Source organism: Protopterus annectens, chromosome 4.part1, assembly GCF_019279795.1.
Source record: "Protopterus annectens isolate FY-2018-M chromosome 4.part1, PAN1.0, whole genome shotgun sequence".
NCBI lineage: Eukaryota > Metazoa > Chordata > Ceratodontiformes > Protopteridae > Protopterus > Protopterus annectens.
Genome location: NC_056734.1, coordinates 616,420,907 through 616,492,995, shown reverse-complemented (window position 1 = coordinate 616,492,995; position 72,089 = coordinate 616,420,907).

Here is a 72,089-nt window from a genome sequence, read left to right as displayed (position 1 = left end):
CTCATAGAGCCATTTTATAGGCAAGTCACAAAAACAAACTTACCGATGTGAAATTTACCAATCATAACCAAATAAGGGTCATACACACCCTGGAAGCACGGAAACCTGGTTCAAGCCCTCAGACAGTATCCCAGCCTTGCAAGGCTATGAAGTCTTATGCACCTTCAGACTGCAAAATGAACATGTGACAACCAAAGAAGGCAGTGTTCCTAGCTATATTACAGATACATTCACTTCCCATCTAGTTAGACTGGACAACTCCACGGAGTTGTTCCAAGTTCAGGTTACAGTGGGTAGGACCCCCATTCAAGTCATAGCCAGTTATAGGTGCCCCTCCATGGGTCATGACGTGCATGAAGCCTACTTGACCAAACTGCAGACAATTCAAATATTACCGAACACTCTGGTTATGTGGGATGTGAATTATCCCACCATCAACTGGGAAACCTACACTAGCCCTAACCCACTAAGTTCTTTGACTTTAACTCAAATACAGTGGAACAAATTGTTCATACCCTGACAAGAGGAACACACATATTAGATCTGGTCCTCACTGACATGTCAAATGGATGCACTACTGCAATACTCAGACCCTCATTAGTTAAATCTGACCACAAATCAGTCACCTTTGAGCTGACACTAACACCAGAACTCACAAGGGACAACAATCAGACTGAAAAACTTCACCAAGGCAAACTATACCCTCCTAGGTGAAGGTATAAATGCATCCTGAGTCCCATCCCCAGCTGGAAGTGGTAACTACACTGAAGCTTATACTAAAGCCCTGTAGAATCACTTGCATAAGTGCATAGACTTGGCTGTACCAGAAAGAATCAAAGCCAGAGCCTCAAGTAAAAACAAGCTGCCATGATGGACATCCAGCATCAACAAACTATACAATAAACACAAAAGGTGGCCGTTCATGAAAACAAAGATGAGACCTCAACGATGGAAAAGCACCCTCCTCAGCCTCAACAGGCAAATAAGACAACTTATCAAATCCTCTAAGGGCATCTTTGAGAAAAACTTAGCTAGCACAGCTAAGGATAACCATAAGGCCTTTTACAGCTATGTACATAGCCTATAAGTTAGGACCCAAACATGTGCAGAACTAGTGACCAATAGTATCACACACACTGACCCCACAGAGATAGCAAACCTGCTAGTGGATAGGTTTGGCAAAAATTTCACCCCTATCCCCCCCAAATATATCACAAACCTTGTCCCAAACTCCTCCCTCTACCCTTATCCCCTCCTAAATTACAGCAAACCATAACCCAGACTTCCCACTACCCTACATATCTGAAGAACAGGTCAACAAAGCCTTGTCCAACACAAAAAACAGAGCCTCTATGGGACTAGATGGCATCCCAGGCTGTCTCCTAAACAGGCTGAAACATGAACTAGCATCACTGTTACATACCCTTTTCAATCTTCGTCTAACCACATGCTTTGTTCTTGTGGAATGGAGAACAGCAACAGTTATTCCCCTCCACAAAGGTGGCTTAGCATCAGACTTGGGGAATTATAGACCCATAAACCTGACCAGCCTCATCTGTAAGGCCATGGAATGTATCATTATGGACCTCATAAATAAAGACATAAGTCACCTCCAAACCCTGGATTCTTTCCAATTCAGCTATGTCAAGGGCAGATCTTGCCTGTCAAATCTTGTGGATTTTTTCAAAAATGTGATCAGGGCCACTGATGAGGGCAAATTTGTGCACACAGCATACCTTAACTTGCCAAGACTTTCAACACAATCCCAGACTTAGGCATTACTGATAAACTTATCAAACTTACTATAAACCCCTTTGTTGGAAAGCTTCCTTACAACTGTAGACACATGGTGGTTAAAGTTAAGGTCGCAGTTAACCTGTGCTCCTAGGTCCCTTACCAGTTCATGCATACTTAGGGTATTGTTATTGATACGATAGTGTGAAGGGATATTGTTTATGCCAAAGTGAATGCTGATGCATTTCTTTGCATTCATTTTGAGACCGTGACTAATACACCAGTCGGGGTCTGTGTGAGACCATACTGGAGTATACTGACATCATTTGGGGATTCAATGATTGCACCTACTTTGCAGTCATCTGTAAACTTGGTCTGTCACAACCCTTTGGATTTAACCTGAACTTCTGAGAGGTATATACCAGGTATATATCAAATAGTAGGGGGCCCAGCACTGACCCCTTTGGCACCCTGATGGTCACAGGTCTGCTAGTTGATGTGGAGTCACCCACTTTGATAGTGTGTGTCTGGTTTGTGAGCTAGTTGGCAACCCATCTTACAACAAAGTTTTCTAGGTTTAGCAGCAATGCCTGAATGTGGGATTCTGTTGAAAGCCTTTGCCAAGTCAAGGTATGCTGTGTGCACAGATTTTCCCTCATCAATGGCCTTGGTCAAACTTTCAAAAAAATCCACCAGATTTAACAGGCAGGATCTACCCTTCACAAAGCCGATTTGGGTAGGGTCCAGGGTTTAGAGGTCATCTACACCTTTATTTATGAGGTCCATAATGATACATTCCATGGCCTTACACATGATGCTGGTCAGGCTTATTGGTCTGTAATTCCCTGGGTCTGTTGCTAGGCCACCTTTCTGGAGGGGAATAACTGTAGCTGTTCTCCATTCTGCAGGAACAAGCCCTGTGGTTAGGCTACGATTGAAAAGGGTACTTAGTGGTGATGCTAGTTCATGTTTTAAAAGTTTAGAAGACAGCCTGGGATGTCATCTGGTCACACTGAGGCCGTGTTATTTGCCTTGGACAGGGCTTTGAAGACCTGCTCTTTAGATATGTAAGGTGATAGTGAGGAGTTTTTGGGAGGGTTTGTTGTAAATTAGGAGGGAATAAGGGAGTGAAATTTTTGCCAAACCTATCCACTAGCAGGTTTGCTATCTCTGTGGGGGTCACTGAGTGTGATATCGTTGGCCACCAGTTCTGCATATGCTTTAGTCTTACCCTTTAGGTTATGTACATAGCTGTAAAAGGTCTTATGGTTATCCTTGGCAGTACTTGTTAAGTTTCTCTCAAAGGAGCTCTCGGATGATTTCACAAGTTGTCTTACTTGCCTGTTAAGGCTGAGCAGGGTGCTTTTCCATTATTTGGTGTTTGTGTTTGTTTTCTTAGACAGTAACTTTTTACATTTATTGTAGAGTTTGTTGATGCTGGAAGTCCACCATGGCAACTTGATTTTACTTGGGGCTCTGGTTTTGATTTTGTCTGGTACAACCGAGTTTATACACTTATGCAAGTGATTGTACAGGGCTTTATAGTGTAAGTTTCAGCATAGTTATCACTTTCAGCTTGTGTTGGGGCTTAGAATGCATTTATACCTTCACCTAGGAGAGTAAAGTTTACCTTGGTGAAGCTTTTTAGTCTGATTTCACCCTTTGTAAGTTCTGCTGTCAGTGTCAATTCAAAGGTGACTGATTTGTGTTCAGTTTTAACTAATGAGGGTCCAACAGTTGCAGCAGTGCACCTGTTTGACATGTTGGTGAGGACCAGATCTACAATGTTTGTTCCTCTTGTCGGGGTATGGACAGTTTGCTCCAGGGCATTTGAATTCACAAACTCAAGGAACTTTTGTGCTACCGAGTCTGGGCTAGAGTAGGTTTCTCAGTTGATGATGGGATAACTGAAATTCTCCATAATCAGTGTGTTTGGTAAAATTTGGATTGTCTTTAGTTTGGTTTAGTAGGATTCATGGGCTTCGTGAGCCATGGAGGGGGATCTATAACTAGCTAGAAAGTGAATGGGGGTCTTACTCACCATAATCTGGACCTACAGCAACTCTCTCCAGTCTAACTAGACGTCAGGTGAATTGATCTCTCATATAGATTGAAACACTGCCTCCTATGGTTTTTACATGTTTCTTTTGTGGTCTAAAGGTGTGGAAAGGGTTTACTATGGTGTGTGTGATCCTAAGTACATCGAATAAATAATATTCAAAATCACAGTTGGCATAAGTCTAAACATCGAACTAGCAATGATCAACTACTAAATGTCTAATTGTGAAGGTGAGTTGACCAATTCCAATACGATGTGTTGACATACATATACATGTAAATCCCATCATGGCTGAATTAGTTACAAAATACCATGATATTCCAGAGCCACATAGATGTCTGATAGAAGGGTTTGTCTGGTGTATCGGTTGAGTTAAAGAAAGCATAGCGTCTGAAATAAACAAAATGTCACGGTATGTACTGTCAATTTTAAACTAAGGGGTTCTGAATTATATAGTCTGCAAAATTGCACTATTTTCTCTAATTCTTCTCTCAGTAGGAAGAGTGATGTTACTGAGGAAGTTGAATTTCAGCCTGGAGTACTTGGAAATGTGTACGATACAGTGTTAAGTCAAAACTGGAAAAAACTGCTTTGTGTAGACAGTTATCAATACATGCAGGAAAGAACAGTGGAGAATCGCACATACTGGTGCTGCTGTAAAATGTTAACTGGAAAATGTAGGGGTAGATGTATTTCTGATCTGACAGGAGAAGGCTATAAATTAGTAAAAAGCACAGCTCATTATCATGCTCCTGACGGTCTTAAAAGTGAAGTATATAAGGTCAGACACAATATCAAAAGGAGGGCTGAAGTTTCTATAGAAGATCCTTGTAAAGTTGTATCTGAAATTTTGTCGGATACTCCCACTGAGGTTGTAAATGCATTGCCTAATACATCAGCACAGAAGTAGTCAGTAAATAGAGTAAGACAGCTAAAACGTAAATCTATGTTCACCGACATCGCCAGTTTATCCCAGTTAACCCCAGAGCATTTAAGTATAAAAAACAAACATGCATTGTTGAGCATAGTGGTGAAACTTGTTCATCTGGTAATTGTGTTATCATAAATACACAAAGTAACTTGCAATGGCTGTGTATATCTAAGTTTATTTTAATGGATGGGATATTTCCCATCAGTACAACAGAATGTAAACAGATGTATATAGTTCATTGCAAAGTAAAGGACACTTGTGTAGGCAAGATAATTCCTGTGGTGAATGGCATATCGCCCTCAAAGTCGGAGGAGTGTTATAATTCTTTTTGGAATTGTGTTGTTAGTTTATATGTAAGGTATGACCTTATGCTTAACCCTAAGATGGTGCTGAGCGATTTCGAAAAGGGAGCAGTTAATGCTATTAAGTCACATTTCTGTAACAGTGTTACCAGGGGTTGTTGGTTTCATCTGTGTCAGATAATTTGGCATCAAATACAAACGCTACATCTGGCACCCTGTTATGGCACTAGCAGCTCATTTTCATTGTTATGTAAACAAATACCAGCCTTGGCATTCTTAATCCAGAATACGTAGCTGATACTCTCAGTGAGATTGAAGCTGATATGCCTGAAAATGCAAGACCTCTATGTAGATTCTTTAGGGAAACTACGTGTTGGGAAGGCCACATAGATATGGCATGAGAAGTAATACTACAGAGTGATTACCCCCCAATGTTTGACATTAAATTCTGGAACCAATGGGATACATGCACACTCGGTTATCCCAGAAGCCAGAATGCTGTAGAGGGATGGCATTTCCGTCTCTGTAGACTGCTTAGGAAACCTAAATTATGTATGTTGGATGTGTTTCATACTATTCTGTTGGAACAGAACAGGGTTGAAAACATAAAAAGTAGAATATTAGCATGCATACCATCATCTCATAAGAGGAGGAGACTTATGAATAAGGAAGCTTATTTTGATAGATTACTTGCTCGGAGAGATGAAATGATTATTAGAGGGTTTTTGCATTTGGTGGCACAACACTGTTCTTTCTGATATGGCTAGTGGTCTTTATAAACATTGTTTCTTATGATTTGTACAATGTGTTAAAAGTGGGATTCTACTCTCCTGGAAGACTGACCACCATTTGGTGATAAGAATTACTGGGAGTGCACATTGATGTTTAGCAGGCAAAAAATAATTGTTGTCAGTATTGCTGCAGTTGTGTAAAGTAACAGCAGTTCATGAACTTGGAAGGAAACTTGCAAGCAATGGGATATGTACGTACATTCCATTTTTTTAAACTGTTATTATGATTGTTGACTGTAGTCATGGCAATGACAACACCATCACGTTACGGCAGCTGCAGTTCCTGAAGAGGCGGATGTCGAAAACATCGAACGCAACATCGTCTATACCATTTTCGACATTCTGTCATTTCGGAATTTTCAAATTCAACATCATTTTTTCAAATATCACATGATTCGACTGAAGTGCATTCACATATTCCATAGTAAACTGTGGAAAGCATTGTAGTCTTGCAGGGCGGGGTTACTCTCTGAGGCCTTAAACCAGGTTTCTGTGACTGCATAGACATCTACATCTTCTAGTGATAGAGGTACTTCCAGGGAGTGCAGTTTTTGGTTTTAGCTCCTAGCATTTAGCAGCATGACCCTTACTTTGTTCTGATTGGTTAATTTCACATCAGTGATGTTGTTTTCGAGGCCTTGCCTAAAAAGACACTATGGGGGAGGCAAGAACCTTTGCTGGCAGCTGAAAGTCTAGGGGTGCCATACGCAAAGTGTCTCGATCAAAGCAGTGAGGTTTGTCGACCATGGCTTCCCAGGTAGTCAGGAACTGGATCCACTTGGAATGACACCAAAAACTAAGACAATTATTGAAATCAATCATTTTTTGTTTATACTGTGGCATCATTCTAGGTGAGGGTAGTATGCTTCTCAAGGCTGGGGACATACCTGCCTGGGACACATACACGGAGACCTCGACCATGTTTCTCTTCATATAGTCCAGTGAGTTACATCTCAGGTCAATTCACACCGACATGAACTATGACAGAGTCATAATAGTACTTGTTACTGAGAGACCTGAGTGCATGTGGGATTTGGCAAATATTGGTACCAGACAGACAGCTGACTGACTTCCTTCTTGTCCAGCCTGATGAGTGGGACATCTGTGTGTCTCAATATTGAGTCTCCAATAACAAAAAAAAGAATGTTTTTTGAGTGTTATGTTTTACAGACTTGCTGGGTGAGACACTGGTGTTGCTATGTGTCATGGGTGTTGTGGATACTGTGTTAGCTGTAGCAGACTTATGTTTTGGAGGTCTCTGGTATTCCAGTAAGTTTTTTAAGAGAATCCCCGCATATGTGGATTTACATGTTTGATGCATACTGTGTGTATGAGTAGTGATACTACATGAATATGTAGTGGTGGATGAGTTGACAACCCTCTCTGTGTTACTGTTTTGAGTAAGAGAGAGCAGGGATTCTAGATTCTTGGTGTAAATACATCTCTCACACTCTGTATTAGACTGTGTTATTAGTAAAGGGAAATCTGTGTACATGAGGCAATTGCTACACTGCATCAAGAGACCTAATTCAACAAGGTTGTCAGGAAAAACAAGGGTAGTCCAACTGTCCATAATGCTAGGTTGAAGACTGTTGTCACTAGGGGTGGTTTGGAAACTATCGTGGAGGAGCTCAGCGAATGGATATTTCTGCCTGGGTTTTAAAGGAAAATGTGTTGAATTTAACTGTCCAGTTTTGGCACACAATTGCATGGTAGTGCACTGTGCTGTGTAATGTGCAAACAAGCAAAGCTAAAACTTAAAAAAGAACTCTAACAAAATTCAAAAGGACTAATGAGGATACTTATTCCAAGCCCTAGACTGGCCTCCCTTTACCACTCAGGTACCATTCAAACACAATTCTTTCAGAAAAGTGCAGATAGGCCCCTTCCAATCCAAGATGGCCTGGAGAATGTGCTCAGAACAAACAAACCACTACAAACAGTTCCAGAAGAAGCAGGCCTGGATCTGGACTATGCTACAGCTACTAGCTACACTAGTTTCAGTGGGAAACACTAGAGAATATTTAACACAGCAGAAAAATAGCAGTGAGACACTGAAAAAACATTTTAAAACGGCAGGAAATCGGCCAGAAGGCTCTAAAGAATGATTTAAACAGTTAACAAATCAGTTAATTTAGTACTGCTTGGTGGGAAAACCAGAGCAGGCAGAACAGGTAGCTTTGAAACAGTGAGAAAATACTAGTAAATACTTAAACAATAGAAATAAAAAGTAAGCATGCTAAACAGTGAAAACAGCAATAAAATGTGATTTTACAGGCACAGTTTAGCAGGCAATTGCAGTGTAACAGTGTAGTTTAGTACACAGTAAATAAATGCAGTATAAAAGTAGGCGGCAGGCAATAAAAAAGTGCAGTAAACAGTATAAATAATCAAAAAAAAAAAGTCACCAAATCTTATCCTTAGTATATTTATTTCTTTTATCTTATAATATAGACCACTTATTTTTCTTGCTTTGCAAAATCCTTTACTTTCAGTTTTGTTTAACTGCAACTAAACTCTGTTTATTAGTATATCAGTTCTTACTATTGCTTCATCCATACCTTATTTCTTGTAAATATAATGAAGTCATCTGGATATGACATGCATATCGATACTTTATTCCGACTATCCTACCCCAATAAAGTATTTTTAACCCGTATTCATTTGTTTCCTTTATAGCATTCATTACCCGAACAAATACGCTGAAGAAGCAACCTTACTGTACTCCCCTTTCAATTGCCAACTTTGATATCATTCAAAATTTAGGCATATTTATCTTCTCTTTTCTTTGGTTTCTTTCAACATTTAATTATATTGTTTTATATTTTCTTTTATATACAACCACCAAGAAGTCCAGTTTCCATAACATCTTCTGATGGTCATATACTCATTTCTCTATTTTTCTTTTCCCTGTTTTAATTTATTAAAGTCTGTTATTAACCTTTTTATTCATTTTCCTTCTCGTATTACATGTTCTTATAATCAACTAAAACCCATATTCTTTACGATCAGACAATTCTGCAGTTTTTCTACCTCACATTATTTCTTTCATATCTTTTGAATATAAAATATAATATATTTCTGTCTTAAATATACTTCTCAAAGAATTTCAGTTTCTTTTGTTCCCCTAATATTAAATCATCAGATTTAATAACATAACTTTTATATATTGAATTATCTTTCATTTTTATTTCCTTAAATTACAATCATAGTCCCCTATCATAATTACTGACAATCACCTCCATCATTTTTCTCTCTTCCAATATGTTTTCTGTCATATTCACATATGCATAAAAATCATGCAGTCTTACTAGTCTTTCTCTTTTTCTTATATCAAATAATACCTGTCTCCCTTTTTAGTTTCTCCAAGTCTTTTGGGTTCTAATACTATGACGGGAATGGACCCCATTCCTAAGTCAAAGTATGATTAAAGTTTGTGAAATTAGTATTGTTTCAGTCTTTGATGTCAGCCAGTAGTGCTGTTCCCAGCACCCTCAATGTGCTCAGTAATGACTCCTTTTGCAGTTCGTATGGAGTTACATGTATTGGTAACATATCCAAATACGATTGCAAATTCTTTTTTATAAGACCTGTTGCTCCTACTACTATTAGAAACGTCTGGGTATTTTTCTTCCACATTACTCTCATTTCTGCCTGCAGATCCTGATATTTTATGACTTTGTGTCTGTACGCAAGACACTGTAGTCACTGGGTGTGGGAATTTCAATGATCAATGCTACTTTTGTCTTCTTTTCTTGGACCACTATATACAGCTTCCTAGCATCTATCTTTTCAACTGTTGGTAATGGGTGATCCCATGTGATATAAATTTCATCATTTTCTATGATGCTTTGTGGCTCATGTTTCCAGTGTTTTTCAGATACATCAGTACCATAATGTTTGCACAATCCCCAGTGCAACAGTCTCACCACATTATTATACCTTTCAGTATACAGTCCTTCTGCCATTAGTGTGTTGCAACCAGGAACAAGGTGAGTGACTGTTTCCAGTTTGGTTTTACAAAACCTACATTTGTCTGTTTCTCTCACATGTTCAATGGACTTTGTAAACCAGTGTGTATGTATGTATCCCACTATCTTGGGCTGCGAAAATTAACCTTTCATTTCTTGGTTTGAATTCGCCTCTCCTTAACCATTCCTGCATGAGTTCCTAATCAACATAAGGTTCTTCCAGAAGTTTTCTATACTTGCAACTATATGCATTTTCCACATTTTTGCCTTCTCATCTGGTCCTTCACCTTATATTCTTTCTTTTGTTTTTTGGCACATTCAGTTGTTGTCTGTTTTTTATCTACTTCTGGTTTGATTTCCATTCCTGTCTGACGTCGATATGCTCATGCTAAATTAAGCAGACTAATGTAAAAAAGCAAACCAGTCTCCCAAAGGTGACTCCAAAAACGAAAGAAACAGGAACACAATGTGGAAAATAGGAGTCGAACAACCACAAAATAAAATCCAAGTCTTTATTTTAAAAAGAAAATGAGCACTTTCGCGTGCATCCAAAAGGCACGCTTCTTCAGAATCAAGCAGAGAAGTCCTCTTAGATTTATTCTCCTCATGTTTCAAACTTTCACTACATTTGGATCTTGTGAGGTCAGTAGATATGTATGGAGTCCCACGATTGCAGATCTATCCATGTAATCTGTTTCAAGGAGGCCCATCCCTCCTTTGGAATTGGGAATATATAATATTGGTATACACTGATTTTTATAAATCATTTGGTGAGCATAAAGCATCCTTCTTATTTTAATGTCTAATCTATCCAACATTTTTTGGGGCCAGTCAATCATTCCAAAACTGTAAGTTAGGACAGGAAGAGCAAATTGATTTATAGCTTGGATCTTGTTCCTAGATATCAATGCTGTTCTCAGGATTAATTTAAGTCTTCTAAATTATTCTTTACTGAGTTTTATTCACATTTGTTCATGTTGTATTGCTGATCCTTCATCACTTCCCAAGTATTTATATACTCCCTCTTCCTCAAGTTAATTTTATATCACATTCTTGTCCCAAACTGATGTTTTCCTGGTGCTGCAGTTTTCCTGCTTTAAAGTATGATTTTGCACATTTATCAAGACCAAATGACATTCTAATATCATCTGAAAAAGTTTTGGCAACCTGCAGCTGTACTTTCAGTTCATCTGATGAGCTATACAGTTTTAAATCATCAACAAAAAGAAGATGAGAAGTCATTAGACTTTGTTGTTTTCTAGGAGCCAAATTATAGTCATGGCCTAAGCTGTTAAAGTCACCCTGGAATATCCCCCTTTGAATTTTTATCCCTGGGATAATAATCTGTCCTTTATCATGGCTTAATTCCAAAGTGGTCTGCCATTGTTTCATGGTTACTGTAATGTAGTCAATCAGTGTAGGGTGTATCTTATACATTTTTAAGCACTCTTATCCATGAATGTGGGATACTATAAAATGCTTTTTAGTAGTCAATCCATGCCATACTTAGAGTCTTCCCCTTTTTACAGTTTTGCACTATAAATTTATTTAACAACAAATGATCCTCTGTTCCATATGACTTTTTTTATTGCCCTTAAGTTCTACTTCTATAATTGAAATTTCTTCTAAATAACTATAAACTCTGTCGGCGTCAATTCCCTTGTAATCATTGGAAGGCAAGTTATTGGTCTATAATTTTTTGGGTAGATTGCAGGTTCACTCTTAAGTAAGAGCACTGTTTTGCCTGTTGTTAGCCAGGTTGGTGTCTGTTCGGGGTGTGCATATAAATAGTTCTTACTCATGGCTAAATCCCAGTGCAGAGATGTTAATATTTTAACCAAAAGTTAGGCACTGCATCTGGGCCTGGGGTTTTCCAGTTAGAGGCTTTTCTTAACTTTGTTTCAATTTCTCAGGCTGTTACTTCATCCCATTTCATATCTTGTACCTTTAAGCTTCTTATTCTTTCTTTTACTTTTTCTATCCATTTAACAAATTTGTTATATTCCACAGGATCTTCATAAATACTTCTCCAAAATTTACCTACTTCCTCTTTTTTTTGGCAGTCTTTCAATTCCTTGTACCTTATTTCCCAGTTCTCTGTAAACCTTTTTTGGGTTATCAATAAATTGCTTATTTTGTACTTTTCCCTTATATTTATATGTCTATCTTTTAAGTTTTTCCACCTGTGCTGAAATTTTTAGTTTGTTATTTGTGATAGTGTATGAGAGATCCTGGTCTAGTCTAATATACTGTGCATTGCTTTAATCACATCTATCTTTCTTAGTATTTTTGTTGCTCTATTTCCTCTTCTATAATCTTCTAACAGTGACACTTCTTGTCTTAATTGCTTTATAGTTTTCTCTATTCGATACTTCCATGGTGGTATTTGATTTCTCCCCTTCCTTTCCCTCACTACCCTGCATTCTTGTGGTAGAACTTCATCAGTTATTAATTTAGCTGCACAGTAATATATTCTGTTTACTTCTGTTATATTGCGTGGATCTCTATGGGCAGTCCCAATTACTGCATTCATTTGTTTTATCTGACTTCTTACTTTTTGGGTCTTATTGACCTTCTGTAGTCTATTTCTCTCATTTAATTTAATATATCTATCTATGTCCATTAAATCAAACAACTCTTCTCTTCGCTCATTTTCTTTTAAACTGAGGGCATATCCATTGTTTTCAGTTTCCTGCAGCCATTCTATAGAAAGTTCTGTAGCATCTTCCTGTGGCACATTCTCTTCAGTTTCATCCCGTACCATCTGTTGTTCTGTCATATAGGAACTCACTGGCCTATCACTCCTCAACATTGACTGCATCAGAGTTTCCACAGTTTCCTGTTCCTTTCCTTGCTGTCTAGCTTCAAGTGAATGTTTATCCTGGTTTCCTGTGGAAGGCTCCAAAATATCTTGATATGGCACTTGACCAATTGCTTCCTGTTCCACTGGTTTCCCCTTAATTTGGATAGCCATTGCTCTATCCTGTTGTGGTACTTTCTACATTCAATTTTCTATACTGAATCCTTCTCTTTGCAGCTGTTCCATTACCTCAGTTTCTATTTCTTTGACTTCTCCATTACTAATCTCTTTTTCTACTTTTCCTCTTAGTCTTTTTTTTGTAAAGTTTTCCATATCCAGATTAATTTACCTGTATTTCTCTTCAAATATCTTTATTGCTGCTCTTTTTGTATTGGTTAGTTTTGCTTTCTCCTTTGCATAAATATTACACCATATTAAATCTCTCTTCCTTTCCCATGTCCATAGTTCTTCTTCACATCTCCTGATCTTCTTGCTTTTCCTTGTTCTGAGGACTCACTCAATCATGTTGTGAAGTAGTCCATGTTAGACCTTCTACATTAAATCCTTCACTTTGCAGGCACTCTATAACTTCAACTTCTATTCCTTTAACTTTTGCTGTAGTAATGTTTTCCACATTACATCATTGTGCTATTGATTTTTTATTGTGAAATTTTCCATATCTGGATGCTTTTGCCTGTATTTCTCTTTGAATATCTTTGAGACTGCCTTCTCTATATTAGTTAACTTGGCTTACTCCTTTGCATAAATATTACACCATATCAAATCTCACTCTTTCCCTTGTCCATATTTCTTTTTTATAATTTTCAAATATCTTTAGGCTTTGCTGTTTATATTTTTGTACTTCCTCAGATGCTTCTTTTTCCAAACAGATCAAAGTTTCTTGACCTATATACTGTTTTTCAAAAATCTGTTGTATTAATGAACACAGATTTTTATTTGAAGCTTCTGACAGTTTTTCTTGCAGAAGTAATTTTCTTTCCTCTAATTTCTCTCTTAATCATTTTGTATATCATGTGTCTGGAAATTCTGGGCTTTCACATAAAAGTAACAATACATCATTTCTTTCTTATTCTCAATAGTCCACTCTGTTGTCTTTATGGCTCTTCTTTGGCCAATCAAATTTTTGTGATTTTTGTGGAATGCTACTTCTTTCTACAATGGGGGGGGGGGGCATCTTCCCCCTAGGCCTGGCCTGGCCCCACTGTAGGAATGTTTCCATATTTTGAGGATTCTACACGGTCATTTTTCCAGATTTCTGTCCATGATATATGCTATATAAATACAGTCTATATGTCAGTGTCGCCTTGGTGAGATTTTGTGAAAAACAGAGTCCACCTCATAAAGGTACTCACCAAGACTTGAGGATGAATTTGATTTCAGCACTACTACTCTCCTTTGCTTGCTGACTTTTCATCTCTCCATTAGGACCCCCTAATCTTGTAGTATAACTGCTCTCATGTCTATTATTATTAGTTTTTAACTGTTATGCCTGAGCACATCTTATTTCCTAGTGACCAAAACATTTTATTCCCCTATAGAGCTATAGTTTCTTTTCAAATGTATCTTGTATTTAACAAACATATAATGGCTATGTTTATTTTTACACCATTCTGTTACTGCCCAGCCTCTGACTTAATTTCTAATACTCTTTACAATTACTGCTAATACTGAAACATTAACATTTTCCTTTTTTGCACCTTTTTGTGGTTGCAACTTTTATTTTTAATTTTCTCCTTCTCACTCTTCTGACTGATTTTACTTTTCCCTGCAAATTTTCTTCACCTGTTTTTGTATCCCCTATTTCTTCCTTGTCACTACTTAGTATATCAGGGTTCATATTATATGCATAAAAACTGAATCGCGCGAACATGTATTGAGCGACACATAAAGAGTAAATATTCACAATATGCATACAACAGTTAGTGACAGTATTTGTTTGTCAGCTTTGTCATGTTTTGGATTCTATGTTTTGGGCTTTCGCCCTTTACGTGTAGCTCAATACGTGTTCACGTGATTCAGTTTCCATGCATATAATATGAACCCGTATATCAAACTTATTTTGTATATGTACTTTCACAATTATTTTTATTATTTCCTTATTCTGCACAATGTCTTTATCCTCCACTGCTTCATTTTTTTCCTCATCCCCATAATCTATAGCTGTACCATCTTGCTCAGACTACGTTCATCTATAAAGAGTTTTTCTTCTCCTAGCCTTTCTTCCAATATCAGTGGACAATTTGTTCAAAAATGGCCTCTGTCACTACATTTTCTACATTTACTTAAACAATTCCTAGTTGCATAACCTGTTTTTCCACACATAGTACAACTTTTCTTTTCTTTTTGCATTCCTGCACTAGATGATCTTCTGCACCACATTATAAGCATGCTTTTGGCTGTCCCCACAATTTAACAGTACCTTTTTTTCCATTCATGTTAATCACATATGAAACATGCCTGACCATCTCTTAACACATATTTAATGTTACCCAAACCTGTCATGCATTTTTTCTATTATAAACTTTAATAATTGCATGCACATTGCTACATTCACTTAGAAAATAAGTTTTCAGTTAATGTGGTGCAGAAGATCAGTTGTTCTAAACTGAATTCTGAAAACGGTATTCTTCCCATGTGGCAGTCATTTTCTTTAGTATAGCAAAAAATTCAAAGTTACCTTAAAGGAGAACTGCAACCACAGGCTCAAAAAACATGTTTATTTCAACATGGTTTGGTGTTTTACATTTTAACACCACTCTGGGACTATTTACAGGTTTTTAAATATTTTTATATGTAATTTCTCAGTCTGACCACATGGGGTCTAGCATCTTGAAATAATTGTTTGTTTAGTCCACCTGTAGTTATCCCACAGTGCAGTACTTGTCTGTAAAAAATTACATCATGCAGGCTTCTTTCTTCCTAAAGCTCCTGTCTCAGCATTTATTTTACATGCATACACTGCTGTCTTTCAGTCCGTTAGTTTTAAGTAGCATTTCATGCCGTTCAATGACTACTTAAAACACAAACTGTGCAAATGCCACAGAACAGACTTTTAAAGTGGTTTTTACTGCTGCTTATTTTAGAATGGCTAAACTGCAGTCTTTTTTGAAGACTAAATTGTACTAGTTTGACTAATCTCCCACCCCACTTACCTAGCTGTCAAAGTGGGGTCTATATTAGAACATCGAAATTTCACAATTTCGAATGTTCTAACATCGACCTCTTTTCAGCGAATGCTGACAACATTGAACATGCAGAACAGCATTTTTTCCTACGGAAAAAAATTTGCTGTTCCAAAACACACACACAACACAAGAACACCAAACAAACAGCAATCCACACATATACACCTAAAATCTTACAGCTAACCCTACACTAAACTGTAAAAAACGTTGCTGAACAAAAAACACCAAACCCATGACTGGAAAAGTAGGACCAGCCAATGTAAAAAACTTCTTTATTTCCAATATCTTCAGCCAATATAGCCCGAAAGCACCACAAGTAATATAACAATTCCACTGTTAAACAGTTAGTTCAGCCAATGAAGCTCGAAACCACAACAAAAATTCAAAGTTGAGTGCACTTTCTCTTTGCCCAGTGCAAAGCTTCATTAGAACTTTCAGCCAATGCGGCTCAAAACCACAACAACAATTCAAAGTTGAGCGCGCTTTCTCTTTGCCCAATGCAAAGCTTCATCAGAACAGGTTCTGATGAAGCTTTGCATTGGGCAAAGGGAAAGCGCGCTCAACTTTGAATTGTTGTTGTGGTTTCGGGCCACATTAGCTGAACTAACTGTTTAACTGTGGAATTGTTATATTACTTGTGGTGTTTTCGAGCCGTATTGGCTGAAGATATTGGAAATAAAGAAGTTTTTTACATTGGCTGGTCCTGCTTTTCCTGTCATGGGTTTGGTGTTTTTTCCTACACTAAACTGTACAAACACTACTAACTATCCACTTACCTTAACCCAAACCCTAACCCTAAGGTCTGTCACTATTGCACACTCACCTCCCCTCGCCCTAACCCTAACTCACCTAACCTGCCCTAACTCTCACTTCCACACAATCTCACACATACCAAACCAGCGCCCTAACCCTAACTCACCTAACCCTCAAGTCCACACAATCGCACACATACCTAACCCGCGCCCTAACCCTAACTCACATAACCTGTGCCCGATCGCACCCTTACCTGAATCTGACCCGTAACTTTCCACCACAGCACTGAAAATAGTGAAATGACAGAAATGGACAACCAAATTCTTTCCCTAGGAAAAAATTCAGTTTTCTGTCATTTCGCTATTTTCAGCATTTACTGAATAGGGGTCGATATTAGAACATTAGAAATTGTGAGATTTTGATGTTCTAATATAGACCCATCAAAGTGGTAAGGGTAATTTGAGCTGTTACCTGCTGTGATTGACAGCTCACAGCAGGAGACTTGACCCAAGTACTGTTGCCTTGTTTTAGCCTTTACTTTCTGTATGGGTAGTGGAAGGACCAGGGAGCTGTGACATCACAGCATGGGTGGGTTTTTAAGGATGATAGTGGTGATGTCAGTTTGGAGGAGGGAAATGGCCAGAAAACTACTTGTATTCAGTGGCCTTGATGACATCAGTGAATTGGAGACTGTAGCAAAGGTGGGACAAAAGTTTTTTGAAAGTGAAATCCCCGCAGCTCAGTAAGGTACTGTTCTACTGGAGAGAAACAGTCAATTTAAAATATTTTAAATCCTGTATTTTTGTTTATTCATAGCAGGGATAGTAAATGGGGAAAAAAAGACACAGAATTTGAGCATTTAATACAGAATCCCATTGTTGTCCTTTAACAAACTCCTCAGTAATCCAAATGTATTAGTGTGCTGATATCCTTTAATTTAAACCCCACTGGTATAATGATACTGTCAGGTACTTTAAATTTAAACCCCAGTAGTATACTAATACTGTCAAGTACTTTAAATTTAAACCCCAGTGGTATAATAATACTATCAGGTACTTTATCTCTGTCTATCTGTTCAGTACTATTAATCTTAATTATTACTGGTGGCCATTTTCTTTCAGATTGCTTTCCTCCTTGCTGCATTTTTCTGCCTGTTTCAGTTTTTTTAATCTGTATGTCAGTCTTTTTAACTGCTTCTGCAAAGGTTAAGCTTCATGTGATTTCTTGTTGAAACACCGTTGCCACTGCATCCACTGAAAACTAGTTTCCCCACCCACTGAACATGCCCAGTCAGTTTTGCAGACTCACCTTACTGTCTTCCTTCTCTGATTCCATGGAAGTGTTCTTCTATATTTCATCAGCAATCACTCATTCTACCAATCCACTCCATTTTACAGCATAGCCATTTTCTGGATCACCTCGGTTTATTAAGCTCACCAAGACTTGAGTATCAAAACCTCCTTCTTGCATTGTTGATGCCAAAATTCCCCATGATCTGCAGTAAAAACCCTTTCTATATTTTCTTGTTCCATTTCACAATCAGCATTTTCTTTCTCCTCCTCCAGCATGGATCTTTTTTCTCAGCACTGAAGCAGTCCTCTGGCTCCACTTAGTGGTGAAAAAGATTAGGGGCATTTCCCTGGTGCTCTGGCCTAATTTCCCTTGTCAGTATGAATACTGTCTCAGGTCTCTACTGAAAAGAGGACACTGGCCTAATGGTACTAATCCAGTCAACAAAGAGTAAATAAATGCAATTATCAAAAAAGAAAAAAAATGGTTCTGCATGGCTTATCATACAGTGCCAATACTCACTCTGTGATGAGGAATAACAGAAACACTTATTAAAATGAAATGTGAAATATGAAATGGCGCACCAAAGTGAAACCTAGTTAACATATGTTCCTGAACATTTTACTATAGCTAATGTATGGGAGAGTAAGATCAACTCTGCCAGCTACATGTATTTCTAATCTGCAATAACTGAATAGGTTTTACCTAGGAGGCCTTGACATTCTACTTGAAGTCTCAGTATGCCAAGATGAACTGAGGAACTCAAACTTGTGATCAATTTAAAAGTAAATGTCCTTTGCAGGTGTCCTTACATCCACACCCACTGAACTTGCACAGGAAGGAGGAAACTCTTACAAAAGAAGGAATCACTACTGGCACGCACACTTAGAAACTGAATTTACGGGGATATCCTGTTGAAAACAGAATAGAAGTTCAACAACAAGCAGGTGAAATGAACCAGTAATTGCTTATTTCACATGCAATAAAATGTAGAAAAGATAAATGAAGGCAACACAAAACTGCTCTGAGGTTCATCAGACAAAATAAATGAGTATCCTATTAAGCAGTATATTACTGTGATATGGTAAAACCATATTTTAAGAAAATATTGTCTATTTTCCCTTTAAATGTTGTGGTAGACCATGATACTGCATCTGAAACATCACAGAACAACAAATGTTGTCAAATGCTCTTATAATTATTGTAGTAAATGATTGTGCTACATCTGAATACTGCAAAACAAGTCAAGTTCTCACAGGAGATGCACACAATCTCTCTTCTGTTCTTTTTAACTCATTTGATAGGCAAGAGAATATAACGACAATACAATCAGCAAAGGAAACCTAATGGCAAGGTCTCCTTTGACCTGGGGTATTAATGGGGTTGGGTGGTCTAAGCAATTGGCAGCCCTTGTCTGCAATTTGAGATAAAATGAGTTTTGAATTAGGATGACTGAAATTAATGACTTTCTTATACACTTGCTACTGTAATTCAGTATGATACTTTCCACCACATTAAGTATCCTACAGTGCCATGTTAAAATGAAATTACATTTATTAACAACGTTTGAAGATACACTTTTTATAAATTACATATTACAGGGTAGAGGTACAGTAAACAGGAATCCATGCAAAAATAACAATATGCATGGTCTCTCTGAATTTAGCTGCATGTTCAGTTCCCTAGTGCTACTTTTAGTGAGCGATGAATATAAATAGATAATGCATAAGTCTAGGAGACAGTATTAATGTTGGGCCAGATTCAATAAAGCCTACACTAAGTCCACACTAAATTGTCACTGTTCTGAGTGAACAGACAACAGACATAACTCATAGCTTCTTCCTCCTAATTTTTGTTTCCCTACTAATATTTTATTTATTTATTTATTTGACATTTGTTTTCTGTGGTGGTCTGACTGGATCTACAAAACCCATTTTCATCAGAGGCCCAGGGAGAAAAGCTGCACATACAGTACAATAAAGAATACAGTAAAATCCAATAGTTGAAAGAACAAACTATGTTACACAATGCTACAATATATATGCTACACATCTAGATGATTCTATAGAGTAAAAAACATTATAAACAATAATTGTCACTCTCACTATACATGGTGTAGTGTCCAAAAAAAAAACAAATAGCAATGTGTGAGATTGACTGCTATAGTACCCGACCAAAAAAATAAATAAATACATACATAAATAAATACATACATAAATAAATACAATGTTAGTTTCAGTTAGGAAAATTGTAACCAGAACGTAAGTGATACAGAAAGATAGTGAAAGAGTTAAAAGAATAGAAGCAATACAGCCTGAGCAGTAGCTTAAGGATATGGTATAGAAACAGAGAAGGAGTTAGAAGAGTCTTAGGATCTTGCAGACTGTGAAGGACTGGAATGTGGCAGAAGAGGAGGATGAGGCTAGTGTAGAAAAAGAGGAAGTCCTGAGCATCAGGCAGGCTTAATGCAGGAGCAGAGCCATGGCTTTTTGAGATGATTTTTTAAAGATATTCTTGCACCTTTAAATATTGACACGGACTGATAAAGGTTTACCACGAAGTGTAGAGTACATGTGCACTTAGTGTAATCTTTCTCAGTGACTAGAAAGCACAAAAAATGTGATAAGAATTGTATTGAATGCATATTGTGTACACTTAGTGTAGACTTTATTGCATCTGGCCCATCTATGACAAACCTAAACCAAATATATGAAGAGAGAGTGAAAGAGAAAAGAAATGCGCATGTTTTGAAATTGATGTTTCTGAGGGGAAATAAAGAAGCATGCTTATTCTATAAAGACTGCATGCAGTGTCAAATGGAAGAAAGCAAACTATACATATGACAGTAAAAGTCAGTAATTATGTTTTATAGGCAGTGAAGAAATGAGATTGGTGAGTACAAGTTATAATTTTGTCTTCTTTTAATAGTTACATAATTTACTACTAGTCACTTGTACCTTGAATACAAATATTGTTCACATTGTTCACAGTGAGAATTTTAACTTCTTTTAATTTTACAAAAGTATATGATGCTATAAAATCCAAGGAAAAAAATACTGTTAGTACCAGTTCACAGTGTTGCTGACAGAATATGTAGTATTATTTGTAGTAATACAGCAATCCAGTATACATGTAACTTTTTTATCAGAGTATCTATATGTATATTGATCTATCCATCCATTCATCCTTTGTTGACTGGGTTACTCTCAGTAGTCTAGTGCCCTCTTTTCAGGGGTGTCTGAGGATGGTATTTCTACTATTGGGGGTAATTTGTCCAGGGCATTGGGAAACTTCCTCTACTTTTTTCATTCCATTGGTATCTCCTGCAATGGGGCATAGGGTGGATGCAGGATGGAATGATAGGTGAAGGTGAATGGTGCTGTAACAGAGGCTGTGGAAAAAACATATTGTTTCTGTTACAGTTTTAAATGAGGATGTCTTTCTGACAGATGACTTGAAAAAAATGATGAAAGAATAAGAAACTAAACGAGAAAATACAATATGATGTAGTCAAATGGTGGCAAAATTGGAGAATGATGGTTTAGTCAATATGAACTGTTTTGGCCATCAAGGGAAGGAAGTGCAGCTAGTTTGCCTCAAGCAATTAAGAAAAGGTAGCTGTATGTTCTTATACTTCTGTGCCACAAACTCATATGAATGACAAAGCTAGTAATAAGTTTCACTTTTGCCAACTGTCAGAATTTCTTCTAAGTCAGATTCTGTTTGATATTTTTGCAATGGGCGTTAGGATGTTTATACATAATTGGAAGAAAGAGTTTCTGTGTGAAGAAGAAATGTGAACTGGTGCAACATCGTGTCCTAAATTATGCTGTCAGGGGCAATTTCAGAAAGGACAGAAGCAAAAGGATAGTTTAGGTTGTCTGACTGGGTCATCTGTGGCCCATTCCATCCAGCAAGCCACAGGTCACAACCTCTTCCCTTCAGAATTGAACAAATCTAGAAATAATAAGGTACACTTTTCAAAGTATTAATATAATTAACACAAGATGTTGATAAAATAAGTGTGAAGTAACATGCATTTTCTGAAGTAAAAACTATAACTTGAATTACTTTTATTATTTATTGAATATAATCCACTTTATTTTCTCTGAAAATTACCAGTTTTAGGGAGGGATTGGGGAGAACAGAGTTAAATTTTGAGACAATTAGAGAGTTGAAAGATATGAAGCATTCTGGTGGTTTGCTTCACTTTCTCAGCGCTGCTAGTAATATCGTGCATGTAAGATATGTGCTGCTAGTGCAGAAACCAATCTAAGTAGGTATGTTGATATACATATGGCAGACAGCTGCACTGTTATAATTTTGTCTTCTTTTAATATCAGTTACATAATTTTCTACTAGTCACTTGTACCTTGAATACAAATATTGTTCACATTGTTCACAGTGAGAATTTTAACTTCTTTTAATTTTACAAAAGTATAATATGATGCTAGTTGTCTACTTTTAGTTACTGTTACTTTTGTTGCAGTAATGCCTTGTTTTGCAAAGTTTTGCCTTTGGTTTGAGTTGTAGCTGAAATGGATTTTATACCCACACATTTACCTGATTAATAAATCATTCATACACACATGCATATATACATTTTTCTTTACTTTCTTACCTGATTCCTGTCCTGTTTCCTATTGCCTTGATGTCACTTCCAGATCTACTTTCTCAGTCCTGTTATGTCAGTACTTAGTAGTGGGTGCTAGCATTTATTTGATTATTAAATAAACTGTATATAGGGCAAACATAGTTAATCTGATCATGACCTGATGAACCTACATGTTAATGTACTAAATGTACTAATGCTTGACCTTGTTGTCAAATAAATACTACATGTTGTAAACTAAGTGCTGTTTTATTTTAACCCTGCTTGATGTGGTTTCCATGCTTTTACTACTCCGTTTCTCTTACACATTTTCCTACAGTTTAAGCTATTCAAATACATACTCTGTATCTCTACTTTTGTTGTGTTTTCTGCTAGATGTGACTGCCCCTAACAGGTGTAGATTTCAGTCAGAACCAGGCTTTTTTTCTGTAGTATGTTTACTCTAAAGCAAATATGATATGACTTTCTTATTTTCTCTTTAAGGCTCTTGTTTTAACTGCTACCTGCACCTCCTCTTTATGCTTAATGTAAGAAGGTGGCTATAGCAAAACGTAAAGGCATTAAAAAGTGGGACTGATATTTGTTTTAAGCCAATCATTTTTTTGTTACCGCTCTGATTCTATGACACACTTTTTTTTATTTGGAATGTTCCTGGTGCTAATTTTGTACAACAATCTCCATCTTTGTATTGTTACGGACTAAACATGATTATGTGTGGAATGTACTCTGACCTTACAGGTATCGGTGACAATACTGATATCAGTGACAGTATTGATATCAATGACAATACTGATAGTGACAGTACTGATATCAGTGAGAATATTGATATATGTGACCATACTGATATCAGTGATAATATTGATATCAGCGACAGTATTGATATCAATGACAGTACTGATAGTAACAGTACTGATATCAGTGAGAATATTGATATCAGTAACAGTACTGATATCAGTGACAATACTGATATCAGTGACAGTATTGATATCAATGACAGTACTGATAGTGACAGTACTGATATCAGTGAGAATATTGATATCAGTGACAGTACTGATATCAGTGACAAAATTGATAAAAGTGACAATATTGATATCAGTGAAGGCACTGATCGACCTTCTGCCATATATTCTATACCAAACACATTTCTTGAGAGGAAAAACATTCTGCCAGGCAAAGCTAAAGATGCTGCTTTGGCTTTTCATATGCACAAAGGTTTGAGGAGGAGGCAATAATTGCAAATGTCAGTGCAAGGTACTACAATTTCTTCTAGTTTCTGTCATTACTATATGCATTATTCTCAAAGGTCCATCCAAGTTCAGTGTAAAATGTAATGCAAACCTATGTTTAAAAGCCTGAAGTATTCACCAAGGTTAAACGGATTTACAAAACCAAGTAAAATCAGGTTGTCTGTATTATTTCAACAGAAAGCAGAAGTTTTCCAAGTTATCAATATTGTCAAGCATGGGTTTCCAAGGTTACCAAAATGGCTATTTTTTTTCTTCATTTTGTTTCTTTTGTGTCTTTTATATTGACTATGTTTGCCTGAAGAGCAAATTTTGCATATAACAGTAATCATAGCACCACTTTGAGGTGCTTAATTTTGGAAGCTATACATTAACACATTAAAACAACCAACATGTAAATGTTCTACCAAATAAAATTAAGGTTTGAAGTTTCATACCACCAGCTTATAAAAAAGTTTTCTAAATATGGCTAGAAGTATTACATTTGAATCTGGTTGTTAACTAATGAGACAGGGTGACATGGTAAAGGATATGTGTGGTGTCATGCTATTTCTATGGTTTTGTTTCATTTGTTTTCATATGTCTATTATTTTTCTTCAGAAAGAATAAGGAATAGAAAACAGAAAATCATAATACTCCAATGAGTCATAAAAGTATTCATGCAGGCTAGTAAAGGTAATAGCCACAAGCAGAATTATTATGATACAAATACTTCAAAATATCTTACATGGTTTTGTGTTTGTTACTCCCAATAGCTAAAATAACATTTTCTTGAATATCCATCATACAGAAAACCTCCATTGAGTAGTTCATTTTCTCAGTCATCACCTCCACTTCATTTTCACTTGTTTATCTCTTAGCAACGGGATATCAAAAGTGGGTTGTATATATGTAGAGGGTGGTGGTAATATTTGATTTATTGCTTAATGACCTTCCACCTTTTGTTGAATGTATCCAGCAAGATACTGCTTAAGAATTATTACCTAAAATGCTGGCAGACATTTTTCCACATTCGTCACTGCTGTGAACCAAAATGTACAACACTGTTGTTATGTAGATACTGCTGCTCTGTCATATTAACATATCTTCCTGTCGCAGTCACTATTACATGAGGCAATCCAGCAATCCATGTGGCTTTGTGACTTTTTTATACTCTTTGTACTGTTGGGAGATTACCTAACAGCTCAGGATGGCTGTTTTGTGATCTTCAGGAGACTTCTGCTCCACAGCACCATGCTGCAAGTAACCTGGTTTTATTTTATTTTTCATTTTACATTTGTTAACTGGGGGTGTCTGAGCCCAAAAGGCCCTTTTTCAGCAGAGGCCCGGGGGAGAAAAGCTCCACATAGAGAAATTACAGATACATTTAGATATTTAGACATGATCAGTATACACACAAATTACAACAGACATGTTTTTACAGTGGTATGCAGCACATCAACAGTTACAACGGAGAGAACAAACAAAAAATATTAATTTAAAAATAAAGGTAATTAATAGATTTGTGGTGTACAGCTGAAATTTGGAACATAGGTGGAATACATACATAGTACACAGGTACAGTACATACACTGTAGATTAGCCAGTGTTTGTGAGTAAGAGTGAAAACTATTATCAAGTACTCTAGGCTTAGTATGTGTACCTTATCTGCTTTCACTAGGCTGGGGAGCAGTCATGGCACTGCCAACTTTGCTTGAGATGTTGCCTAATGAGGTTTTTAAAGGAGGCTTTTGATGATGTGTTTTGTATGCTAGTGGGGAGAGAGTTCCATTTTTTAGCCACTGAACTACTATATAGTGCATCTCCAAAGCTATTGTAGCTGTTGGTGACTTCTAGTAGTAGTTTGCTTGATATTCTAAGAGGCCTTTTGGCTGAGTGATGTTCTACTAGGTTTCTGAGGGCAGGACACTTTTTGGGGAGGTAATAGAATGACAGAGGCAGAGCTGATTGTAGGTTAGGAGGTTGGGCAGTTCAAGCCAGTGGAGCTGTCTCAAAGCAGTACAGTGATGAGTTCTATATGAGCAATTTGCAAGAAAGCGAGAAATTCTGTTATAGCAGGCTACCATTTTGCTTAGTTCAGTTTTGTTGAGATTAGTCAGAATGGGAGATGCATAGAGTAGGGTAGATAGAAGTTGGAAGCAAGCAATGGCTGATATTGTGTTGTTGGTAAGAAATGGTTTGATACGGTAGAGTGATCCCAGTTTGGCATGTACTTTTTTAATAGTTAAGTTGAGATGCCTATCAAATTTTAGGTGGGGGTCTATGGTTATTCCCAATCGCTTAGCCTGTGCCACTGGAGCGATCGGAGAGGCATTTGTGGAGTAGATAATGAATTGACTATTATCAGTGTTTTTGTTAGAACTGGTTATAATCATAAGCGGAGTTTTCTTTGGACTGAGGATAAGTTGAGTTTGGTAAAATAGTTTTCAATGTCAGAGAATGCTAGATGAGTTTTTTCAGGTGGATGGGAATGTCTTGTGCAGCACAGATTAAGATAGTATCATCTGCATACTGAATGATAGATGTATGCTGTGTGGAGGTATGGAGGTCATTTGTGAAGATTGTGAATAGTAGTGGTCCTAAGATACAACCCTGTGGGACTCATACAGTTATGGGCAGCTGAGGAGAGAGAGAATTTTCCCATTTCACAACTTGGTACCTGTCAGTTAAGTAGCTTTGGAACCAGGTAAGAGTGGAATTTGATTGGTGATATTGCTTTAGTTTGTTTAGCAGGATTTGTTGTGAGACTGTGTCAAATGCTTTGGACATATCCAAAAAAAAGAGTCAACACGTGCAGGCCTTCATTTTTGAGATGGTTTACTGTCTCTGTGAAGCAGAGGAGGGCTATAGTGGTACTATGGGCAGGTCTGAAATCATGCTGAGTAGATGACAGGATGTTGCTGTCTAGGAGATATTTTAGCACCTGGGTATGGATGCATTTTTCTAGTAATTTGGCCAGGGGGGAGAGTAAAGCAATGGGTCTGTAGTTATTAAGTTCAGTGGAGGTCCCGGCTTGTCCTGTTTCTGCTATACAGTCATGGCACAGCAATGAGACTCTGGTTACTATTATACATGGTCAGAAACTTATGTGGATCAGACAAAATATAGATACAGCTTAATGTCATATCCCCTAGTTTGTACCATGAATGGAGGGTCTATCTCTGTATGTATGTATGCAGCTATCTAGCTATCTATCTATGTACTTAAATACACCAAAACTATCAAATATTGGATGAACCAAATGTCAACACCTAAAAAATCGACAATTGCAATGTAAGCAGCTCAACATACATGCTCTAAGCATAACCTCAGAGCATGCAAACTTCAAAACAAAGTTTTTTCCAGTAAGCAAAACCCCTGCACCCCATACTTACAATATAGTAACTATGAGATTGTACAATCCCTGGGGAAGGGGTATATACCCCAACCCCAGGAACTGATGATCTTGCATACCTATCAGCCATCTGTTTTGTTGACCAGAATGTGTCATCAAAACAGATGTCAATCTAAGCCACACTCAACTAAATTGACCAAATATGTATGCATGTGTGTGTGTGTGTGTGTGTGTGTGTGTGTGTGTGTGTGTGTGTATGTTTGTGTGTGCGCGTGTGTGTATCTATATATATATATATATATCTATATATATATATATATATATATATATATATATATATATATATATATATATATATATATATACACATATACATATACATATACATGCATACATATACACACACATTTGTTAAAGTAAAAATTATACATAATTTTTTATACAAGATAAAATACTGTGCTATATATGGCCTTTGTAATCTGAGAAACTATCCAGATTTGTTACAGATGGCTTCTATTTCTGTTAGAACAACCTTTATGTTATGAATATCTCTAGCCTTGCAGCAGTTGTGAACTTAGTTTACTGGTGAAAGTTACTTAAGAGGTTTTAAAAATATCATCTCCTGGTTAAATGTTACCTGTTTAGTTGTTGCTGCTAAATGACAGATGCATTATTTTTGAACAGAAATAAACCTAGTGTCTTCAGGTTGAATGCACCGAGGAAGATGGCATGGAAATGGGCCTAGAGGTTATCAGTGACACATTAACCTTCCTGCATGAGTCTTTCTTTACTGTTTGAGTGCTACAGAATGGGTAATAGTGTGTGCATGAAACTTTTACTGTAGCATACATAATGAATACTGTATGCATTGTTTGTACTAGACTTTTCAGGGGCTGTTAGGTGTGAACTGTGTAGGTTATTAACATGGTTAAGTGAACCAAAACCAGAGCAACATACAGTTCATCAAACCAGTCAAAGTGGAGGCGTATGCCTACAACGGAGCTGTTCTCTGTGAGTGATGCCAGTGTAGGACTGGCTACCTTGCTTGGTGTGGAACAGAGGCTTGTCAGTGTAACACTGATTCTAAATGCCAGTTGGATATGTATGTGGGCATTGTGGGGCTGCTTGTCTTGTTTCTTGTAATGCAACACATAACTGAATGGGACTGCATAATAACACCCCAAACAGGGGGCTGTATCAGAATACTATATAGTGAATTAGTATACTGACGGACAATAACTGATTTAGCTTTAAGTAACCAAGTCCTCACTTGAAGATGGACCATCAGTTTAGGGCAGGGCAGCTATGTGTACAGTCTGAAAATATGGCTACAACCTCTGCTTCCAAGCAATGATCACTGACTTTAAAAAAAAAATCTTCAATTTCATACTACTGATAATGATTATGACATTTTGAAAATGTTTTTGCTTATCAATTGTCAAAATGCATTTGAAATTAAAATGTTTGATGAAAGGAATGTTTGGAATGTGGTCACAGGAAGTTTGGGAAGCACTTAAAAGTCAAAGATGGAAAAACTGTGATATACGAAGTATTGTAAATATAGTTTGTTATAGGGTATATTTACACCATAGAAATCAGCCCAAAACGTGTTTTATCTGTGGATCTAGTACAGACTTAATTCAACTTTTGATAAGAGAAAATGCTCCCATTGTGATGATATGCTCTGTGAAAAGCAAACTGTGAACGATTCTGTAAAAAGTGCAGTAGTGTAGAATTGTTCTGATCTGATCTTTCCATTATTAAAGAAATTGAATAAAAGACTTGGGGAAATATTTATGTGGTTGATTTACATGGTATTACTTTGGAAAACGTAAGTGAGTTAGACTGTGGGGGGGTGGGGGTGGTATGCAGAGTACTTTTTGATCAATGGAAGAAAAAGATGCAGTGGATATTTAAAGTGACCCTCTTCCTGAATGGGTGTACCATTTTTTCACCAACATCTGCTTCTCCCTGGCTGGTTGATTACTTCAGTGCCTGGGCTGGATATGTGAATGTTGGTCACCTGGCCACAGACTACTTTGCATCAAAGAGCAAGTAAAAATGCCTACAGATGTAATGGAAATTTACAGTCATGCATTACAAAAGGTGATGACATAAGGCCACCAAAGTAATGAACTTTGAAAACATGGACAGAGGAAGGCACTTTCTTTTTTTGAGAGAAGACAATCCAAGAATTAATAATAAGCAAAATAAAGAGGTAAGATCGTGACGATTAAGTGCACTAAAATGAGATCACCTGAAAGGTCAGCAGACTAAAGTTCGTGCTAAGGGAAGTTAACACACACAATATTTGTGCATCTGGTGCTACTTTATGATGGCATGCTGACAACAAAATGTAAAATTTCAGTCAATAACGAATCAGCAGTTAATAGCAAAAACAAGTCACAAAGGTCAATAACCTGCCATTATAGCTGTCAGAGTGACAAATGACCACAGTTACATTTTGATTTTGCCAATACTTTATGTAATAGCTCCATTTAAGACATTTTAGTTATTGATTTATGTTGTATGGTAGGTTATCATTACACTCTTTTTCATAACCCATTGCATAATCAATGCTTTTCTTTAATATTTTTAATGTTGAAAATGATAGGCATATAACTTTTTATGCTTATTAGTTTCTTATTTTATTTATTACTTAAAACAAGTTAAATCAGTAACGTTGAAACTGTAACAGCTGTAAAGGAGCGCACGCATTAATTTTAACTTGACAGGAAAACCTTGAAATGACTTCAGTATTTTGAAAATCACATGCACCTGAAAATTTTGTCAAGCAGATTTTTGCGGCATATAAAAAGTTATTTGAAAGACTGCTCACTCATTTTGGAATAAACATGGTAATTCAGATAGGATAAAGGTTCAGTGTTTTATATCAGTAAACATAAATTACCATAATCGGGTATAAAATCTACCTAAAGACCAAAGACTGCACCTTATCCTGGTATTTTCCTTAGTTTGTCACTTCTCTTAACTCTGTTAATAAGCAGGTACACATGCATAGTCATGGTTGCCACTACATTTATCATTCTATTTATCTTTTACTAAATGATCCGGTGCAGATTAAGCTAAAAGGCACAACAGCTTTCATTATTCCTTGACAATATAAAGACACTTTCTATGACATATTGCACAATGAAATATGTTGATTAATTTTGTTCCTTATACATTAGTAAATCTTTTTTTTTAAATAATGTTTTTGGAAGATTTCTTTGCTTTCTTTTTATAATTTAGACCATTGTTTAATGCAATATCCTCCAGTTAAAAAGTACAACATGCTCCACAAACAATATTGTTTTCTAAACTATCACATGCAAGAATAGCATACTCTAAAAATAAAAATGTAGTATGACTATATATAAAAATATGACTGTATAATGGTAGTTATAATGGTAGTTAAGTAGCTACTAGGTTTATTCATGGCCGGCCTTACTGAGCCACTTTGGGTAACATTCTCTAGGTTTGGACACTCCAACAGTGGGTACACTTTTTATCATCCACCTCCAGTTGGTGCTTATTGCTAAATCATTGCTATAGAAAAATCTTTACTCAGTTGTGAGTCTTCTAATAATATAGGATAATTCTGTAATGAAGAAGTGGTTTTACAGTGAAAGCTGAATTGGAATACAAGCCCAAGACTCACACACAAGTTCAGTAGTGTGCACTACATACTTGTGCTGGAATCAGCAACGTGTTTACAGGTACAGGCCAGTGTCAAATCATAGTTCTACATTGCTCACCAGTCTAGTGAGTTCAACAGTACACTGGAAAATACATGAAAATGACTACATCAATGCACGAAAAGGAAATACTAGTAAAATTAGGATCTAACAACATTAAAATGTATGCAAAGTGACATAGTCAAGATTTAATGCTCTCTCCCGAAGAAATTGTGCAGCTCTCTGTGTCTCCCTATTAAAGGACAAGGCATGCCAAAGTGCTCAGATTTGTAGCATCACCCATCACACAGCAGCATATTATAGTCCTGTACCTCCCAGTATGCATGTGGTGCAATTCAGCTTTAGTACAAATTGTAATATAAGCACCTAATATACCATATTCTCAGCAATCACATGATTACTTGATCACTTCAGAGTTCATTGGGATATCATGTGGGTCTTGTCTGATGTGGCACACACACACACACACACACACACACACACACACACACACACATACATACAGACAATTGACAGGAATGAATGGCCTTCCCATACTGTGGAGACTAAGGCATGTATATGTCATAATGGCTGGCTGCAGGGACCTTTCAAGGGACAATCTGGGACAAATTGGATATTTATGCCTCAAAAAAATCACTTGATGTAATGATTCCATTTTTTTATCTTCCCTTACTTCATCTGGACAGCCATCCCAGTGCCCCACATCCATTGATAGGCCTACCAGCTAGTCCAATTTGCCCCTGGTCAATTATCAATTTTGCTAGGGCCAGCACAGATCTTAAGGACATCCTGGGGATGAATTTGTCATTATATCATCTGTGGCATTTTCATATGGTCTACCCAGGCCTCTCCTTCCTTTCAGCATCTTCACTGAAGCTCAACCATGTCCATCCTCTGCCTCCTCTTGGACTATGGCCCTGCTATACAAAAAACAGTCCTCCAGTTCTCCACCAGGGATCATCGTAGGAGACACCCATGATACCGTCCTCCTCTTCAGGATGGGAACCACCATCTTCCCTGCCACTCTGTCAGTCATCCAAGCTGCAAATGAAACTCGGGTCACCTGGAACATAGTCATGGCTTTACCGTTCTATGCCATCAGAGTGGCATATAATGATTCTACATGTGCAGGTTCATATAGAGTTTCCTAGCACATCATAGTTGAGAGCTAACATCATTTTCACCTTCTACAATGCTGCACACCTATAAGGTCCAATATTCCATAATATGGAATGGGTAGATAGGCAGACCAGCCCCAGCATACTAGTATATTTGGACTGTACATGTGTGCATACATGCTCTTCCACATGCACACACACTGACACACTTATACACACAGCAGGGAAAGGTGCATAAACACACCATCATCTTATGAGTGGGTGGTCGAACAGCAACTTCACCCCTCCTGATTGCAATGGGTGCATTAGGTGTAGGTGAGTTGACCATGTCTAGTCCAGATGTATAAGCTCTGATGAGCACATCATGGCACTATGATGTCACACACATGTGGTGTAAATATGAGGCTGTGAAGATCAGTGCATGCCATGGCTGAGCCATGTTGTTTATCTGGAATTTCTCAATTTATCATACAGGAGGGAGAGTAGAGTGGGACACAGTCATCATATGTGCATAGATGGCAAGAGACATGATGACTACACACTGTGGGGAGACATGTCAAAAGAGTCTGAGAGACAGGGACATTGAGGCTAAAAGCATTCTGTTTCATACACTATGTCCTCCTGTGATGAGAAGGTATCAATATGTCACTGTGGCCTTATGTGAAGACAGTTTCCCCATGGTGAAGGGTATTCTGTGTCATGCACAACAATTTCCTCTTGCTAGATGTCTGGCAAACTACTGAGTGTGACCTACAGTTACTGTGCTGCCTTAGTTCTCCAAACAGAGCTAGTGTGGGACTGTGACCTAGAGAAGATGGGTACATGAAGTTTTGATTCAGTGCAAGACATGAGTCATGGCCTCACTAAGGCAAAAGCTGAAGGAGGGGTTACATGCTGAAATGCAAGGTGAGGACAGTATAACTCATGAAGTTCCCACTACTTGACCATTCCTGGTATCTGCCGCCCCCACCCCCAGCCTCAGACAGCACTGACTGAGTGCAGTGATGGTGGTACTAAAAGTCCTCTTCATGACAATAGCTATGGAAACCCTGTATGCAACCAGTGACCATATGAGACCAATACAAATGTTATACTTGACCTCAATGTCTTTACAGATGTAATGGAACACAGTAATGAGGTTCATACTGGACTGGATTGCAGTACACTGTGTGGGTGATACTGTAGCACATTTGCAGATTGATTCTGAGTCCAGCCTGCATGTCAAGGACAAAACTTGAAATATGCCCATGTTGGACACCCCTCTGAGACTGCAAAATGACTGGTTTGCCCACTCTAGGCACATTCTAAGAATCTGTTGCTATGGCTGTAGTGGGGCATTGTTGGTGGTAAGACATGTGGGGGAATCCCTCTTCTGCTACTGATGGCAGGCAAGTATACATGTTCTTCAGCCACGTGTGCTGGTGTGGATGAGGCCACACATTCTGTCTATATGGTAGCTGCATCCACACTCAGTATTAAGAAAGTCAGTGTCACTGCATCACCAGACTGTGACTCAGGTGTTTGTGTCTCAACATCATCATAATCAGTCCCTGCACAGGTGACAATATCAGCCTGTTGTTGATCCCCAGCATGTACAGGTGTTACTGTAGCTGTTCTCTGCACACACCTGGGTAAGTAAGGTATCCATACAAAATGCACTATTCAGACCAAGTTACCACAATAACCACCATGATGTGCCTGCAAACCTTATGTACCTAAAGCAATGCATAGCCAATAATTTCTGTGAACAGCCTACAAAGTCAAATGGTACTCCCTGGTGCATCATCTACCAAGACACCTAGGGGCTGGGACCTTGTTAGGTAAAGTTTAGTCAACATTCCCTCTCCCCAAAAGGCACCTGCCATGTGTCCTTAGTGCTTGTAGAAGGAAATCATTTTCAGCAGGGCTAAAATTGCAAAGCCCCTGCTGTCTACCATGCCCCAGACTGTATAATTTTAGGGATGGTAGGATAAGAGTGACAGACAATGGGGTAACCTGCTAATACCATACAATACTGAAATGGATGTCTGTTAATACCATACAATACTGAAATGCATGTCTGTTAATACCATACAATACTGAAATGCATGTCTGTTAATACCATACAATACTGAAATGCATGTCTGTTGATACCATACAATACTAAAATGCATGTCTGTTGGTACCATACAATACTGAAATGCATGTCTGTTAATACCATACAATACTGAAATGGATGTCTGCTAATACCATATAATACTGAAATGCATGTCTGTTAATACCATACAATACTGAAATGCATGTCTGTTAATACCATACAATACTGAAATGGATGTCTGTGGGCTTATGCTGTATGAATGCATGTAGCAGGTGCATGGGTCATGGCTGAAAAGGGCCACTGGATCAGCCTACCAATCTATTTAATAAAAGTAAACCAAGTAGCTCTATCCTTATGAAAATTATAGATCAGTATATGCAGTAAAGATACCATTCAGTCTGAAGTAAAATATGTTAAAAAAATGGAAAAGTCAGACTATGTGAAGTCATCTTTTCAATCATAAAATGTAAACCCCACTGATGGGAAAGCTGAGTTGCAAGGTACCGCTTAGAAAGTGTTAGAAAGTGTTAGCTGCTTCTAGAAAATGGTCTTATAAGCAGGCAATTAGTTTTAATTGGTGATATGGAAGGACAGTTTAATGCAGACAACACTGTAATCTCTAAAAATGCCATTGTGACAAACATTCATATATAATCTTTACACTATAATTTAACTGTTTCTATTCTATCTACTTACTGACCAAAAGGCTCCCTTTCTGCCATTATGTAGTCTGTCAAGTTATACAATTTACATAGCAAAATGTATACTACATTCAAGTGAACATATTTAAGTCCAGTTTCCTAAGTATACAGGAGAAATAATAGGAATTATATTTTAAATTCAGTGTGGTTTAGTGCAGCACAGATCTGAGGGAAAGTACCTTGAAAGCTCTAGTACATGAAAGATACAAATTGTTTCTTTTACTAAGACTGCACAATTGTATAAATAACCTGTGTCTTTTATTAAAGTGGCAGAATTTCCATCAGATACTAGCAAAAGTGAATATTTACAACATATACAATTAATTTTATTCTACAAGCTATAGTTCATAACAAACTTCATTACATTTTGTGTTGCGGTACAGCTGTCCTTTTCCCGCTCATTTGCCTCATTTGTCTACAGTTTTCCTCTGGCTAAGTGTCATAACCACAAAGTTCTCCCAGGCTGAGTATGGAAAAGGTCAAAGTAGATCAGTTCTCTGCCTCAGTTAACAAATACACCAATCAAACAAACAAATAACTAGACTGTAACTCAAAAAATAGGTCCTAGAGTCCAGTCTACAAATGTGTACAAACAGACAGACAAGTACATAAATAAGTAAATAACTATACATCATCACTGAACATAGAAATATCACTTAAAGTTGTTCTACATGTAGATATCAACCCTGCCTTATCACATGGTGCTTTTTCTTCCCTAATAACATAGTCCCTAATTTCGAATATAAAGAAAAGTGTTGATTCAATTTCCTTGTATTGCCTGCCGGCACTTAATTTTGCAACATCTTTCGAACCATTTTGGATTTTTGTGAAATCTGTTTTACAGCTAAATCATTGGGGTTATGGGGGAGGAAGACATTAACTCACTGCCTCATACTGTTAAGACAAGCCAACACTAAACAGGGAAGAAGGGTTATAATCTCCTTTTTACTAGCTTGAAAGTAACAAAAGTCAAAGGCAGTTGAGAAAAATCTAGAGATATTATCCCTAGAGGTACTTTAAGAAAAACTTCTAAATCTAAATCATATTAAGATTTGAAGGCGAAACAGTTGAGTAGAGGGAACTGGTGGGTCCACACAGAGGCTCCCTGGCAAAATGTCTGCATTGAAAATATGGAAAATAGATTAAAAATGCAGGCGAAAACAGAATCTCAAACATTACTCTTCTCCTGTAAACGCTTGCCCCTTTGCACTCAGTACCCCCTACAACAGCATATAGTGCAAACAATCAGCCCATTTTCCAAGCCCCTGCACTTTCCATTACCCTGGTGTACTATCACTGCGTCATTCATTTTGTGAGTGACAGGGGTAATTATATCCTTTCAGTTATATACGAACTCTGATCAAAGGTATAACCTTTCACTTTTCTGTCTGCCATACCTCTCAACCTCTTAGCATAACAAATCTGGACAAAGCCAAAAATAATGGGGGGGACAACGCCCCCCAAATTGGGACACATTTTAAATATTGCTCTTATAAACTCAGAAAGTTGTTAGAACAAAAGGTCTTGTGTTAACATGCTTTTTCTGAAGGATATGAAATCTGAAGCTCAAATGCCTGTTATTTTTAGTGAAGTCATTCCTCCCTGATTTGCTACAACAATCCAGAAAATCAGAAATTTTATGAGGAACAGAACAAAAATATGAGAGAAAGGTCTGGACATTCTGCGGAAACCTGTGCAGTTGAGAGGCATGCATGTCTGCCAGCCCTGCAAGCTGTACCAATTCTCCACTTCACGTGTCTTCTTGCCATTAGGAAGCAGGCCAATCTTAATGTCCAGCTTTTGTAGACAGACTGGCACAAAATGATTTCTGACCAACTCATTATCTCCTTCTCTTGTTTCCCCACCTGCCTGCCTGTCAACTTTCCTGTCTCTTTTCTGGTTTCCCCTTGTTTTTTTTCCTCATTATTCATTATTCATCCAGCATATGGTTTCTTCTTTTAAACAGTTACCTACTACATACATCTTTAGTCAGGCCAAGACTTTTCCCTTTCAAATTTCCTCCATCTTTACTTGACAATGCCTCTCCCTTCCTCTAAATGCCTTTCACTGAACTTGCATCTTCACTCATTCATTCTACACTTTAATATGTACTAAGTTTGTTACCCGTCTGACTGAAGTCAGCCCCCTCAGTTGTCAAAGACGTTAATTCCTTTTTCTTATGATTCAGGACTCATTCAAACTTTTATAGGACCATGGTCAACCTCTCTTTCTGACCTCATAGTCAGCCTCTCTCTTTCTGACCTCACCACCATCAACCAAGTCCAGGTTAGTATGTTCACAGGTGTTTATCCTCTCTCACTCTCTCACATTCTCTTAGCAGTTCTACTACTTTCCTGTCTCTGTTTACTCTCTATTGCCTATTCACCCCTGGAAGAATAAGGTCGCTTATAACTCTTCTATTATGGTGATCTTCCTTCTCCTGTCTAAATTGTTAAATGTTATTCTTAAGGGTTATTCTAAGCTCTTAGTTGGGGTTTAAGCAGTTGGGCTTTAGACCCACTCCTTAGCTCTCCTGGCTTTCTCCCTCAGATTCTGACAAATATGGATGCAGAATTTATTACAGTTTCTCCTGCCAGTCTGGTTCATATGGGCATCCTGAGACAGTGTAGCAACTGTCACATGTACATGGACAACCATCCACTACTACCACCTAGGAACATAATCTGTGACAGATGCAATTACTTTAGAAACCTAGAGTCTGAGCTTTGTCACCCTCAAGCCAGTATATCTGGCAATGAAAAGGCTGTCAATGCAATCACTACACCTCAAACACCACCTACACCTACACAACACACACCTACATGTGCAGAGGTCCTCCACATAAACATACCCAAACAAAGGAGACCTCAGAGGCAAAAGTACATGCAATCTCTGCAGACCTCCACAACACAAGCCATGCATAGTCCACACACCTGTACCTTACAACCACTAAGGATTCACCATAAACCCAACATATTAGTCATAGCAGACTCCATTGTGAGACACACAGATGTGCCTCTCACCAGGCTGGATAAGGAGAAAGTCACACACACAGTCAAGTCTCACAGCAACAGCTACTGTTATGACTCTGTTAGTCCATGTTGGCATGAATGACTTGAGATGTACCTCTCTGGACTATATGAAGAGAAATATGACTGAGCTTGCTGATTATGTGTCCCAGGCAGGTATGTCCATAGCCTTAAGCAGAATTCTGCCGTCACCCAGAATGATGCCCCAATACAAACAGAAAATGATTGACTTTAACAATTGGCTTAGTTTCTGGTGTCATTCCGGGGGGATCTAGTACCTGACAACCTGGGAAGATATGATCGACATATCACAATGCTTGCCAGAGATGGCCTGCATCTGTCTCACCTGGGCTTCAGGCTTCTGCCAAAGGCTCTTGCCTCCCCTATAGTGCCTTTTTATGAAAATTGATGAGGTTAAAACTACCAACATAAAAATTTCAACAAAACACAAATTAAAGGTCATGCTGCTAAACGCTAGGAGTCTAAACATAAAAGTGCACTCATTGCACGCATTCCTAAGCCTGGAAAATGTTGACATCTGTGCAGTCACAGAAACCTGGTTCAAAGCTGCAGAGAGCACCCCAGCCTTACCTGGTTACTCATCCTATCATACATTCAAACCCCAAACTGTGGGCAGTAAAGCCAAAGGAGGTGGAGTTGCAGTATACATTAAAGACATACACATCTCCAGGCTGGTTAAACAGTATGATGCACAGGAGCACTCTGGGTCTAGTTAACCATTGACAAGACCCCTAGTCAAATCATAGCCAGCTACAAGCCCCCAAATCTGACTCAAGATGCCCAATCTGCCTATTTGGACCTGTACGAATCTATCAACATTCTACCCTTTACCCTGACCCTGGGTGACTTTTAATTTTCCAGACAGACTGAAAGAACTACTCATGCCAGAACACAAATGCCCAGAGATTCCTCAATTTTATCAGTGCAAATGCCTTGGAACAGCTATTCATTAACCCCACAAGGGGTGATAATATCTTGGACTTAGTATTAACAAACATGAGTAACCACTGCAGCATCCCTATAGCATCATCCTCCCTGGTAAGATCCAACCACAAAGTGGTCACTTTCAAAGTCACCATCTCCCCCAACCCCCCTCTAGCTAGGATCAGACATAAAAACTTCTCCAAAGCTGATTACAGCCTCCTGAGGGATGATATAAACAGCTTCATGCCCCCTCCCTGTAGGAACTGGCACAAATATCCAAAACTATACGAGCATTTATATAGATGCATGGAATCAGGAATACCCGACCGGACTAAATCATCCTCTGCAAGAAAGAGTAAACCTGTCTGGTGGATATGTGCAATAAATAAACTCTATAACTAAAGGAAAAAATTGCTATCCAAGACCAAGAAGGACCAGGCGCCCAATTGAAAGCAATGTCTCCTTAGCCTGAACAAGCAAATAAGAGCACTAGTGAAATCCTCTAAAGTAAACTTCGAGTCCAGATTGGCCACATATGCTAGAGACAATCATAAAGCCTTCTTCATATATGTCCGCAACCTCAAAGGAAGCACCCAGATTTGTTCAGAACTATTGGTCAAGGACACCACATATACAAATGCCATAGATATAGCAAACTTGCTGGCTTGCAGATTCAGAGAAAACTTTACCCCTCTGTCCCCCCATCAGTAAATCAGGACATCCCTAGTACCTGGCCCCTTCCCCTTATATCTAGGGAAAAGTCATCACTGCTCTCTCAAAGGCAAAAAATACAGCCTCCATGGGACCCGATAACATCCCAGGCTGCATCCTACATGAATGCAGGCAGGAACTTGCAGTACCATTAGACACCCTATTCAACCAAAGCCTGAGAAGTGGCTTAATCCCAGCTGAGTGGAGGACAACCACTGTCATCCCTTTACACAAAGGTGGAGAATCCACAAATACAGGAAATTAATAGACCCTTCAGCCTAACTAGCCTGATTTGCAAGGCCATGGAACGGATTATTGTGGACTTCATTAACAAGGACATTGGCAACCTCCAAACACTTGATCCTGCACAGTTTGGCTTCGTGAAGGGAAGGTCATGTCTGCTAAATTTGGTCAACATCTTTGAGACAGTGACTAAAGCCATGGATGAGGGGAAGACTGTGTACACCGCCTACATTGACCTGGCCAAAACCTTTGACACTATTCCCCACTTGGGCATAATAGACAAACTCTCTCAAATAGGCATCAATCCATATGTTACCAGATGGGTAGCAAACTGGCTCACTGATAGAACCTATGTAGTCAAAATAGGGGAAGCCGCCTCAAGCAGTAGACCAGTAACAAGCGGCAAACCCCAAGGTTAGGTCTTGGGTTCTCTGTTATTTGGGATATACTTTTCTGAGGTGCAGGCCAAAACCAGTGGGCTATGGCTGACCAAGTTTGCAGATGACTGCAAGCTGGGTGCTATCATTAATTCCCCTAGTGATGTGGACATCCTCCAAGAGGCTCTCTTGGACAAATGACTGTTGCCAGAAACATGGCCTCAAGCTGAATACCAATAAATGCATCACCATCCTCTTTGGGGGGAGTGACATCCCCACAAATCATCACATTAATAATGTTATAAGCACTCAATCAGTCATGAGGGATTTGGGCACCCAGGTTGATAGCAACTTTGACTTTGACCACCATGTTGCTTCCGTGGTATGGAAAGCCTTCTACATGGCCCACCTCATAAGTAAGGGTATCTCATCCAGGAATAAGGAGGTCATAACATCCCTGTATTCTTCCCTTAAAAGGCCCATTATTGAGTACAATGCACCTTTCGCCATGTACCTCGCAAAGCACATGCAGCAGCTGGCAAGACCACAGAGGTTCCTCACCAGGAGAATCCAGGGCCTTAAACATCTACCATGCACAGTTACTCAGTTTCATACAGACTCCTCAGTCTGGCATACAAGGCAATCATAGACCCCACCTTGATGGGACTGCTGCATATACGCAACTCAAGCTCCACTCGAGTAACCCACACATGTGACCTCAACCTGGTCTGTGACATCAACAGGACTTGTTGGCAGGACAGATTTGTGTCCCAGAGACTCACTCATCTATGGAATAGACTCTCTGTCCACGTCAAGCAGAATACCTCTTTACCTTTTTTTAAGCGCAACCTGGATAACTGGATGGGGAACAGAAATTATACAACTCCCCGCCATTAATATTCAAAAACTTGCATGCTGATTGGTCATCGTGCACGTTGTAAATCACAGTTATAGTAATGGAAAAAGGTCTGGTCGCCTGGACTTTTTCCATTACTATAACTCTTTTTTCACGCTGTTTCGCTATGTTAAACGAGTTTAACATAGCAAGACAGCTTTAAAAAAAGCAACGGAGATTCGTGTGATCATGCCATAACGCAGTAATAACTTCTTGCCAGGCAGAAGTAAAAGCCCAAGGATCAGTAAAACGAGAAAGACCCCTACCCTTACACAATGCATAAAAAGCTCCAAAGGAAAAGGACAAAGATTGTTGAGCAGTAAAAGGCACAAAAGACAAGGAAGAAGAAATCATTTTAAAGGTAGAACAAAAACAGTAATCAATCCTGGTGCAAGCAGCCCCATGAAAGTAAGTAAAGGCAGTAGGACTACATACAGTAAGAGACCAAAACATAAAATGTCCTCATAACAATGGACACTAGAGTCCTGTCTGACCCTAGAACACCCCAGTAATACATCACAGTTAAAGTTACCTAGTCAGTTAAAAAATAGGCCTGCAAAAGTTGAAATAAGTGACGCTCAGACACTGGAAAAAAAAGCATAAACAATCACTAAACATACAAACTAATGCCTACACATCAAATCTACCACCAACCCCCTACCAGGCAAAACATGAATAGCATCCCTAACAACCACAAAAGATTTATGATACAGTAACCTAGTTCCAGACCTATGATCTGTCCCTAAAGAACAAACTGCCCCAGCCCTCCACAAAGTTTCCCATTTGGAACAGTGAACACAGGAAAGCCTACCCACATCCAACAGATAAACAATATCAAAGTATAAGTCAGAAACCCAGGAAGACAGTCAAACACCGGGTAATGACACCATACCATTAATATAAATATAAATAAAGCCATCAATACCACAACAAAAAAAAAAAACTTCAGAACCCCTTGTATGACGCTTATTTCTAAGATGTCTGCACATAGAAGCTGAGGTCCCCTGCTGAGAATCATCCATATCAGTACACCAATCATATTCACAACTAAGTGTGCCCTTAGAAGCTATACCATTGCCAGTAGAAGAGCCATCAGACGTACCAAGTAATTTCTTATTAGTCTATCATATCAGTACCAGTAGGGACACCAGAACAACAGGAGAAAGAGGCACAGTAGAGTGAGAACCCGAAGCAACCGAAATGGGACAAGGACGACTAGAAGGCAAAGAAGGCAGAACATACCCCTCCAGAGAGGAAACAGAAGTAAGAATAGAGACAGAAAAAGGGGGGAGAAGGGACAGAGACAACAGCCTGTACCAGGGAAGACTCCAAAGGAGCAGCAGCGGACTCAGAAAAAGAAAATCAGAAAGTAAAGTCTGACAAAACTCAGTGGAATCAGGTAACTCAGAAGGTACAGTAGGACAAACAGAATCAACATGAGAACAAGAACATAGACGGCACCACTGTGGACAAGTTCTAGCAAAATGAGCCATGGAACCACAATGAGTCCATTTCCTAGCAGGACAGTCAGACACCAAGTGAGAAAAATCACCACAAAAAAGCAGGACTTAGGCTGTCCTGCATACCTCAAAATGCCTCTATGACCAGACAACAAACACACACCATGCAAATGGAAAACACCAGAATCAAGACATGCAAAGCCACTCAGGCCTCTCACACCCCATCCCAAACTCCATCAGGATCAGAATCAAAAGATTTCTTAACTGAAAAAAACATCAGCACACCGAGAAAGTAAATAATCCCTAACTTGTGCTTCTGGAAGATAGATAGAACGAAAATATAAAATAAGTTTATGCTTATAAGAAACATCTACCAGCCTCACACCAAGGCTGCTGATGTTTATGTGCAGCAAAACAAGAAACAAAAGTAGAAGCATCCTCCTGCTCTTCAAAATAAACATTAGCAAAAGCATCTCTCCCCAGTGAATAACAGCACACAAAGACTGAACAGACAGACAAAGCATCCCTCCCCCAATGAATAAGCACACAAAGACTGAACAGACACAGACAAAGCATCCCTCCCCAATGAAGAATAGCACTCAAAGACTGAACAAACACAGGCAATGGTTTCAATAAAGAATGACAAATAAACTTATGTGAAAGAGGCTGACCTGAAGCAGACTCAAGATGAACCAAAGGCTTAGAAAAAATTCTGGACTGCCTCAGAGAGCTAGGCTGATTCCCAGAAGCAGAAACTACCAATTTGCCACAGCAGCATAAGACTTGGTCTAAGAAACAACTGCAGAAGCAACAGAAGACATAGCACTAGCAGAAGTAACCCCCAGAACTGTAGGGGAAGCCAGAACAGCAGAAGCCAAAGAACCATCCTGAAACTCCATTTCATCACCCCAATCAAGCACAGACAAATTACCAGAGTCATGCAACACACCTGAAGCGTGTGAAGAAGTCTGAGACACAGATAAAGTTGTTAAATGAAAAGAAGACTGTGAATCAGTAACAGAAGAAAAATTAGAAGCAACAGGAGAAACAGAAACACTAGCTACAGTACTGGCAGCAGAAATGGCTGCCATCTTGCTTCGCCCAGAAGTGAAATCAAAGACTTCCTAGGGCTTCAAGTAAGCATCCTCATTGTTATTTTTTTGCATGTTTTAATGTTTAGCTGCACACCATAGCTGGACAGATAATTCTGACAATTTCTCCCTTAGATACAGCTATAGTACATTAGTGTAGTCCTCATCTTTAGTACATCTCTGGTCTAAGAAGTATTGCTAATGAGCTGTGACCTACTAAACCACCAGCCAAAAACCGTGTCAGAAATACCCATCCACAGAGCACCTCCTAGATTAGTCCTGAAAGAACCCCCTTTGTGCTAACAGTTCTTCAAACCTAGCATTATGGACAGTTGGACTACCCTTGTTTCTCCTGCAAGCCTTGTTGACTTGGGTCTCCTGAGGCAGTGTAACATCTGCCTTATGCACACTGACAACCCTCCACTAATATTCACTCTAGTACACAGTGAAAGAGATGTGTCTACACCAAGAATCTTGAAATTTTTCTCTCTGACCACTCAAAACAGTAACACTGAAGAGGTTGTCAACTCACCCACCACTACTCATGCACATAGTACCACTACTCATACACAGAGTATGCATCAAACACATAAATCAACATATACGGGGGTTCTCTAAAAAACTTACTGAAACACCAGAGACCTCCAAAACAAAAGACTGCTACAACAAACACAGTTCCCACAGCACCCAAGATACATAGCAAAACCAGTGTCTCACCTACAAAGCCCTTAAGGAGTCACATTCAAAAATCTCATTTTCTTGTCATTGGAGACTCCATAGTTTGACACACGGAAGGTCCACTCACCAGATTAGATAAGGAGAAAGTCACAGTCAGCTGCCTATCTGGTGCCAGTACTCCTCAGATCACACATACACTTCCCTCGGTAACGAGTACCATTACGACTGTGTTATAGTGTCACAGCTCATTTTGGAGTGAATGACCTGAGATGTACCTCACTAGACTATTTGAAGAGAGACATGATTGGTCTGTCCAAAAATATGTCCCAGGCAGGTATGTCCCTAGCTTTGAGCAGCACATTACCCTCACCTAGAATGATGCCACAGTATAAACAAAAAGTGATTGATTTCAATAACTGGCTTAGTTTTTGGTGCCATTCAAAGGAGATCCATTTTCTGTCAGCCTGGGGTACCATGGTTGACAAACCTCGCTGCTTTGCCAGAGAAGGTTTGCACACGGCACCACTAGGCTTTTGGCTGCTGGCAAAGGCTCTTGCCTCCCCCATAGTGCCTTTTTAGGCAAGGTCTCAAAAATCAAAGCTGCCGATGTGAAAACTGCCAACCATAACAAAATAAGGGTCATCCTGCTAAACACTAGGAGCTTAAACCAAAAACTGCACACCCTGGAAGCACTTCTATCACTGGAGGTTGTAGATATCTGTGCAGTCACAGAAACCTGGTTCAAGGCCACAGAGAAAACCCTGGCTTTGCAAGGCTATAATGCCTTCCACACCTTCAGACTACAAAACGAATGTGTGAGAACCAAAGGTGGGGTGTTTCTATGTATAGTAGAGATAAATTCACCTCCCAACTAGTTATATTGGACAACTCCATAGAGTTACTCCATGTTCAGATTACTTTGGGTAAGACCCCCATTCAAGTCATAGCTAGTTATAGATCCTCCTCCACGGATCATAATGCACACATGGTTTACTTGATCAAACTGCAGTCAATCCAAATTTTGCAAAACACTATGGATATGGGGAATTTCAATTATCCCACCATCAACTGGGAAACCTACCCTTGTCTTAACTTACTAGTGCAAACATTCCTTGACTTTGTTAACTCAACTGCCCTGGAACAAATTGTTCAAATCCCAACAAGAGGAACAAACATACTAGATTTGGCCCTCACTAACATGAAAACAAATGCACCACCACAACTGTCTGACCCTCATTAGTTAAATCTGACCACAAATCAGTCACCTTTGAACTGGCACTAACACCAGACCTTACAAAGGGTGAAAAACTTAAAAACTTCATCAAAGCAAACTATACCCTCCTAAGGGAAGGTATAAATGCATTCCAAGCCCCACTCCCAGCTGGAAGTGCTAACTACAGCAAAGCGTACACTAAAGCCCTGTTAATCACTTGTATACATGTATAGACTAGTCTGCTCCAAAGAGAATCAAAGCCAGAGCCCCAAGTAAAAAAAGTCATTCTGGCAGACACCCAATATTAACAAACTTTACAACAAATGCAAAAACCTGCTGTCTGATAAAACTAAGGCGAGGCCACAACAATGGAAAAGCATCCTCCTCAGCCTCAGCAGACAAATAAGACAACATGTCAAATCCTCTAAGGGTAACTTTGAGAAAAACTTAGCAATCATAGCCAAGGATAATCATAAGGCCTTTTACAGCTATGTACATAGCTTAAAAGGTAGGACCCAAGCATGCCAAACTAGTGACTAATGGTATCACACACACTGATCCTGCAGAGATAGCAAACATGCTAGTGGACAGAATTAGTGAAAATTTCACTCCCTTATCCCCTTCAAACTTATCACAAACCTTGTCCTCAACTTCCCCCCTACCCTACATATGCGAACAGCAGGTCATTATAGTCTTGTCTAAGGCAAAAAACACAGCCTGTATGGGACCAGATGGCTTCCCAGGGTATCTTCTAAACAAACTAAAGCATGAACTAGCATCACCATTAAGTACCCTATTCAACTGCAGCCTATCCACTGGCTTTGTGCCTATGGCATGGAGAACAGCAACAGTTATTCCCCTTCACAAAGATGGCTTAGCAACAGACCCAGGGAATTATAGACCCATAAGTCTGACCAGCTTCATCTGTAAAGCCATGGAACGTATCATCATGGACCTCATAAATAAAGACATAGGCGACCTCCAAACCCTGGATCTGACCAAATTTGGCTTTTCCAAGGGCAGAACCTACCTGTTAAACCTGGTGGATAACTTCGAAAATGTGACCATGGCCATTGATGAAGGCAAATCTGTGCACACAGCATACCTCAAGTTTGCAAAAGCCTTTGACACAATCCCACACTAAGGCATCACCAATAAACCTAGCAAACTGAATGTAAACCCCTTTGTTGTAAGTTGGGTTGCCAACTGGCTCACAAACCAGTCATACACTATCAAAGTGGGCAACTTCACATCCACCAGCAGACCTATCACCAGCGAGTGCCACAAGGGTCAGTGCTGGATGCACTACTGTTTGGTACATACTTCTCAGAAGTTCAGGCCAAAACTAAGGGGCTGTAGCTGATCAAGTTTGTGGATGACTGCAAACTGTGTGCAATTACTAAATCCACAATTGATGTCAGTATACCTCAGGAGGGTCTTACGCAGACCAACAACTGGCGTCTTAGTCATGGTCTTATACTGAATGCAAAGAAATGCATCATTATTCCCTTCAGTAAAAACATCTCTTCACATTATCAAATTAACAACAATGCCCTGCGTACCTACGATGTGGTGAGTGACCTGGGGTCAAAAGTAGACTGCGACTAACAACAATACCCTATGTAGCTATGATGTGGTGAGAGACCTGGGATCACAAGTACACTGCCACCTTAACTTTGACCACTATGTGTCTACTGTAGTAAGGAAGGATTTTTATGTAGCATACTTGATTAGCAAAGACATCACCTCTAGAGCAAATGGGGTTATAGCCCCTCTATAATCATCACTAAGCAGGCCCATAGTTAAGTATAATGCCCCTTTTTGTATGTACTGTAGAAAGCACCTGCAGCAATTGGAGAAACCTCAGAGGTTTCTAACTAAGAAGATCAAGGGACTCCAGCACATGACTAACCCACACTGACTAAAGTCTCTATTCGGTATTGCATACACTTCTTAGGGGAGACTTATGCCTGGCTTACAACTCAAACCTAATGAATTTGCTGCACATCGTGAATTGAGTGGGACTAGAGCTACGCATTCCAGAAACCAAAATATGGCCTGCAACTTGAATAGGACATGCTGGAAATACAAATTTGTCTCCCAACAAATGCCATGTCTTTGGAATAGGCTGCCAATTCACATGAAGCAGAGCACCTCAATGACACTGTTCACATGGATCCCAGAGGAGTGGATGGTGCATTGTCAATTCTTACTAGGGATGATGCCCACTGTCCTCCTGGACATAGGCTGGGCAATCATTAATAAGTACAGTCCTGGGTATTGACAAGAGTATCTATGATATTACATTGGGATGAAATGGCTAAGCTTGAAATGACTTCTGGGTCGATAGCCTAGTAACCTCCTATGATCCTAAGTTTCATCATGAAGCAAGCTCAGCTTATGAAAGTCATTACATTACAATCTATCCTTCCTTACAACACTATGAGCTAAACTGTAGATGCCCAGATCCACAATTTTCTACCTCTTTTTGCCATTTGAATTTCCTACATTCTATCCTTATTCATGTCTTAATGAATTATGTTTGCCTTCATGCTCCACGTTTTCTGTAATAGCCTGCCATTAGCTATGTGAATTCACTTGTTCTCATCATTTTCAACAGGGTATGTGATGTCTTTAGCTCCTCGGACTTGAACAAACGTTTGGAGATGAAGTTTATACCCATGTTTGAGTTTTAAGTAGTTTCAGCAGCATCAGGAAATGAAATGATCTGTCGCGGTCCCTCCTGAAGGTCTGAAGGCAGAGTAAAAGAGAAAAAGAATTACCCACAATTCTCTCACCACCACCAGACTGATTGCATCTACAAATGCTTATAGCCACTACACAACAGGCATTGGGATCCCGTATCTAGTGTCACAGAGGACCTCTCCACAATTTAGCAAAGACGCTACACAATTGTGGAAAACAAGATTTCAAATTAATGAGAATATAACAGGATGCATAGTCTGTATTAGCACCAGGAGGGTATTTAATCAAGTGATAAGCATACAGTATATGATTAACTCTAGAATTTTCATCAGCGTGGATGGATGTGTGATGTAAAGTGAGTCCCTCTAGTATCTTGTTAATTTAGATAAATGACTCCTTTCAAAGTTTTTTGTGTGATTATGCTAGATTATTCCAATTAATCTTTTTTTTCTCCTTCTTGCTCTGATTTACTCACTCAAGCTTTAGTTACAAGACACTAGTCAAGCATACTATTGATTTAACAAGTGGCCCAAAGATCAAACTGGGTAGTCCGCTGACCAATTAATTGATTACATTTCTAACATTTCTAACGGGCTGCAGAGAGCTAAGGAACAAAGAAACTGGCTTAATATTTTACACAGGTGATGGCAAGGTTTACCCATGTACCTCTGCCATACAGTCATTTGAAAGACAACAATTACAGAGGACCTTTGCACTGTACTAATGTAACGAGACTGAAATAAAAATCTATGTGCTATAAAGTGCGTTTTGGAATTTTCAAAGCTCTGCATGCTGCATGGATACATGCAGGATTCACACACTATAGCTGTAATAAAATAAATATGTCACATGATTTTGTTCCTAGCAAGACTATATATTATTCTGAAACCAGATAAATGTGTCCACCCAAAAAGAAGCTAAGGAGTTCTGCAGTACTTGTGTTGTGCTAGCAGCACATACTAATTCAGTCTCCCAGTCTACTGTTAAGTGTAACCTATTGGATTTCTCAAGTAGCTGAGCATAATAATGTCATGTCATGTCATGAAAAGCAAATCGCAAGACACAATCTCAGTAAAATAATTGCTGCCCACTGAAATGTGTGAGAAATGTCTGTGAAGTGCTTCAGGTCTCCCGCTGTTAGCTTCCTTGTTACCTTAGTAATATGTTCACCAATGCCACATATTAAAAATGTTCTTAACAAGCATGATTATTTTAAGATAACATTCAGCCTGCAGGACTGGCTACTTACCCATTTTACTACCATACCTAGGCAAGGCCCCCTTTTTATTTTTCCAAAGGAAACCGTTTCTGCTGCCTGGTAGTAATATTCCTTTTATGTTGGAGTATGCTGCAAGCTATTCTAGCATGATATGCATATAAACAGAGCACACCACTGAAAATTGCATGAAAGATGGTGCTTTCCTGTGTGATTTTTAAACCCCTTTCATGCATGTTCGAATTATATACTCTGAAACTGATGTATTTGATTTTAGCAGTACTTATGGGACAGCATGAAAAACAAATAATGTACAGCAGGGACTTGCCAGGTTAAAAACATCCTTCAGAAAAGAATAGCCAAGGTTGATGGTGGGTGCAGGAATAATTTTTACACAAATATGTCTCATTTGTAGAAATAGGTCAAACTAGCTTTCAGCAGTTATTTCAAATCAAAATGGGATTCAGAGTTGGCTTAGATGTCCGCAAGAATCAGTGAAAATATGTAAATAACCATTTTCCATTGCTGAAATCGACTGCCATTGTCATTTTTATTGTAAAGCTGCCTTCCTTCTGATGACTTTGAACATCTTCTAAGGTTACATGAGGTCAATGTTCATGTAATCAGCATGCTGACTGTTTTCTTTTTTCCCCTCTACAGGAAGGAAGAAACCCCTTGAGACATGTCATTTCAAACAAGAAACAAGCACTTATATGCCTTGTTAAAGATGAACTTGTCTGGATTTTCTGCTTGAAGTAAATCGGGTACAGCATTTTCATTTCCCTGACAGTGATAATTCAGTCAATAAGGCTCTGTCAGAGATATCAGAAGGGACTTATTATTGTAACATCGTCTTCATTGTGAAGCAGAACAGTAGTTTGCCTTGATTGTGGAAGGACGCTGGAACTTATAAGTATAAAAAAGTTCTGTTCATTAAGAAAAATGAGGCTTTCAACTGGTTTTGAGTTATATGTTGTTGATATGCAGGTAGTTTAACAGAATGCATAGCAAATACTTAGGGAATCATTCAAAAACCGAATGTCCAGAACGCTGAATGGCTTTACATTATTCAAAAAATACTGAAAACGGGAAAGTCAGAAAAGACTGCAGTACAGTGGGGTCAGGGAATTTGCCCTTTGCCTGCTGTAATGTGATATCAAAATTGATATATATATATATATACAGTAAACTCTCAGTTAACCAGTACCCATGAGGATTGGTAGATGCCGGATAACTGTAGTTTTTGGTTGCTTGAGAGTTACTATTAAAAATAGGCCTAATACTGTACCCTATACTATTTGTTTGGCTTGTCTTGTTCTCAGGTTGCGGAGAGAGGGAATGTATTCCTATCTTCCTTTTTAAAACTCTAAAACTCTAAAAATGTAAGATATGTTTCTGTGGGGGGAACAGAAAGTGCAACACATGAAAATTGTACTGTATTTATTCAATATTTTTTTGCCGGTTGCTTGAGAGTGCTGGTAGCTCCAGTTCCGGTTAACTGAGAGTTTACTGTAATAATTATTAGGGGATATGGGGAGGTACAGGGGGACTTGCACCCTGTGTAGAATATTTGCTGAGTTTTTCTCTTATTTGTTGTTTCAAGCTTTTTTGTTAAGTGTTAAGCCTTTCTGCATTTCGGCCATTTGGCTTTATGAATATATTCCAATATTTTATTTAACTGCCGTGTTAAGATTCTCTTTAATCTTGTTCTTTATTGAAATTTTCATAATAACTATATTGAAAACTTATATATATATTTAATCTGAATGTCTCATTATTGAAGAAGGTTTTCTGTTTTTTCATTCAAAGGGAGTGACAAGTGTGTTTGATGATTGTTCATGCTAGTGCTAATGTAGTAAAGCAATTTCACTGAAAAGTGAGAAACAACAACCCAGAACATAGCAGTATAGACAACAATTTGAGAATGTGAAATCATAGTTTGTCTATGTAAAATGTCAGTGAAAATGTTGGTTGGATAGATGCCCACTGCATGCTAAATTGTAACTTGAAATACTATTTAGATGGGTTAGAAAAAGCATGTATTATGAGGCTTTTTATTTTGGATTAATTCCATTTAAGACTGTGCTGCTCTTTTACAATAAATAAATACATTTTCTAAAGATTACTCAGCTTTACAGATAGAAAATACATGACAGCTTTTCTAGTTTCTGTTTATATTTCATCTTTTCACAAGCAACTTTAAAAGTTCTAAAATCCACATAATGTATTTCCATTCTGCAGCACCCTCATGTCTTTCTTGTTTTTACAAAGCTATTTATTTTTCTTATACTCTAAATCTTGCTATACATCTAGATAACAATTTCTGACCATTATTTCATGAAATCATTTTTCAGTTTTCATTTATCTCATCCACTGCAATTTTCCATTCTTAATTATCTGGCCATATTCCTGACAATTTGTACCCCTTCTACATGCTTTCCTTTTATCCTGAGTAATACCATCCCCAAAACTGTGACACTTTTACACCAAGACTTTTGTTACTATAGAGTTCTTATTATATTTTATTTCCTCTAACACATAATGCAAGCATAAAGATGCATCCATATATACATACATACATAAATATATAACTAACTAAATAAATAAAGGGTATATTAAATTAAATACATTTTTTTTTCTTTTCATTACATATACATTCCCTTTTTAATAGATTGGAATGAGAACTCCAACAACAACAAGAAAAAAAAATTACAGTCCAAGGAATTCATTAAAGTCTTAGCATGAGTTGTATGGCACATGATAAAAACAGTCTTTCTGCCACTGGCTAATTTGCATGTCTCTGAATCTGAATTACTACCATGATATGCAGATCATTGTTGATATGCATGTTGCTGTACTAAACTGCTTGTTGTTAAGGCTTTGGCATTCCTCCCATCACTCTTCTACACACAAGTACATATTCAAATGCACACACACACACACACACACACACACACACACACACACACACACACACACACACAGTCCATGTATCTGTCCCTGACTTGTTTGCCTCCTGTTTCCTACCAGCACCCCAGAGACCAGACCCATAATTGTTAAAGTGCCATTATGGCACAGTTGTAGTTGCCCTGGTGTCTAGTATTTTCCCCTAACCCACCATCTGTATAATAGCTTACATGCCTTTATGGTGCCATTGTAGTTTCCCTTGTGGCTACTGCCCCCAATCCCCATACTACTATAAGTGCCATTATGGGCCAGTTGTACAGTAATCCCTGGTGTCTAGTGCTTCCCCCACTCCTGATCCTTTTACTAATGTTAGTGCCATTATGGCATTAAATCACAGAAGAAGCCCAGTGTCTAGTACTTCTCCCACCCATGATCCCCATACTGAACTGGATGCCACTATGACACAAAGTAGAGTAATCCCTGGTGTCTAATGTTTTCCCCCATTCACTGAGCCCTGTATTGACATCATTGTCATTATAGCACTAAAAGGAAGAGTAATCCCCAGTGTTTACTGGCTCCCAGCACCCCCCATCCCTGTACTCTTCTCATGTTAGGTAGCTGAACATGACCATTTAGCCATGTTCATTAACTTAATATGGTGGGGCCAGCCATGCTAATCTGCATGGCTGAGCAATTTCTTGAATCACTCAGCATGTGGATGCCTTCTTGGAGGCAGTTCCAGGGGAGACAGCACATGGTTAATTAGTATGTATCTGTCTGTTGCTGAATACCAAAAGGTTAGTACAGTGTGCACATGAAGGTGTACACCTTGTGGTACTTTCATAATTTCTCCTACTATGTTTTATTCTAACTCAAAAGGAAGGCTATGTATTTAAACTAGAAAAAATCTATTAAGCAAATGGTTTGTTTCACGTGGCACTTTAAAATCTGTCTGCATCTTTCTATCAGCTTTCTCCATTCTTTCATTTTGACCTTCACCAGTACAGTCATTTGCAGCAAACTTATTTCCAGTATTATTTTATTTTTTCCATACTAAATATTCCTCTGTCTTGTTTGCATCTCTGTAACCTTTACTATTGCCTTCATTTAAACTTAAATAAGTGCTGCAAAGTGTCTTCTGCAATATTACAATGTCTTGTCTCCTCTAATATTATTTCTTGTAAGTAATATGGTGTTATCTGCATGTGTAGAAAAAATGGAGACACTTATTTCAGCCAATGTCAGTGGTCTCTGGCTGACTACATTTGCAGATGCTTGCAAATTAGGAGCGGTCATTGAATCTCACACTGACACAAATGTTCTCCAGGAGGGGCTGACACAAACAAATAACTGGACTAAAACTAAATGCCAAGAAATGCATAATAGCATAATTTGGGAAGTCATCCATCCCTTGTAGTCATCATATTGACAACAACCCCCTTAGATTTGACCAAGTAGTCAGGGACTTAGGGGCACACATAGATAGTAATCTAGCCTTTGATCATCATGTGTCTACAGTGGTGAGGAACTCATTTTATATTGCACAATTTCTAACATCTAAATCCAAGGAAGTCATTGTTCCACTGTATTCAGCATTCATCAGACCTATCATTGAGTACAATGCACCCTTTGGTATGTACCTAACCAGGCATATCCAACAACTGGAATGTCCACAGAGGATCCTCACTAAAAGAATACAGGGCATAAGTAATATGTCTTATGCAGACATCCTCAGGGCCCTATCCCTGTATTCTGTCTCCTACATGCTGTTGAGGGGAGATCTATGTCTGGCATACAGGGTATTGTGAGACACCACTCTGATGGACCTCCTGCATATCCACAAAACAAACAGTAGCAGAATTACCCTTTCTAAAGACTTACCTTCTATGTGATATAAATAGAACCTGCTGGAAAGATAGGTATGTATCCCAGAGACTACCCCATCAATGGAACAGGCTCCCCAGCAATGTGAAGCAGAGTTCCTCCCTAACCCAGTTCAAGTGCAACTTGGACAATTGGATGAGAAACCGAAAATTCATCCTTGGTTTGGCACCAGTTTCTCTAATACAAACAGGTAACCTGTAAATGGTTCATCTCCCAGGCCCATGCTTACACTTATGAAGGGTATCAGAACTTGTCAGAGATTTGTGATGCATGACTAGGCTTAAAAAGGCCCTTGAGGTCATTAGCCTAGTAAACACCTACAAACCCTACTGTACACCATCCTTCCTTTAATTATTCATTCAAATGCATACCACATTCATTAATAATGTCAATACTTATTGTGCAGTATTGTTTCAACCCATTTATTTCATCTGTTACTTTCTTATCAAAGTGGCCATATATGAACATAATTATCCTCTTTCCTTTCTATAACCTTTTTCAAAATTTTAATGAATTTATTCTAAAAAAACTGCAGAATATCACTATTCCCTCAACTTTTCACGACTCACAACTTCATATTTTTACACCCTGTCTGGCTTAAGTGTACTGTTTCACTGATTATTGTTACTAATTTCCTTAAATACGTATTTCTTATGCCACAGACAACTTCTAATAACAGACTTTTAACACCTACATAAATCCTAACTGTGAAATTTTCATTAACATTTTGTAATCATTTGTGAATAATCCAATATTTATCCAATTACTCCAAATTTCTTCTTTCCTTTCTTTCATGTGTTTCACGATGCTGTTTTTAATCCTACTGAATCTGTTGTTCGTTTAGTAAAGCATTCACTCTTAGCTTTAACTAAGCAACTATTAGGTCCGTCTGATAATTATTCACAATAATCATGGCCAATCCCACCTGATTATGTAGCTGAACCCACACACACAGTGTTCTGAGAGCTTCATTTAATTCAACCAGTGACCCTTCCTTGTCTATTGTATCATTTCCTCCACTAGCAAAACATTATGTTTCCAATAAGACATATCTTGCTTTAACCCACTATCATTTCCAGACATATTTTATACATATTCATTCACTATCTCCATGACTTTTTTTCTGATCATCCTGTATTGAACCTTCTCACCCACCAGACCATGTATTAATTATTCTCTCTTTATATTCATAAATATAAATGATTTAGCTCCTTTCCACTGAATACAATAGCAGCTACATAAAATTCTTCACAATTTCAGTCTTTATTCTCAAAATTCCACTCAGCATTTCTTTTTCCTCTTTCCCATATGTTAGTTTATGTCTAAATACTATCAATTATATTCCTTTTGTCTTTCATCCATTTCTACTTGTTAAATTTTTGTTTACATTTTTCTAATCAAAAGCATGACCCAATGTCTAACAATTTTGCGGCATCTTCATGTATTCATTCCACACTATTTTAGCCCCTTGCTGAAACAAGCATGCTTTGCAACATGCCCATTCGCTCCTTTATTAATCTATAATTGTAATATTTTTTTCTTCTCCACAAGTTCACTCTGTTTTACCACATAATCTGAAAACAATACATCAGAATCTCTATTTCCTACAGGCTTCTAGAAAAAAACACAATCAATTTCTATTGCTTTTTAGACTTATTTAAATGCAAGTTTTTCTCTCAGTACCTAAATATAAGCTCCCTGCTTTATACATCTCAAGACATTTTACATACATAGATTTTTGTTATGGACATTCATTTTTAATCTCCCACACAAATATGAATATATTTATTAGTAAACAAGTTTTACCTCTTCAGTAATATTTTTTCTTCCGGTTGGTATCATCTGTACATCTATACTTAGTGTACTTAAACTGAGCCTTTGCATATCATACCAACTTTTGCACATCTCTCTGGTCATTTCTCAACAGTATCTAGCATTTCCATATATTTTCCTTTATTCATTTACCCTTTCCTTTTGTCCAGATCACTGTTTGTGTTATATAAATTTGAACTCCTCCGTTTGATTCTCTTACGTAATTCTGACATCTACAATAGCTAATGACTTCCATGACTCAGCTTTAATACCGATGACATGTAAACTAAAATTCATTTTGTCTGTATTTTTCACTCATATTTCATATCTATTTTCTTTTGAAACTACAGAATCCACTTAATTTTTCCTAAATCAATTTACCTTTGCGTGTTCTTCTTGTGTTTAATAATAAAGTAACATCACAGATTACATTTTACCCCATTTCTAGTTGAGTTTGTCTTTTTTAGTTATTTATTTACTTATGTATGTGTGTATGTATTTATGTTTTGTCTTTGTCTTCAGATTCACAGTTAAACCAGCAATGCTGTTAACTTCCACACTTTTTTAAAACTTAGTTTAATTGTATCCTTCATGTGCCTGTTTTTCTCTGTATTTCTCACATATCTTTAATGCACATTGCTGAATTAAGTGTTGTAATTTGGTATAATCATAACATCCCTTTGGTTGCATAGAATAACTCTATAACCAAAAATATTTGCTACATTCTCAACATGTGTTATCTGAGTTTCCATTATTTAATCAGCAGTCATTTGTCCCACCTCCAGCCCATAGTCCTCAAGGATAAATCATATTTAATTTTTTTTCAGCCTTATTATCCACTTTTTCATGCATGAAGAAGAATATATCTTATTCAGCCACAAAATTACTGAAAGTTCTGAAGCCATAAAGTTAAAGTCTTAGAAGGGTTCTGCTAGAAAAAGAATAACTAATTTAATATGCACAGAAATGAGAACCAAAGCACTCAACACATAGTCCGCAATATATATATATATATATATATATATATATATCTATGTTTGTGTCTTTCGGCTTTTCCCGGTTAGGGGTCACCACAGCGGAACTCCGGTATGCTAATGATTGGAAGTTGATTTTTACGCACCAGCTTGCAAGGCCTGATGCACAACCTTCAACGAAGGTGCACCCATTCACACATGTCTCCACGCAGAAGACGCTCTAGCTGAGAATAGAACCGGACAGCATCTTACTGTGAGCTGACAACGCTACCACAGCACCACCACCGATATATATACACACACACACACATGCATTTCAGCATCTTGACACTATAAAGCCAAAAATGCAAATAACCGACAACCCACAACAGTGAAATTCAAAATCACAATCATACACATACACACACCACCACACATACACCTACATAACTACACTACAACAAACAAAACAACACATACAAATATAAAATAATATGCAAACACACCTACCCTACCTATAAGCAGGGGGGGGCCACACCCCCGCTACTTATATATGCTAAGTCAGAGGTCGCATTAAACACACAAACACATAAAACCCACCACTACACACACTCACATACACTAAAATCCCTACCCAATACCCTTACAAAAACACTACTTAACTGAATCCCCAGCTAAATCCACAAATCGCACCGCACATCACGAATGCTACAACATAACGGCGGATTTGACATTTCCACACTCGATATTATGCAGTTTTGCATAACTGCACTCTCGACCTTATAGTCTCACTATACTAAAATTCGATATTTAGTATTTCAAAAAAAAAAAAAATATATATATATATATATATATATATATACAGGTCTACTTTGTTTGGTCAAAAACACATTTAGTCGAAACTGACTTCACTAAGCACTATTGACTGAAAGCTCACTTCACTGAAAACTCATTTGGTCAGAACTCATTTCGTCTAAAGTTATATATGGCCTTTTTCCCCACTGTAGTGCGATATAAAGTAAGGAGGCTGTGCCCCCCCCACCCCCCTTACTTTATATTTTAACTCCAGGATCAGACTACAGTAGGGAAAAGACCATATATAACTTTTGATGAAATGAGTTTCCACCAAATGAGTTTTCAGTGGTGAGCTTTCAGTCAAGTGTGCTTAGTCAAGTGAATTTCGCCCAAATGTGCTTTTGACCAAAGTAGACCCATTTTAAACTGCCTTGCCAGAGGTCTTTTATGATGCAGTTACAGAACTTGCCATGTTCTGTCCTCTGCAGTGTTCTGTCTTGCTCTAGCTGCTGCTGCATATACTTTCCCCACAGCTGTCACTGCTGCTGCTGCATATACTTTCCCCACAGCTGTCACTGCTGCTGTTGCATATACTTTCCCCGCAGCTGTCCCTGCTGCTGCTGCATATACTTTCTCCACAGCTGTCTCTGCTGCTGCATATACTTTCCCCACAGCTGTCACTGCTGCTGCATATACTTTCCCGACAGCTGTCACTGCTGCTGCATATACTTTCCTCACAGCTGTTGCTGCTGCTGCATATACTTTACCCACAGCTGTCACTGCTGCTGCATATACTTTCCCGACAGCTGTCACTGCTGCTGCATATACTTTCCTCACAGCTGTTGCTGCTGCTGCATATACTTTCCCAACAACTCTTGCTGCTGCTGCTGCATATACTTTCCCCACAGCTGTCACTGCTGCTGCATATACTTTCCTGACAGCTGTCACTGCTGCTGCATATACTTTCCTCACAGCTGTCACTGCTGCTGCATATACTTTCATCACAGCTGTTGCTGCTGCTGCATATACTTTCCCCACAGCTGTCGCTGCTGCTGCTGCATATACTTTCCCCACAGCTGTCACGCCTGCTGCTACATACACTTTCCCTACATCTGTCGCTGCTGGTGCTACATATACTTTTTGTACAGCTGTCACTGCTGGTGCTACATATACTTTCACCGCAGCTGTTGCTGCTGTCACTGCTGCTGCATATACTTTCACTGCAGCTGTCGCTGCTGCTACGTCTGCTGCATATACTTTCCCCGCAGCTGTCACTGCTGCTGCATATACTTTTCCCGCAGCTGTCGCTGCTCCTGCATATATTTTGCTCACAGCTTTCGCTGCTCCTGCATATATTTTCCTCACAGCTTTCACTGCTCCTGCATATAGTTTCTCCACAGTTGTCATTGCTACTGCTGCATATACTTTCTCCGCAGCTGTCACTGCTGCTGCATATACTTTCATTGCAGCTGTCGCTGCTGCTGCATATACTTTCCTTGCAGCTGTCCCTGCTACATATACTTTCCCAGCAGCTGTCACTGCTGCTGCTACTGCATATACTTTCCTTGCAGCTGTCACTGCTGCATATACTTTCCCCACAGCTGTCACCACTGCTGCTGCATATACTTTCCCCACAGCTGTCACTGCTGCTGCTACTGCATATACTTTCCTTGCAGCTGTCGCTGCTGCATATACTTTCCCCACAGCTGTCACCGCTGCTGCTGCTGCATAGTTTCCCCACAGCTGCCACTGCTGCTGCTGCTACATATACTTACCCCACCGCTGTCACTGCTGCATGTAAATGCTTCTCCTGTGCATCTTCCTGGCATTTAATGTTCTCATGCTTCTCTCATTCTGGCATTGCATCATAAACTGGTATCATGAATACTTACAGATGATCTTCTATTTCTCTACTGTCTTCACTAATCCAGGATTAGAAGATTTTGACATTATCCATCTATGAGCAAAAGTCTTTCATTGTTACCTACTGTCTATCTACTGTCTTTCTTCCCAAGCTCAACTATTTTTGCTCTGAAATTGAGGCATTCCAATTTTTCCAACTAATACTTCATCAGGTAAACCTCAAGCACTAAACTCGGTTATATAGAGTTATTTTTATTATATTTTTATTATGTACTTCCCACCAGCATCTCTTTCTGTAGAGTTACAGCAATTGCCTGAGTCCTTCATCTTCCATATGTATCAGCTGCAGGAAGGTAGGGAGGAAAAGTAAAAAAAAAGAGTTGCCCCCCCCCAGTATGAATGTTACCTGAAGGGTCCCCTGAAAACAGAGCACAGTCTTAGTAGGTGTAATGTGGTTAACAAACAAACCAATAAGATGCTACACTAAGGCACAACTGTTTTTAGTGTGTGTTTGTGGGGGGGGGGCAGTCTTTTTCACATGGAAAAGCACGTTTTTGATACTGATGGAAAACTCAGGAACTTTTTTTGTGATATGAAAATAGCCTCCTTCAATATAATAGATCAAAGTCTAGGTGACAGGCAGATAAATTACAGTGATTCCTACAAACCAAAATAATTACAAATGTACTTACAGAAGAGCTGCACATTAGAAAGACAAACAAGAATTAAGGAAACAAAACAATCGCACCATTATTGTAGATAACAAGGGAGGATAAAATGCATACTTTTTCAGTCTACATTGTGAGATTCTATCAGGTTTTGTTAGTATATGTCTATGCTAGAGAAAAAAACACTGCAAATCTTTTGTTGCAAGACGCAAGGTATAGTAAACAACAATAGTTACTCAGAACCAATGCTATTACACCGTAACTATATTTTTCCCTTGGAGTTTTCCTTCATGTTTCACGTGTTCACTTCTCCATGGAGATAATTGGTCTGTTTTTGTCCTTCTCATTTCCTGACTGGGTGAGCATGAATGACCTCAGAAAAGCCATGCACATCCACAAACTGGGCTTAATCTAACAGAAAATATAACAATTAACAGACACTGAAAATAATTTGTTAAAGAGCAGATAACTATAAAAAGAACAAAGACTTGAAGAAAACTTAAACAATATATCGCAGAACTAATGTTAAGTAATATACAGGCACATCTCACCTGAACAAGGTCTGCAGTGTTAAGACAAAGATATTGTGCAATGAACTAAGAGACATGACAAAACAGTGATCTCACACACAATGCTTACAGACAACCTGGTTTGGCATGGGAGTTAACAGGGGCCATTAAGTATCACAAGGCACCCTGTCATATACACCAGGAAGTTATTTCAACACTTACTGAAATGTCTTGGGGTCACAGACCTTGCATAATATGTATTTTTCCATAGTGGCTAGATCTGAGAGTGAATATTCTGTGTTTGGTGGGTCTTTAATGGTTTCAAAAGAAAGAAGCACTGATAAGGACCACTGACCATGCATACTGTCCCTGTCAGCACGTGAGTGAGGGTCGGGTCTCTTCGTAAAACATTTAATCACTTCATGTCTTTCAGCGATAGTAAACTACCCAACAATTACGTAGATTTCACAGGTAATGAAGAAAATGGAGCTGATTTCAATAGACTATAATCTACTACAGCTGCATTTAGAGGCCCAGAAAGTAACAAAGAAAAATCACAACCGCATAATACTAATGTAAGTAACGTAATGTGTTAATTGATCGTCCTCCTTGATCCTGACCAAATAAAACATAACCATACATTTTCAGACATAACCTGAGTGTGAGGGAATTTATTAACACAGCAGTACTTCAGTGTGTCAGTATGATTAGTATGCTCATGTACTGGAGCAGCCCCCCCCCCAGGTTCTTGTATAGAACAGTAGGGCTCCTAGGTTGTTATATACAATACTAGGGCCTCTAGATTTTTGCTGGAGATGCTGTAACTCCAGATCCCAGCACTTGCAATTTTCCATTTGAAAATATCTTTATTTCTTTCCTGTCATTGTGATGGTATCCATTTGTTTTGTTAACTTAGATCATGTAAGAAATATAGTACAGCAATTTAGATATTTTATTACAGAAGCACAGCAGACATAACATGCTGTGAACAAACGTAAACTACTGACATAACTAATTGAAAACATCCTTAAAGCCCTTTATTACAAATGTTGGACACTAATTCTTTGATTTACATGAGTGCCTTTTAAAATATTATTGGTTCATTGAGCCCAGATGGTCACATGGTCTCTCAACAAAATCCTAAGATTTTGCAAGTTAACGGTTAGTGAAATGCGCTTAGTGGTAAAGATGACAAAGGCACCTTCATGGGGTGTGGTTCATAGGGTGGTACTAGGCTGTCAGCCCTGGGGTCTATACAAGCCTAGCCATAGCATTTCCCTGGCTATTTCTTCCCACACTATTTACTTCCCTGGACCCCTGTCTAGCAGGACGACTGACGTGATCCCCGGGGTGAATTTCCTTTCTCCCTTCCAATCGTCAAGGTTCCTTTTGAAGAGGGCCAAAGAGGTGCTCTGCTTGACATGTATGGGCAGTCTATTCCAGAGTCTGGGGTGTCTCTGGGTCAGGAACCTATCCCTCCAGCATGTTTTGTTTATTGTGATGACAAGGTTTAGACCCCTGGAGCATGTGGCTCTGAGGGATTGGGATTTCTTTAAGTGTAGCATGTCCAACAGCACTGGGTTTGACATGGCCTTGTATGTTAACCAGAAATCACCACTGAGTAGATGATAAGTGGCAGAGTACAGCTGGAGTTTAAGGCTGACAGCATAGGGCATCTGCTTTAGTCCTGTGATTCTTTTAGTGAGGTATTTCTGCGGCCTTTCCAGTTGTTGCAAATGTCTTGAGAGGTACATAACAAATGGGCCGTTGTATTCTATAATGGGTCTAATGAGGGATAAGTAAGTGGGCAATGACCTCCTTTTTTCTGGATGAAAAGCCCTTAGTGATGAGGTGTGCCACATAGAAGGATTTCCTGACTGTTGTGGCGATCTGGTTATCAAAGGGGAGACCACTGTCTACCTGTGTCCCTAAGTCTCTTAGCACACTTTTGGTGTTTAGTGTACTGCCACATATGTGGTAATTCACAGGTACATGTTTTTTTCCCAAAGGGGATAACTATACATCTCTTGGCATTGAGCTTGAGCCTATGGCTCTGGCACCAAGCATCTGTTTCTGTAAGGCCCTTTTGTAGAGTATCCACATCATTTGGGGATTCAATAATGGCTCCCAGTTTGCAGTCATTTGTGAACTTTGTTAGCCAGAGTCCCTTAGTGTTGACCTGTACTTCAGTGAAGTAGATGCCAAACAAGAGCGGTCCCAGGACTGAACCCTGAGGTACTCCACTTGTCACTTCTCTGGAGCTGGATTTGGAGTCAGCTACTTTCACAGTGTGGGTTCTGTCAGTAAGCCAGTTGGCAACTCATCGAGTGATGTAGGGATTAATGCCTAGCTTATAGGTTCATAGGTTGGTACTAGGCTATCGGCTCTAAGGCCTATGCAAGCCTAGCCATAACAATTCCCTGGATATTTCATCCCACAATATTTACTTCTCTGGGCCCCTGTCTAGCAGGGTGACTGACATGATCCCCGGGGTGAATTTCCTATCTCCCATCCAATCATCAAGGTTCCTTTTGAAGAGGGCTAATGAGGAGCTCTGCTTGACATGTATGGGCAGTCTATTCCAGAGAATGGGGAGTCTCTGGGTCAGGAACCTATCTCTCCAGCATGTTTTGCTCATTGTGATAATAAGGTTAAGATCCCACGAGCATGTGGCTCTGAGGGAATTGGGATTTCTTTAAGTGGAGCATGTCCAACAGCTCATGGTTTGACATGGCCTTGTATGTTAAGCAGAGATTGCCTCTGAGTAGATGATGCCACAGAGTATAGCTGGAGTTTTTTTTAGACAGTCAGCATATGGCATCTGCTTTAGGCCTGTGATTCTTTTAGTGAGGTATTTCTGTGGCCTTTCCAGCTGTTGCAGATGTCTTCTGAGTTACATACCAAATGGGGCATTATACTCTATAATGGGTCTAATGAGGGATGAGTACAGTGGGACAATGACCTCCTTTTTTCTGGATGAAAAGCCCTTAGTGATGAGGTGTGCCACATAGAAGGATTTCCTGACTGTTGTGGTGATATGGTTATCGAAAATGAGACCACTGTCCACCTGTGTCCCTAAGTCTCTCATCGCACTTTCAATGTTTAGTGTCCTGTCACCTATGTGGTAATTCATGGGTACATGTTTTTTTTCAAAGGGGATAACTATACATTTCTTGGCATTAAGCTTGAGCCCATGGCTCTGGCACCAGGCATCTGTTTCTGTAAGGCCCTTTTGTAGAATATCCACATCATTTGGGGATTCAATAATGGCTCCCAGTTTGCAGTCATCTGCAAACATTGTTAGCCAGAGTCCCTTAGTATTGGCCTGTACTTCAGAGAAGTAGATGCCAAACAAGAGTGGTCCCAGAACTGAACCCTGAGGTACTCCACTTGTCACTTGTCTGGAGCTGGATTTGGAGTTGGCTACTTTTACAGTTTGGGTTCTGTCAGTAAGCCAGCTGGCAACCCATTGAGTGACGTAGGGATTTATGCCCAACTTAGTAAGTTTATCTATGATTCCAGAGTGGGGGATGGTGTCGAAGGCCTTGGCGAGGTCCAGATAGGCTGTGTGGACCGCCTTACCCTCGTCCACAGCTCTGCAGACTGATTCGAAAAAGTCAATCAGATTCAGGAGACAAGATCGGCCCTTCACAAACCCAAACTGGGTGGGGTCCAGTGTTAGAAGGTTGCCAATGTCTTTGTTTATAAGTTCCATGATAATGCGTTCCATGCCCTTGCAAATCAGGCTTGTCAGACTGATGGGACGGTAGTTCCCAGGATCCAAGGTGGATCCTCCCTTGTGGAGTGGGATAACTGCAGCTGTGCGCCACTCAGTGTGCACAAAGCCTGAGGTTAGGCTATGATTAAACATGACTTAGGTGAGGTACCAGTTCATTTTGTAGTTCATGTAGTACACAGCCTGGGATGTCATCTGGTCCCATGGATGCTGTATTCTTAGCTTTGGAGAGTGCGGTTTCTACCTGTGTGGCTGTGATTATCGGAATTTGGCAATCTTTTGGTATTGAGATGGGCCCTTTAGGGGGTGAGAGGGGGGGTGAAGTTGGCACTAAATTGATCTGCCAGGATATTGGAAATATCCTTGGGATCAGTATATTTAATGCCATTCTGTTGTAGCTCAGAGCAGATCTGAGCATTGTCATTTAGATTCTTGACATAACTATAGAATGCCTTGTGGTTGTCTTTGGAATCCTTGGCAATTTTATTTTTATAACTAGCTTTTGAGATTTTATGAGAGATCTCAGCTTCTTACTGAGGCTGGTGAGGGATTTTTTTGCATCCTGGGATTTTCCTCTTTTCTGCAACAGTTTTTTCCTTCTGTTGTATAGTTTGTTTATAGCAGGGGACCACCAGATTGGCTTTCTTTTTCTGGAGAAGAGCATCTTGGTTCTATCTGGGATGGCACGATTCATGCACAAGTGGATGTGCTCATACAGTGCCTTAGTGTAGGACTCTGCAGTCGAACTTCCAGATCCCGTATGCATGGGTGTTGTGAAGTTTGTCACTTCTGACTTTAGTAGCATGAAGTTGGCTTTGGAGAAGTTTTTTTAAGGAGGTTTCCTTACTGGGGGGGGGGGGGTGGGATGTGGATGTCAAGGGTGATTTGCTTATGGTCAGACCTGACTAATGAGGGGGTGACCACTGGTGTGGAGCATCTATCTCCCATGTTGGTAATGACCAGGTCTAGGATATTGGAGCCCCTGGTGGGACAATGGATTAGTTGATCCAGGGCATTGGAATTTATGAATCCCAAGAACCGTTGGGAAAAGGAGTTGGTACCCGAGTAGTTTTCCCAATTAATGGCAGGGTAGTTGAAATCACCCAGTATTAGGGTGTTTGGTTGTATCTTAATATTTTCCAGTATGCTTAGAAAGGTGTAGTGAGAATATTGGGGCATGGTGGGGGACCTGTAGCAAGTTACAGTTTGGATTGCAGTCTTACCTAGTGTTAGTTGCACCTGGAGAATTTCAGATGCATTGTGTTGGGCAATTCGCCTGGAGGTGTGAATATCCTTGGTGAATATGGACACTCCTCCACCTTTAGTGTTTTGGTCTTGGTTTTGTGGCTGAAAAGTGTGGTAAGAATTGTAGCCTGGTATTGCAGGGGTGCTCTCTGGAGATTTGAACCAGGTCTCAGTTACTGCGCAGATATCGATGTTCTCCATTTTTAGGAGTGCCTTGAGATAGTGCATTTTGAGGTTTAGAGCATTGAGTAGCATTACCTTCAGATTTTGCATGCTTGTATCTGTTACTGTGGTAGTTTTATCCTGTGAACCTTGCCTAAAAAATGCACTATAGGGGTGGCAAGAGCTTTAGCCAGTAACCTGAATCCCAGGGGTGACAGGTACAGACCATCTCTGGCAAAGCATTGTGGTTTGTTGATCATGTCTTCCCAGGCAGACAAATACTGGATCCCCTTTGAATGACAGCAGAAGCTTAGCCAATTGTTGAAGTCAATCATTTTGCCCTTATACTGTGGTATCATTCTGGGCGAAGGCAGGATGCTACTCAGGTCTAGGGTCATACCTGCCTGGGTCACATGATTCAAGAGCTCTTCCATGTCTCTTTTCATGTAGTCCAGGGAGGTACGTCTCAAGTCATTCACTTCAGGTAGGACAATGACAGAGTCGTATTTGTACTTGTTGTGTTATGACTTGAGTGCATGCATTATGTGGCGGATCCTGGCACCTGACAGGCAGCTGACTGTAATTTTCTCCTTGTTCAGCCTGGTGAGTGGGACATCAGTGTGCCTGACTATAGAGTCACCTATGACTAAAGTGTTGGGTACATTGTCTTGCCTTAGGGGCTGTTGTTGGGTGGCACACTGGTGTTGTGAGCTATGTGTCACTTTGGTTGTGACTGGTGTTTGTTTGCATTTTGGCTTCGGAGGTCCTTGTTGCTTGTGCAGGTTAATGTTAAGGGCCTCCACATATGTGGGTTTAGTGTTGCTGTGTGTGGGTGTTGATGGTGTGGGTTTTGAAGGGTTATGAGTTGCTTGAGGTGTAATGCAGGTGTTAACCTTCTCCTCTTGACTGTCTAGCACAATCTTGGCCAGAGAGAGCTTTGCTTCCAGTTTGGCTATGTAAGTGCATCTCTCGCAGGTTGTAGTGTTGGGTGGTAGGAGGAGAGGATTGTCTGTGTACATGAGGCAGTTGCCGCATTGCCCCAGTATACCCAGATTCACCAGGTGGACAGGAGAAATCACCGGAAGCTAACCCTTGGACATGTCTGTTTAGGTGCTTTTTTGTAAAGTTTAAGAGCTGTTTTCCCTTACCTTTGCAAGGTACTTTGCAATTATAGGCTGTTTAGTGCTTATGATTAATTTCTCCTTACTGACAAGGAGAGCTGAGTGCTTGTATCAGTTTCAGGCTTCCTAAGTAAGTAAGTCTATCTATGATTCCAGAGTGGGGGATGGTGTCAAAGGCCTTGGCAAGGTCCAGATAGGCTGTGTGGGCCGCCTTACCCTCATCCACACCTCTGGAGACTGATATGAAGAAGTCAATCAGGTTCAGGAGACACGATTGGCCCTTCACGAACCCGAACTGGGTGGGGTCCAGTGTTTGAAGGTTGCCAATGTCTTTGTTTATAAGTTCCATGATAAGTTCCATGATAATACGTTCCATGATAATATGTTCCATGATAATACGTTCCATGGCATTGCAGATCAGGCTCGTCAGACTGATGGGGCGGTAGTTCCTGGGATCCAAGGTGGATCCCCCCTTGTGGAGTGGGATAACTGTAGCTGTGTGCCACTCAGTGGGCATGGAGCCTGAGGTGAGGCTATGATTAAACATGACACTTAGGTGAGGTGCCAGTTCATTTTGTAGTTCATGTAATACACAGTTCGGGATGTCATCTGGTCCCATGGATGCTGTATTCTTAGCTTTGGAGAGTGTGTTTTTTTACCTGTGTGGCCGTTATTACCGGACTTTGGCAATCTTCTGGTATTGAGATGGGCCGTTTAGGGAGTTAGAGGGGGGTGAAGTTGGCACTGAATTGATCTGCCAAGATATTGGCAATACCCTTGGGATCAGTATATTTAATGGCATTCTGTTGTAGCTCAGAGCAGATCTGAGCATTGCCATTTAGATTCTTGACATAGTTATAGAATGTCTTGTGGTTGTCTTTGGAATCTGTGGCAATTTTATTTTTGTAACTAGCTTTGGAGGATTTTATGAGGGATCTCAGCTTCTTACTGAGTCTAGTAAGGGAGTTTTTTGAATCCTGGGATTTTCCTCTTTTCTGTAACAGTTTCTTCCTTTTGTTGTAAAGTTTGTTTATGGCAGGGGACCACCAGATTGGCTTCCTTTGTTTTGGAGGAGAGCATCTTGGTTCTATCTGGGATGGCATGATTCATGCATGAGTGGATGTGCTTGTACAGTGCTTTAGTGTAGGATTTAGCAGCCAAACTTTCAGTTTCTGTCTGCATGGGTGTCATGAAGTTTGTCACTTCTGACTTGAGTAGCATGAAGTTGGCTTTGGAGAAGTTTTTTATGGAGGTTTCCTTACTGGGGCTTGGGGGTGGGATGTGGATGTTAAGGGTGATTACCTTATGGTCAGACCTGACCAACAAGGGGGTGACCATAGGTTTGGAGCATCGATTTCCCATGTTGGTAATGACCAGGTCTAGGATATTGGAGCCCCTGGTGGGACTATGGATTAGTTGACAAAGGGCGTTGGAATTTATGACTTCCAAGAACCATTGGGCAAAGGTGTTGGTGGGTAGTTTGCCTTCCATGTAAACATTTCTTTAAAGAGAGTCTGTCAAATAGTGTGGCTTGATGGATTGAATCCCTTAACATGGATTCATAGGTTTACAGGATCATAGGTTTATACCAGACTATTCATCTAGAAGATTAGAAGTTTAACGACTGCAATTTACCTACTTTCACTCTCAACAATGGACTGAGGTGTCAGGGACCCAGAGTAAATCTATGCTTTCACATCCATTTAAGTTAGATTAAAACAGAATAAGGGAGCTACTGTGATGTGGAGTGGAGGCAAATTCCAAAGGCTAAAAAAGGTTAGACCTTCCTCTTTTCCTGTTACCTGGCAGCTTCATCCTTAGCATCCTTTTCCCAATATACTCAGCATCCCTCCTCAGCACATGTCCAAACCAACATAATATTGCCTCTCTGGCTTTGTCTCCAAACCTTCCAACCTGGGCTGACCCTCTAATATACTTATTCCTAATTCTGTCCACCCTCATCACACCCAGTGCAAAGCTTAGCATCTTTAACTCTGCCACATCCAGCTCTAACTCCTGCCTTTTTGTCAATTCCACTGTCTCTAACACATATAACATAGCTGGTCTCACTACCCTCTTGTAGACCTTCCCTTTCACTCTTACTGGTACCAGTCTGTCACAACTCACTCCTGACACTCTTCTCCACCCACTCCATCCTGCCTGTACTCTCTTCTTCACCTCTCTTCCACACTCACCATTACTCTGAACTATTGATCAAGTATTTAAACTCATCCACTTTAGCCACCTCTACTCCTTGCATCCTCACCATTCCTCTATCCTCCCTCTCATTCACACACATATATTCTGTCTTAGTCCTGCTGACCTTCATTGCTCTTCTCTCTATAGCATATCTCCATCTCTCCAGGGTCTCCTCCACCTGTTCCCTACTCTCACTACAGATCACAATGTCATCTGCAAACATCATAGTCCACGGGGACTCCTGTCTGATCTCATCTGTCAACCTGTACATCACCATTGCAAATAAGAAAGGGCTCAGAGCTGATCCTTGATGTAATCCCACCTCCACCTTAAATGCATCCGTCACTCCCACCGCAGACCTCAGCACTGTCACACTACCCTCGTACATATCCTGTACCACTCTTAGATACTTCTCTGACACTCCCGACTTCTTCATACAATACCACAACTCCTCTCTAGGCACCCTGTCATACGCTTTCTCTAAGTCTACAAAAACACAATGCAACTCCTTCTGACCTTCACTGTACTTCTTCATCAACACTCTCAGAGCAAACATTGCATCTGTAGTGCTCTTTCCCGGCATGAAACCGTACTGCTGATCACTAATCATCACATCTCTTCTTAACCTAGCTTCAACTACTCTTTTCCATAACTTCATGCTGTCACTGATCAGTTTAATCCCTCTGTAGTTACTACAGCTCTGCACATCACCCTTATTCTTAAAAATCGTTATCAAAACACTTTTTCTCCATTCCTCAGACATCCTCTCACTTTCCAAGATTTCATTAAACAATCTGGCTAGAAACTCCACTGCCATTTCACCTAAACACCTCCATGCTTCCACAGGTATGTCATCTGGGCCAACAGCCTTTCCATTCTTCATCCTCTTCATAGCTATCCTTACTTCCTCCTTGCTCATCCATTGCACTTCATGATTCACTATCCCCACATCATCCAACCTTCTCTCCCTCTCATTCTCTTCATTCATCAACCCCTCAAAGTACTCTTTCCATCTGCTCAACACACTCTCCTTGCTTGTGAGTATGTTTCCCTCATTATCCTTTATCGCCTTTACCTGCTGCACATCTTTCCTAGCTCGGAACCTCTGTCTAGCCAGTTGATACAGGTCCTTTTCTCCCTCCTTAGTGTCCAACCTTTCATACAACTCTTCATATGCCTTATCCTTTGCCACCTCTCTCTTTACCATGCACCTCATCTCCTTATACTCCTGTCTACTTTTTTCATCTCTCTGACAATCCCACTTCTTCTTTACCAACCTCTTTCTCTGTATACTCTCCTGTACTTCCTCATTGCACCACCATGTTCTTTGTCGTCCTTCCTCTGTCCAGATGTCATCCCAAGCACCTTTCTAGCAGTCTCCCTTACTAGCTCTGCTGTAGTTATCCAGCTATTTGGTAACTCTTCACTGCCACCTAGTGCCTGTCTTAACTCTTCCCTGAACTCCACCTCACAATTACCCTTTTTCAATTTCCACCATTTGATCCTTGGTGCTGCCCTTACACTCCTCCTCCTCTTCTTGCTCACAAACGTCATCCTACAAACCAACATCCTATGCTGCCTAACTACACTTTCCCCGGTCATCACTTTACAGTCTCCAATCTCCTTCAAACTGGCCCTCCTACATAAAATATAATCCACCTGTGTGCATCTTCCTCCACTCTTGTATGTCACCCTATGCTCCTCCCTCTTGTTAAAATACGTATTCACCACAGCCATGTCCATCCTTTTCGCAAAATCCACTACCATCTGACCTTCTGCATTCCATTGCTTAACACCATACCTACCCATCACTTCCTCATTCCCTCTGTTCCCTTCACCAACATGCCCATTGAAATCTGCTCCAATCACCACTCTCTCACCCTTGGGTACAGTCATCACCACTTCATCCAACTCACTCCAAACTTTTTCTTTCTCATCCATCACATACCCAACTTGTGGAGCATATGCACTTACAACATTCATCATTACACCATCAATTTCCAGCTTCATAAACATCACTCTGTCCGACACTCTTTTCACCTCCAAAATACTCTTAGCATACTGTTCCTTCAGGATAACTCCTATGCCATTTCTCCTCCCATGCACACCATGATAAAACAATTTGAACCCACCTCCGATATACCTAGCCTTACTCCCCTTCCACCTGGTCTCTTGCACACACAATATACCAACCTTCCTTCTGTCCATCATATTGGCTAGCTCTCTCCCTATACCAGTCATACTGCCAATGTTCAAAGTTCTGACCCTACGCCATTTCTCCTCCCATCCACACCATGATAAAACAATTTGAACCCACCTCCGATATACCTAGCTTTACTCCCCTTCCACCTGGTCTCTTGCACACACAATATACCAACCTTCCTTCTGTCCATCATATTGGCTAGCTCTCTCCCTATACCAGTCATACTGCCAATATTCAAAGTTCTGACCCTCACTACCACAGTCGTAGCCTTTCTCCTCTCTTCCAGCCTTCGGCCATGCCTTCTCCCTCTTCTCCTCCTTCGGCCAACAGTAGCCCAATTTCTGCCAGCACCCTGTTGACTAACAGTATTGCTGGCGGTCATTGTTAACCCAGGCTTCGACTGATCCATTATGTAAATATTTACTGCTGTCGGCATGAATGTTTTGGCAAAGTTTTATGCCGGATACCCTTCCTGACGCAACCCTCCCCATTTATCCAGGCTTGGGACCTGCACAAAGAAATGCACTGGATTGTGCATCCCTAGTGGCTGGGTTCATAAAACTTAAATAAACCAACATTATTGTTCAGCATAACCTCGGGCATGACTTGAAAAAGGGCCATTGGATCAATGTTTTACCCCAAATAAATGAACAAATAAATAACTAGACTCCATCACAACTAAATGTATTATGGATATTTTAAGACACGCTGTTTAGAAATGTTTCTCTTTTTCATATATTTTACAAAGTAGTATATTTTTACTCTTTTTACAAGTAAAATACTGCTCTTTTCTTACTCACTTTTCTTATTTACATAGGGATCAAGCTTTAGTTACTCATCTAACATG